This window comes from Cynocephalus volans, chromosome 1, assembly GCF_027409185.1.
Source record: "Cynocephalus volans isolate mCynVol1 chromosome 1, mCynVol1.pri, whole genome shotgun sequence".
Lineage (NCBI taxonomy): Eukaryota > Metazoa > Chordata > Mammalia > Dermoptera > Cynocephalidae > Cynocephalus > Cynocephalus volans.
This window is the reverse complement of record NC_084460.1, coordinates 165,241,294-165,313,382: the sequence shown is the minus strand read 5'-3', so window position 1 is coordinate 165,313,382 and position 72,089 is coordinate 165,241,294. Positions and strand designations below refer to the sequence as shown.

General features: G+C 38.2%; 1 protein-coding gene and 1 pseudogene across 2 annotated transcripts; both read left to right on the top strand.

Annotated features, from left to right (window-relative positions):
- The first annotated feature begins 27,126 nt into the window (after nucleotides 1–27,126).
- Nucleotides 27,127–46,808, top strand: C1H21orf91 (chromosome 1 C21orf91 homolog). Of its 2 annotated transcripts, none has more exons than XM_063115670.1 (5): nucleotides 27,127–27,183; nucleotides 28,161–28,294; nucleotides 42,873–43,409; nucleotides 44,679–44,741; nucleotides 46,227–46,808. In XM_063115670.1, exons 2-5 carry the CDS (start codon nucleotides 28,168–28,170, stop codon nucleotides 46,388–46,390), a joined length of 891 nt encoding a protein of 296 aa, XP_062971740.1. In that variant the 5' UTR covers nucleotides 27,127–27,183; nucleotides 28,161–28,167; the 3' UTR covers nucleotides 46,391–46,808. The 2 variants fall into 2 exon arrangements, with proteins under 2 accessions (XP_062971740.1, XP_062971736.1); XM_063115666.1 differs by having other exon boundaries at nucleotides 46,224–46,808.
- A 14,889-nt stretch (nucleotides 46,809–61,697) lies between these two features.
- Nucleotides 61,698–61,829, top strand: LOC134364820 (U2 spliceosomal RNA; annotated as a pseudogene).
- Nucleotides 61,830–72,089: the final 10,260 nt, after the last annotated feature.

Below are 72,089 nucleotides of genomic sequence, written 5' to 3'. Positions count from 1 at the left end.
GTTAGCAAGAAATGAGTAAAGGGCCACAAAAAATGATTATATTCTGTAATGTTGAATACACTAATTATCCTGATTTGAGCACCAGATATTGCACATGTGGTACTGATATTCAATGTGGTACTCCAAAGATATGTACAATCGTTTCAATAATTAAAAGAAATATAATTCTGTACCCCATAAATATGTACGATCAACACATGTCAATTGAAAAACAAATAAAATATTTGTTTTAAAAAAGATAGACTTGAAGTGACTGAAAAAGCATGGCAAAGGCTAAATTCACCTAGAAATGACAAGATTTTGTCTTATATCATCAGAGGAATGGGGCATATAACAGAAATTGTATTAGTCCTTTTCTGTTGCTTATAACAAAATACCCGAAACTAGGTGATTTATAAGAAAATGAAATTTATTGCTTATGGTTTCTGAGGTTGGGAAGTCCAATTCAAGGAACACATCTGGTGATGGTGACAGTGACCCAGGGGTTTCACAATGCAAGATGGTGGAAGCAGTGAGAGCAGAGACTCTACTCTCCCTTCTTTTAAAGCCCATGACCACCATTTGTAACTCATTCAGTACGTCATGATCCTATAATCTAATCACCTCTTCAATGCCCCACCTTTCAATTACCATAATAGGATTTCCCACCCACTTAACAGTCACAATGGGGGCTGTTTCTAATACATAAAAATTGGGAGACAATTCAAGTTTCAGTGAGTTTTGGGGGGACATAATTCACTACATTCTGCCCCTGGCCCCCCAAAACTCATGTACTTTTCACATGCAAATTCATTAATTTCATCCCCAAATCCTTAACTTGTTTCAGCTCAAAAGTCCAAAGTTCAAATTCCTACCTGTGAAATCAAAACAAGTTATCTAATTCCAAGATACAATGGTGGAACAAGTATAGGGTACATGTTCCCATTCAAAAAAGGAGAAATAGACAAAAGAAAGGGGTAATAGGACCAAACAAGTCTGAAACCCAGCAGGGCAGTCATTAAATCTCAAAGCTGGTGAATCATGTACCTTGACTCCATGTTTGGCATCTTCTGCACCTTGGTGTGGGGGTTGGGTCCACAAGTCCTCAGGCAGCTACACTTCTATGGCTTTCCTGGTCTAAAATGATGCTTCAGCTCTCACAGGCTGGCATAGTACACTGTCATCTCCACAGGTCAGGGATGTCCACGGTGGTCCCCCTCTCACAGCACTACTAGACATGGTGCTGATGGGGTTTTCTGCTGCAACTCTGATCCCATGTTTCTGCTTGGCATTGCTCTAGCGAAGACTATATGCAGTGAATCCACACCTGCAACATCTCATTTTGGGGTCCCAGGCTTTTCCATACACCCTTTGAAATTGGGGTGGAGGCTCCTAAGCTTTCACAGCTCTGGCATCCTGCGAGCCTACAGACCTGACACCACATGGATGCTGCCAAGGCTTCCAGCCTGTATTTTTCAAAGCTGCGGGTCCAGCCACACCTGGGGCCAATTTAGCCATGGTTGGAGCAGCCAAAGCAGCTGGGGTGCTGGTGACGGAAGCAGCTTCTCAAGGTGGCCCTGGGCAGTGAGCCCATGGAGGGTACCTCAGGCCTGCTCCCTGAGACCATTCTGTCTCCCTAGACCTCTGGGCCTGAAATGGAAGGGTTGGTTCCAGAGGCTCCTGCAATGCCTTCAGGGCCTTTTCCCCTTCTCTTGATAATCCCTTTCCCTTGGACTAATTAATCTTCTTAGCACCATTGCATTTTTCTTCTGAAAATACTCTCTGCTTCTCTACCACATGGCCAGGCTGCAAATTTTCCAAATCTTTACTCTCTGCTTCCTTTTTAGATTCTGACTTTATATCATGCCTTTGCTGCCATAACTCAGAGTAGGCTGTTACAAGTAGCCATGCAAATTCCTGAATGTTTTGCTGCTTAGAAACTTCTTCCGCCATATACTCTGGTTCACAACTCTTAAGTTCCAACTTGCACAAAGTCCTAGGGCATGAACACAATGCAGCCAAGTTCATTGCTGTTGGGTCCACCACTGGCTGACCTGAACAGCCCTAGCCTCGTTCTTTGGTGGGCGAGCAAATGGCCCGGATTCCTCTTTCCCTCCTGTCCCCTTTGGAAGGAGATGGGGGAAAAGAGCTGTGAAGAGAGGTAAGCACACTGCCGGCCCCAACCAGCCCAGTTAAAAGACACTCAGACGGGGCAGGGGTTCTGTCGAGCAGTTCCGTTTATTATCACACAAGCACTTGCTTTTAAAGGCAAATGGGGAAGGCAGGTTTTTTACATAATCCTATCAGCTTAAAGGTCAAGGGCATGCATCCTGTCTCAATGCCTAGCTATTGCAACTGCGCAGTGTTCACAAGCGCAGAAGCACGTATTTGGCCAATAAGGGCTAAGGCAAGGTTCCTGCAGACACCCCCACCCTACTTCCTCCCAGCGCCGTCTTAGGCTGCCACATTAATACGCCCTTGTGGGCCCATAATGGCGCCACTTGTAATGTCACTTAAGGTGGCGTTAGTTTTTAAGGCCCAACACATTGCCAGTTAATAGCAAGGTTGATCTTTGCCCCAGTTTCCAATAAACTCCTTATTTCTATCTGAGGTCTCCTTAGAATGGCCTTTACAGTTCATATTTCTATCAGCATTCTGCTCACCATCATTTAACCAGTCTCTAAAACATTCCAAAATTTGCCTGGTTTTCTTGTCTTCTAAACTCTCACTGGCAGTTACGCTTTTTCTAGCCTGCTCCTTCAAATTCTTCCAGCCTTTCTTCAATAGCCAGTTCCAAATCTGCTTCCTCATTTTCAAGTATTTGTTATAAGCAACATCCCACTTCTCTGATACCAATTTTCTGTATTAGTTTGTTTCTGTTGCTTATAACAAAATAACACAGAACTGGGTGACTTACAAAGAAAATGGAATTTATTGCTTACAGTTTCAGAGGCTAGGAAGTCCAAACTCCAGGAAACACATCTGGTAAAGGCTTTCTTTGGTGGTGACTTTAGTGATGTCATGGTATCAAATTGCAAAATGATGGAGCAGAGACAACAGAGAAAGAACAGAGATCGAGAGACCAAGACAGACTCTCCCCTTCTTTTAAGGCCCTCAGATCCATGCCCCTGGATCACCATTTTTAACCCATTCACTATGGAATGGTCCTACAATGTAATCACCTCTTAAAGGCTCCACCTTTCAATTACCATGATAGGATTTCCCATCCTCTCACAGTGGGGGCCAAGTTTCTAATACATGAAACTTAGGGACACAATTCAAGCCTCCGTGAGTTTGGGGGGACATAATTCAATCCACTACAGTAATTAAGTTCAATTACAGGGAAATAAAATGTTACCGTTTTATATGAATGACTGTTGGGCCTGTGAAAATTATACTTATAGGGGCTGGCCCATGGCTCACTTGGGAGAGTGTGGTGCTGACAACACCAAGTCAAGTGTTAAGATCCCCTTACCGGTCAGCTTTTTAAATAATATAAAATAAAATAAAAAATTATACTTATAATAGATATAAAGGAATTTACCGCATTTTTAAGAGGATTAAGAGCTCTCTTTGGGGAACTACAATATGTACCATTTTTAAAAAATAACCATAATAAATCATTGACCAAAATGGTTCAAAACTAAATCAAAATTAACAAAGTGAATTGCTATTTTCCCTATACCTGGCCTGCCCTCCGAAGTATGTTGTGATTCTAATTTAATTCTGGGTTTGGATCATCGGGGTGATTCTAGCCAATATTCTTCAGTACAGGGCAGTCCAAAGATTTCCAATTCCTTCTTGGATCAGTTGGAATCTAGAGGACTCAAAAAATGTATTAGCTATTAAAGTGGACCTTTAGTTAAGATAAATTCTGCAGCAGTTGTTCTCAATAGAAGGGGGAGAGGGGTACAGTTTGGTCCCCATGGGAGAGTTAGAAATTGCTGGAGAGAGTGTGGTTTGTACAACCGAGGGTGGTGCACTGGCATCTAGTGGGTAGAAGCCAGAGATGCTGCTAAATATCCCACGATGCACTGACAGCCCCACGACAAAGAGTTATCTTCACCTCAAATGTCAGCAACACCATGGTTAAGAAACCTGCTCTAGAGGTAAGTTAGAAGCTTAAATACTTTCAGAATCCTGGCAGCCTCTTAAAGTTGACCTACCACTTTAAGTTGTTAATATAAGAAATTTTGTGTACATGGGATCCTTTGTTCTGGGGAGGACCCGGACAAAACTTGTAGAATTGTTGCAGAAAAGAAAAATTTTCCCCTAACGAGCTCTTGATAATGATAATATCCAGGTAAACTTAGTTCTGGTTGTAGTTAACAGGAAGAAAGGTATAGATAACAATCTACTAGTCTATTTTGAATTCTATATTATGACATTTAAGTACAGAGATCAGAGGAATGATAGAAAAGGGGAAAAGGAAACAAGTCTGTAAGAGAGAAAAGCTCAATTTTATAATTTCTGGAATGCTGGAAAACAAATCACTAGGTTATTTAGTAATTTGCTTTGAAAATTCAAGCCTTAAATTGTAAAATGGTCATTAGATTGTTTTAAGAAATATTTTAACTTCTAAATAAAAGTAGAAACACAGGAATTCTTTAAACACTTTCCTCCTTTAAATGTGGACTTAAACTAATCAGTAAATATACAGTAATCTCCCTCTTAATTTTAGTAATCTGTTCTTGAATAGTTATATACAAAAACACTAAATGAGGAGCTGGCAGGTTAGCTCAGCTGGCTAGAGCATGGTGTTATAACACCACCAACAAATGTTTAGATCCCCATACTGGCCAGTCGCAAAAAAAAAAAAAAAAAAAAAAAAAAAACACTAACTGGGAAATAATTTATTTATCATGATTTTACAAAGGAAAAATTATAATGCAGCATATGTGAACCACAACTCACAGCCAATTTCCTAAAACAAAATTAAACCTCAATAAAATACCTGTAAATAATTAACAAACTATCATGTTAAGATGTAAAATGCTTAAAACATTACTTTCTAATAACCAGCAATTCAATATACTTAATAATCAATTGTTTGGTATACAGCAATATACCTAACATCTACTTTCTGAGGACTCAAGAGCTTTTCAAAATAGCTACATGTGACTCTAATGTTGTGGGTGAAATATCTCAAAAACTTCTCCATACATTGTTTCATTTAAAATTATTTTATTACTTATCATTTTACAATAACTAATTATGTTGCCCGTTTTTTCATGTGCTTATTGGGTATTTGTATATCATTCTTTATTTAGTGTCTGTTCAAGTATTTTGACCATTATTTTATTCAATTGTATTTATTATTAAGATGTAAGAGTTGCCTGGATACAAGTTCTTTGTCATATATATGTATTGTAAATATTTTTCCCTAGTTTGTGGTTTGCTTTTTATTTTCTTAACAGTGTCTTTCAAAAAAAAGAAGTTTTTAATTCTGATGAATTCAATTATTCAATTGTTTCTTTCCTGGTTACTAATTTCTATGTCCTGTTTAAGAAATATTTACCTACCTTGAGCTTACAAAAATATTTTCATGTTTCTTTCTTCTAGAAGTTTTATACACATTAGAATGGCTAAAAATAAAGGTTGACAATACCTATTGCAAGCAAGGATGTAGAGCAAACAGATACCTCATAAATTGCTATAGTGCAAAATTGTACCAGCACTTTAGAGAATTGCTTGGTGGATCCTTATAATGTTAAACATATACCTACTCTATGACCCAGCAATTCCACTCAAGTTATTTACCCAAGAGAAGTGAAAACATGTTCACAGAAAGCTTATGCAAAAATATCTATAGCAGCCATATTAATAATAGCTTAAAACTGGAAATGCCACTATTGCCTCCAAACAGGTAGGAGATAAACAAATTATGGTATAATCTGACAGTGGTTAATGAACTACTGATACATTCAATAACATAAATGAATCACAAAAGCATTATGCTGAGCAGAAGACAGACACAAAAGAGTATATACTTCATGATCCAGTTATACGAAGTTCAAAACAGGTGAAACTAATTGATACTGATGGAAATTAGAAGAGTAGTTGTCTCAGGGTATGAGGAAAGGACCCAAGAAGAGGGCATGAGGAAATTTTCCAAGGTGATGGAAATGCTTTACATCTGCACAGCGGTGTGGTTTATGTTGTTATTGACAATGGTGTGGCTTGCCTTGTATTGGGAAAATATAGAAAAATGGTAAGGGCTCCTCAAATGTTCAGAACCTTACCGAGCATCTAATGTAAATATGCACATGCACCCAGGTGTTCCTTTGTTATTATCTAATGTAATTGCACATGTGCACCCAGGTGTCCTGGGTTATGGTCTTAAGTATAAAGGACTAATGGCTCTGATACATGGTGTTTCTCAGGACACTCCGGAGACCTCTAGGGTGGCTGCTCCTAGCTCTGAATAAAGCCTATTAGTATTTTACCCACAGCTCCCAGGACCTTTTCCTATTACCCAGCTCATAGACCTGCAAGTGAGGGGGTTTATGACCCAGTCTGTACAGCGGACTCGAGGGGTCTGTGAGCCCTAGCCCTGGCTTTACAGTATTCTACCGGAAAAATGTTAAACTGGGAGAAATTCTTCTGGGGTATTCCTGTATGCCTGGAAAGATCTGGCCTCATCTGTGCCCTTTTACAGCTAAGTGGAAAGTAAAAATTATTTGCTTGGAGGTTGTTTCACTCTGTATTACAATGCTTTAACTCAGTGGGAATTCCTAAGGGTGGGGCTGTGTTCTCTGCTACATCTGATCTGTTTTGTTGTGCAAGTGCTAAGAATTAATTCTGCCTCTACCCATAGGTATAAACACAAGATATGGTATAACAAGATTTTATTTCTAAGACAACAAAGTTGGAAAATATTTTTGTTGGCTATAAAATTAAATGTAACCCACTCAATTTTCTCAAGGACCAGAGAAAATGTGTCTGTTGATCAGTAACCAAGATCTGCTAAGTCTCTGACTTAGTCCTAATAGAATAAAAGAGGCTGCATAAGTGTGGGTAAAACATTAAATAAAATTTTTGTACTTTATGAACGACTTGACCTTGGGTTAACTCCATAGCACTGTTTCCGTGGAAACCTGAAAAGGGTAGGATGGAAATGGTGTTTCCAGGTAATATTTCTTATGATAAAAAAAATAACATTTCATTTGGCAGGAAAGAAACTATAGATAGATGAACTGTAAATACCTGGTGGGAAACCATAGCTTTGGTCTCTCTGAATGTGATGATTCTCATAGCTGGGTAGGCTCCTTGCAGGAACTCTGGAATTGATGCCTCAAACATTGTTACAAGAGAAATAGATTTCTATTTGAGACATGAGGCTTCTAAGCCAAGGTGGACCGCATGTATGTGTCTCATTTCCTTGCACCTGAACTGTGAACTTGGAAGCCAGAGATGAGCCTCATGATTGGCATGAGGACTGCTGCAGGAAGTCTTACTGAAGAGGGATGCCCAATGCTGCCCTTCTGGCAAACTGCATTCCTGCCCTATATCTCTCTAATTGAATCTGATGCCAAGTATGCCCTATGGAAGTCCTGTGAGTCAGAATTTTTAGCAACTCCCTGGTGGCATTGCAATAACTCAGTACACAATACAGGATACTTAATAGAGAATGGTAATGAATAAATGTCTTTCATGATTCATGGGAAATTCACTGCTCCTAGAGAGTCATGTTCATCTCTGTCACCATGGATAAGTCACTCTGCAATGCCACAATATAAAGTAGAGGTGGCATCTGCTCCTGTATGATAGTAAGAATGTCATGAACATAAAGTAATGCATTAAATGCTTCTGATTTCCTTAGAAGAAAGTCACTATAAAAATCCAGAATATGATTTGTTACAGACAGTAAATAACTCTATCTCCTCTGACATTTCTGATAATCTATTTTTTTGTTTTCCTCACAGATATATACACGAGTGGTTCCTGTTTTTAAAATAATACATTTACATGTATTGAAAGAGGAAATTATAATTTCTCTTCTACATCTGATTAACTACATTGCCATAATATATCACAAACCAAGAGCAAACAAAAGGAACAGACAAATACTATTAGAGAACTTGGTAATCACAGGAAGACAATAGATAGGAGCGAAGCAAGCAGTAGAATGGAACAAAGACGTAGTAGTAGACGTAGTAGAATGGAATATAATCATTGTAGATAGGAACAAAGAATGGAAATCCCAAAATCATTCTAGAACAGAGAGAAAAAATCAGGGATACTTATGAGATAGGAGATGCGCAGTTCCCATGGGTTCGTGTTTAAGGACATACCTCTGGGTTTTAAGCCTCTTCTCAAGGTCTCAAGCCCCTCCTGTGGGGTATGCATAAAGCAAATGTACTTCACAGGGCCTGGTTTTCCAAAGCCTTGCAGTTTCAAATATTGACCTTGCAAAGGACAGGAAATTTTCCCCAGGCTATATAGTCTCTGTTGTAAGATAAAGAATTGTAACACAGCAAGGTTGCTGGCACAAAGACAGACAGGTTACTGATTGATATGTAAAGATACTGGGAAATTGCTGTAAGAAGAGAATGTTTGCTAAAATCAGGATTTTGTTGCAAATGCATTATGGAAGGTCACCTTGCTTGTCTTACTAAATGTTATCAGCTTCTATTGTTAAACTTGTTAAACTATACTTAGCAAAAACCCCACCTATGTTCTCTTCCTGTAACTTCCTGGTCTGAAGACTTCATAAATGCAGGAAGAGAACCTGAAATCATGGTTAATTTCCCAAAGGGAAGGAATGAATTGCTCTTGAGAGTTCTGGGAGATTAACCACTTTTCGGGGATTCTCGCTGCTCAGAAGAGATGGGCTTTGAGTAATCTTTGGTGGCTCCGTCACCCAGGGAAAAAGGGGTGACAAATCCATGGGAGGCAAAGCAACACCCTCCCTTATACCCTCCACCAGAGGAGAGTTACTGTTGCTTATTGGACCTATGTTTAGCACCAATTCAGGGAGGTCAAGACCACAAGGGGCAGACTTATCCAAATCCAGTAGCTGAGCATGCACAGTAAAAAGAATTTATACAGGATTATATGACTCCAGTGACCAAGCATGCTCAGTGGAAGGGAGTTTCTCCTTTGAATGGCCTTCCAGTAGGGGTGCCAAAAAGCACAACATGTTCTTGAATATGTCAGGTGCATGTGATACAATCTGACCAATGAAAATGCTCTAAAAGGAGATCAACTGAGCATGTGCAAGAATAGGTTACACAACTGGGGACACCCCCTTAGTTGAATATGCATTAAATAGAATGAATATGTATTAGATAGCAAAAACTGTAAAAGCTGAATCCAAGCAGAAGGTGGGGCAGTTTTTCTCTCTCTACGGTGCAAGACCACATTCTGCCTGTGGAACATATATTTCTTTCTTTTTTTTTTTTTAATATTATTTTGTCGATATACAATGTGGTTGATTATTCTGGCCCATTACCGAAACCTCCCTCCCTCCTCCCTCTCCCCCCTCCCACCCAACAATGTCCTTTCTGTTTGCTTGTCATATCAACTTCAAGGAATTGTAATTGTTATGTCTTCTTCCACCCCCCGCAGTTTTTGTGTGTGTGTGTGTGTGTGTGTGAATTTATTTATTTATTTTTAGCTCCCACCTATAAGTGAGAACATGTGCTATTTCTCTTTCTGTGCCTGACTTGTTTCACTTAATATAATTCTCTCAAGGTCCATCCATGTTGTTGCAAATGGCAGTATTTCATTCGTTTTTATTGCTGAGTAGTATTCCATTGTGTAGATATACCACATTTTCCATATTCACTCATCCGATGATGGACATTTAGGAGGGTTCCAACTCTCAGCTATTGTAGAGTGCTGCAATGAACATTGAGGAACAGGTATAGTTTCAACTTTATGATTTCCATTCCTCTGGGTATATTCCCAGCAGGGGGATAGCTGGGTCATATGGTAGATCTATCTGCAATTGTTTGAGGAAACTCCATACCATTTTCCATGGTGAGTCTCCACCATTTTGCAGTCCCACCAACAATGTATCAGAGTTCCTTTTTCTCCGCAACCTCGCCAGCATTTATCGTTCAGAGTCTTTTGGATTTTAGCCATCCTAACTTGGGTGAGATGGTATCTCAGTGTAGTTTTGATTTGCATTTCCCAGATGCTGAGTGATGTTGAGCATTTTTTCATATGTCTGTTGGCCATTTGTATATCTTCCTTAGAGAAATTCCTGCTTAGCTCTTTTGCCCATTTTTTAATTGGGTTGCTTGTTTTTTTCTTGTAAAGTTGTTTGAGTTCCTTGTATATTCCGGATATTAATCCTTTGTCAGATGTATATTTTGCAAATATTTTCTCCCACTCTGTTGGTTGTCTTTTAACTCTGTTAATTGTTTCTTTTGCTGTGCAGAAGCTCTTTAGTTTGATATAATCCCATTTGTTTATTTTTCCTTTGGTTGCCCGTGCTTTTGGGGTCGTATTCATGAAGTCTCTGTCCAGTCCTATTTCCTGAAGTGTCTCTCCTATGTTTTCTTTAAGAAGTTTTATTGTTTCAGTGTTTATATTTAATTCTTTAATCCATTTTGAGTTGACTTTAGTGTATGGTGAAAGGTATGGGTCTAGTTTCATTCTCCTGCATATTGATATCCCGTTCTCCCAGCACCATTTGCTAAAGAGGCAGTCTCTTCCCCAGTGTATAGGCTTGGTGCCTTTGTCAAAGATCAGATAGCTGTAGGTGTGTGGGTTGATTTCTGGATTCTCTATTCTATTCCATTGATCAGTGTGTCTGTTTTTATGCCAGTACCATACTGTTTTGGTTATTATAGCTTTGTAGTATAGTTTAAAATCGGGTAGTGTTATGCCTCCAGCTTTATTTATTTTGCTCAGCATTGCTTTGGCTATGCGTGGTCTTTTGTTATTCCATATAAATGTCTGGATAGTTATTTCCATTTCTGAGAAAAATGTCGTTGGAATTTTGATGGGGATTGCATTAAATTTGTATATCACTTTGGGTAGTATGGACATTTTCGCTATGTTGATTCTTCCAATCCAAGAGCATGGGATATCTTTCCATCTTCTTGTATCCTCTCTAATTTCTCTCAGCAGTGGTTTTTAGTTCTCATTATAGAGATTTTTCACATCCTTGGTTAACTCAATTCCTAAGTATTTTATTTTTTTTGGTGGCTACTGTAAATAGGCAAGCTTTCTTGATTTCCCTTTCTGCATGTTCACTATTGGAGAATAGAAATGCTACTGATTTTTGTGTGTTGATTTTGTATCCTGCTACTGTGCTGAAATCATTTATCAACTCCAAGAGTTTTTTTGTAGAGGCTTTAGGCTGTTCGATATATAGGATCATGTCATCTGCAAACAGGGACAGTTTGACTTCATCTTTTCCAATCTGGATGCCCTTTATTTCCTTCTCTTCTCTGATTGCTCTGGCTAGTACTTCCAACACTATGTTGAATAGGAGTGGTGAGAGTGGGCATCCTTGTCTAGTTCCTGTTCTTAAAGGAAAAGCTTTCAGCTTTTCCCCATTCAGGATGATATTGGCAGTGGGTTTGTCATATATGGCTTTAATTGTGTTGAGATACTTTCCCTCTATACCTAACTTATAGAAGGTCATTGTCATGAATGAATGTTGAATTTTATCAAATGCTTTTTCAGCATATATTGAGATGATTATATTGTCCTTGTGTTTGATTTTATTAATATGGTGTATCACATTTATTGATTTGTGTATGTTGAACCAACCTTGCATCCCTGGGATGAATCCCACTTGATCGTGGTGAATAATTTTATGTATGTGTTGCTGTATTCTGTTTGCTAGTATTTTAGTGAGGATTTTTGCATCTATATTCATCAAGGATATTGGCCTGTAGTTTTCTTTTTTGGTTATATCTTTACCTGGTTTTGGTATCAGGATGATGTTTGCTTCATAGAATGAGTTTGGGAGATTTGCGTCCGTTTCAATCTTTTGGAATAGTTTGTAAAGAATCGGTGTCAATTCCTCTTTGAATATTTGGTAAAATTCTGCTGTGAATCCATCTGGTCCTGGGCTTTTCTTTGTTGGGAGCCTTCTGATAACAGCTTCAATCTCCTTTATTGTTATTGGTCTGTTCAGATTTTCTACGTCTTCACGGTTCAGTTTTGGGAGCTTGTGTGTGTCCAGAAATTTATGCATTTCCTCCAGATTTTCAAATTTGTTGGCGTAAAGTTGTTTCTAGTAGTCTCGAATGATTCCTTGTATTTCAGATGAATCAGTTGTAATATCACCTTTTTCATTTCTAATTTTTGTTATTTGAGCTTCTCTTTTTTTTTTTTTGTTAGCCATGCTGATGGTTTGTCAATTTTATTTATCTTTTCAAAAAACAAACTTTTTGATTCATTGATCTTTTGTATTGTTTTTTGTGTTTCAATTTCATTAAGTTCTGCTCTGATCTTAATGATTTCTTTCCATCTGCTAACTTTAGGTTTTGATTGTTCTTGTTTTTCTAGTTCTTTAATGTGAAGTGTTAGGTTATTCACTTGCCATCTTTCATTCTTCTGAGGTGAGCATTTAATGCAATAAATTTCCCCCTTAGTTCTGCTTTTGCAGTATCCCACAGGTTTTGGTATGATGTATCATTATTTTCATTAGTTTCAATAAATTTTTTGATTTCCTGCTTGATTTCTTCTTGGACTCATATGTCATTAAGTAGAAAGCTGTTTAATTTCCATATGTTTGTAAAGTTTCCAGAATTTCATTTGTTATTGATTTCTAATTTTAATCCATTGTGGTCTGAGAAAATACATGGGATAATTCCAATTTTTTTTAATTTGTTGAGACTTGATTTGTGACCTAATATGTGATTTATCCTGGAGAATGATCCATGTGGCGATGAGAAGAATGAATATTCTGAGGTTGTTGGATGGAATGTTCTATAGATATCTGCCAAGTCCAATTGGTCTAGAGTATTGTTTATATCTTGTGTTTCTCTGCTGATTCTTTGCCTAGATGATCTGTCCAATATTGACAGTGGGGTGTTCAGGTCCCCTGCTATTATGGTATTAGTGTCTGTTTCCTTCTTTAGGTCTAATAAAGTTTGTTTTATAAATCTGGCTGCTCCAACATTGGGTGCATACATATTTATGATTGTTATGTCTTCTTTATGGATCAATCCTTTTATCATTACATAGTGTCCCTCATTGTCTCTTTTTATGGTTTTTAGTTTAAAGTCTATTTTGTCAGATATAAGAATAGCTACTCCAGCTCATTTTTCTTTTCTCTTTGCATGGTAAATCTTTTTCCATCCTTTCACTCTTAGTCTATGTGAGTCTTTATGGGTGAGGTGGGTCTCTTGAAGGCAGCATGTAGTTGGGTCCTCCTTTTTAATCCAGTCAGCCAGTCTGTGTCTTTTGATTGGGGAATTTAAGCCTTTTACATTAAGAGTTGTTATTGAAAAGTGTTGATTTATTTCTAGCATTTTATTGATTGTTGTTTGGTTGTCTTAGGTGTCTTTTGTTCCTTGCTTTCTAATTTACTGTTTGTTTTCTGTATTTGTCGGTTCCTTGGGTTGTAGATAGCATTTTTGTTTGTTTGTTTGTTTTCTCTTCATGAATGCCATTTTTATTATACTAGTGGGTTTTGATTTTTCTTGGGTTTTTATGGCAGTGGTAGTTATTTTTCAGGAACCAAACACAGTACTCCCTTGAGAATTTCTTGTAAGGGCTGTCGTGTGGTGATGAACTCCCACAGTTTTTGTTTGTCTGAGAAATATACTATTTGCCCTTCATTTCAGAAGGATAGCCTTCCAGGGTAGAGTATTCTTGACTGGCAATCTTTGTCTTTTAGTATTTTGAATATATCATCCCATTCCTTTCTAGCTTTTAGGGTTTGTGATGAAAAGTCTGACGTTAGTCTGATTGGGGCTCCCTTATAGGTGATTTGACGCTTCTCTCTTGCAGCTTTTAAGATTCTCTCTTTGTCTTTGAGTTTTGCCAATTTGACTATAACATGTCTTGGAGAAGACCTTTTTGGGTTGAATACGTTTGGTGATCTTTGAGCTTCCTGGATCTGAAGATCTGTGACTTTTCCTATACCTGGGAAGTTTTCTGCCACTATTTTGTTGAATATGTTTTCAATGCAATCTCCTTTTTCCTCCCCTTCTGGAATACCCATGACTCAGATATTTGAGCACTTAAGGTTGTCTCTCAGATTTTCTTCAATGCCTTTGATTCTATTTTTTTTTTTTTTTTTTTTGTTCTGCCTGTGTTATTTCAAACAGCCCATCTTCAAGTTCAGAGGTTCTCTCTTCAACTTCCGCAAGCCTGCTGGTAAAACTCTTCGTTATGTTTTTTATTTCACCAAATAAATTCTTCAGTTCAGCAAGTTCTGCTACATTTTTTTTCAGGGCATTGATTTCCTTGTACATTTCTTCTTTCAGGTCCTGTATGCTTTTCCTCATTTCATCATGATGTCTAGCTGAGTTTTCTTGTATCTCATTCAGTTTCCTTAGAATTATCACTCAAAATTCCTTGTCAGTCATTTCAAGGGCTTCTTGTTCTAAAGGATCTAGAGCTTGAGATTTATTACCCTTTGGTGCTGTACTTTCTTGATTTTTCATATTTCTGGTATCTTTTCTTTGATGTCTATTCATTGTGGCAGGAGGTTTTACAGTCCACAGGTTTGACACTATTGTCTGACTAAGATGTTGCTAGGGTTGCCAATTTGGTATGGCTACTTCAGTGACTGCTTAGTTGGCCACTAGTGCCTTGCATGTGTGGTTGCCTTGGGTCTTGGGCCTCTCCGGGGAGCGACCTCTCTAGTCAGCTTGGACTCGGCTGGACTGCTGGGTCACGGGGTGGTACCGCAGGGTGTGTGGTCTCTGCTGAGCTTCCGCCTCCCGTGATGGATAAAGAGAAATTCTTCTAAGCAGGGTTGACACAGTTTCCATGAAGGGAATTGGATTATTCAGAATTCCAAAGTTTCCAAAGACTTGGACTTGGGATGGGCAGCTGCTTCAGAACTCCACTGGCCTGGTCCAGTTTCGGAGCCTAGGAAATCCAAAGTCCAGGGAACACATCTGGTGAGAGGGTCTTCTTTGTTGTTGGCTTTACTGCAATGCAGGGGTCTAAAATGGCTAAGTTTCTGAGACTGAGAAGTCCAAAGTCCATCTGGTGGCGGTGACAGTGACCCAGGAGTCTCACATTGTAAGACGGTGGAAGCAGAGAGAGCAAAGCCATTTCTTTCTTTTTGTATCAAACTTACTTTCAGTAGGCGGCTACTCACTCTCTTGAGCCAGGCTGCACTCTGTACTAAACTTTGAGTGTGTATTTCTTACTTTTGTGTTAAATTTGGTGTGGGCCCTGCTCAGTCTCTGAAGCTAGGCTGCCTTTCTCTGTGGAATCTGTATCTCTTATTCATTATATTAAACCTATTCTCATTTTCTACTGTGACTCTGCTCTTGAATTCTTTCCTGTGGCAAAGTCAAGATCTTGGTAAGAGGACAGATTGGGTTACCCCAGACCCTCTCCTCTGGCATCACTTAGACTTAAAGGTCCTTGACACAAACTTTAAATGCATAAAACAAACTACGAGTAGCTCCTGAATGGTTTCCATGAGCATATAAATTAATTCACCTGTTAGGTCTGTCAGAAATCAGTGTACTACCCTGAGTCACTACCTTTTCGAGTTTGCTAGATAAACTTGTAATGAGCCTAAAAAGTAGGCTAGTAAACCTAACTTTATATGACACACCTTTAAGAGATAATGACTCATCCTGATCATTCATGCATGTGTCTTTTGAGTTTAAATTATCAAAAGCTCTTGGTACACTCAAATTCTCTTACTCAGTTCTAGATATAAAACCCACATACTCATTTGGCAGCTGACAATACCATTTGCAGATATTGAATGCCTTTACAAGAAAAATGGTTGAATATATCAATGACTAGATAGCTAGTTTGGGATGATAAAACTGCAGGGCTTTTTGTTGTTTTAAGAAAAAAAAAAGAACACTATAGATTTTCAGATGATGAAACTGAAATACTTAACAATCTTCAATTCTAATTTATTTTCCAAGCATACATGCAAAATTTATCAAGAGCCTGTAGCAGCATATTTAAGCAGCCACAAGTCAATCCATACATTCTACCAAGTCAATTCTATTCTCCTGACTGTTTAAGGACCTATAAGTGTACAAGAAGGAGAAATAGGCAAACTATCCTACCTGCTTCCTTAATCCTATAATCTCTACCTATGAGTTTATATCTGGACAGGAACTCAATAAAATGGCCACAATTGCCTACACTGGTGCCAGTCCTTCTATGGCAGCAGAAGACAGCTTTTACAAGTGGTGAATGACAGTGGAACCCATGTGGGCCCCTTGCAGAAATGATAGCATAGACTGCCTCCATCCATTTTGGTATGCATAGACGACTAACCGATTCTACTAGTTACACTGAATTTGAATGCTAATATGCACTTGCTCTGTGTACTAGATAGATAACTTTGAAATTATCTGTTTGTTCCCCTTTGTCAATTCCTTGAGGACATGAACAAACTGTATTATATTAATCTTTTTATCTCTAGGTCTGCATAGAGCCTGGTATTCAGTAAACTTATTCGATACATGAATAAACAAATGGTTGAATGAGTAGCAGTATGGTAGCCAATTAGTCTCAGCGGCTACTGAAAATTCTGCTACTGTTAGGATGTTTACAGCTACAATCAACAAATAACAGATTAGCAGACTAAAAATGGATTAAGTGAAGTAGACATTTATTATCTCCTTTAAAAAGGAAGTAATTCCAAGATTGTGCAGTAATTCAAATATGTAATACGAGTACAAGTTCTTTGTATCTTTCTACTCTTCCAATCTACTATGTTTGCAATATCTGCTTTCATGGTCATAAGATGGCTGCTGAAGCTCCAACATCATATCATCAAAAAAATAAAAAATACTCGAAGCAGTAGGAAAAGGAGTGAGCAGGAAAAAAAAAATTCCTGAGGTCCTTCATGTTACCATGCTTTTGCTTACTTCTCACTGACCAAGACTGTTTCACTTGTCTGTTGGTAGACTGATCACTAACAACAACAAAAGTGGAATTTCCATAACTGGCATAGAATAGCTCTCTATGGCTAGAAAACAAAGAGAGAACACAGTTACATCTGCCCTGTCCTACTCTACCAAATGAACAGAGAGAAAATTATGTGGAAGAGGAAGGAATGGCTATAACCCACAGTATTTGCACAGCTAATTTACAGCATGATATATAGCAGATCCTGAAAGTCAGCACACTCTCAAATCATTCATTCCTTCATTCAATATATGTTTGTTGAGCTCCTACAATGCAGCAGGCACTGTTTTCTGTCCCTGGGAGACATCAGAGAATAAAATGTAACTTCCAAACCTCATGAAAATTGTATTCCAGAGGAGGAAGATAAATGATAAACAATAAGTTTAATAAATAACAAGTAAGATAATGTTTCATATCTCTACAGAGATATAGATATATAGATATATATGAAAGTGACAAGTGGTGGAGTTTTTAAAAACAAAAAAAAAAAAAGGTCAGGGTAAGATGGGACTGGGTGGAAGTTTTAAATAGGGTGATCCACCAAGAAGAACTCCAAAGAAAGTGACAATGATTTGAAGGGGAAAAGAACTAAGATTAAGCCCTCCCCACCCTCACCCCTTGCCTGAAAAGCTGACTGATTCTGGACTTTAAAGAGCAGAAGGTCAGACTGTTGCTTTCCCAGCCAAGCCTCATTATTCAGATGGCCTCAAGATAGCCACCACTAAAATAAAAGAATATTTAAATGAAAGAACAAGAAAGCAAAAACTAAAGTACTGTTAGAATACATTCAGAAAAAGTTTTGGTTGTGATCACAGGCACATTGGAAGCAAATAAACATGGAGCTTACTAAGATTGAGGAAACTGTGTTGCTAAAGAATCTCTGAGCCTAAGAACTAAGTAATCATATGATTCTATGGGCCTGCAAACTTAGCTGCAAAATATATGCTATCCCCAAGGGAACAAATCCCCAAAACCCTTTTCAGATGTGACCAAGAAGAATAATAGATAAGAAAGATCCTTCCAGAGAGCAGAGCAGGGGACCATGGAGAGAATAGACAAGAATTTCCTTCCACAGAGTAGAAACAGGGTCCACTCAAGGAAAGACCTCTGCTGCCAAAGCAAAGGTCTCTGAAACCCTTGTCTAGCTGGTTTCCATCAGTGCTATGAACCAGTGGCTGCTGTGTTTCTCATTCTTCCATTTTCTGAATAGGAGTTTTGATTATCGTTAACCTGTCTCTCATCCACCATTTATTCTGGTGGGGGGTGAGGGTGGTGAGGGGTTAACATGAAGAAAGGAAGATGTCTTGCCTTCAGTTTACAGATCAACAGACAACGAGGAGCTACATCTGGACCTGAGTGAGAGGAGTGAACATCACCCAGGAATTGTGGAGTTTCAACTGGATACAGCAACAGAACTTATGAGTTCTTGGGGAAGAGGTGAAGCTCTTTGTGGCTTGCATGGAGAGAGGATGCATGGGAGAAAAAGGATACACATAGAAATTTGACAGCCATGGTTACAGGTTATGGGAGAGACAGCTAGCCATTCACCAAAATGCAGCCAACCCTTCTTCCTGGGCACATAACTAATCTACATTTCCCAGTCTCCCTTGCAGACTGATGTAATCATGTGACTGAATTCTCAGCAATAAAATGTGAGTAGCTGTGACATGTGCTTACCTGTTCAGGACTGGGACCTTTATGGGAGGTGTGCCTCCCCCACACCATTCTCCTTTCCAGTGGCTGAAATCCAGGTGTGGTGATCAAGCCTGGACCTTGCACCTGATGACAAGGTCTTAGGGGATGGAAGAGTCACAACATGGAAGAAGCCTCAGTCCTTGGATCAATCACCTGTGAAGGACAGTGTCTACCAACCTGGACCACCCACCCTTGACTACCACATGAAGGAGAAATTATCTTCTTGTTCATTATGGCACTGATTTTCTAAGTCTTTGTTTAGAACAACTTATTCCACTCTAACATGAAAATTTAACTAGTGCAGAAATTATCTTCTATATATCTTAATATGGAAAAAAAGAATATAATACACTTTAGAAAGCTTTATTTCAAAATAGATAAATGTTTTAAGTTTTGAAACCTACATTTTCTGGTTATTTTGAAAAAATATGGTAGAACCATTCATTTCTTACAGATTATAGATATCAAATTATTACTATACTTAACATGTAAGATTTAGCAGAATAATGAGAAAAAAGTGGGAAATAAAAATGTTATTTGCCAGTGTGGTACTTAGACATCTTTACAGTGCTACATCAATTAAAATGCAAATATATTTCAATGCCATTAAAAACTCCATTCGAAATGCAACTACTTAATGCCTATCTCTTGTACTAAGTGATAGGTTTCTCAGGAAGAGAAACTGTTTTGCTCTCTACTGTATAAATAATACTTGTCAGAGTATCTCACATATAATGTGCATTTAATAAATATCTGTTGAATGAATAAATTAATGATTGATTAAGTGAACTTAAATTTTTAATTGGTTTTAACTTTTATGAAAAAGTACTATGTTTAATAGAAATTCAAAAAGCAAAAAAGTTGTATTCTTTTTTATTTACCTTTAAAGCTGTCATCTCTTATCAACAAACCTATCTGAATGATAACATTCTAAATTTTATATCTAACTCAATGGGTATACCAATAGTTAACTCAAAAATATGTCTGGATTTAATTTCTAGCTTGAGTATTCTACACCCAGACATCTGATACCCATACAATGAAATATAAAAATAAACCTCTGGTAAAATATTATGAAACAGACTTTTCTAACTTCAGACATCAATTCTAAACTTTCCTTTTATCACCTTGAATTTAACAGTGGGAATTGTGCACATTACTAAAGACTGGATTTAGCCCACAGTGAAAAAAAAAAAAAATCAATAGCTTGGTAGTTAACTTTCAATCTTCTCCCAGAAATGCCAACACAGAATTTATCCACAGACAGGAAATAGGTTTGGTTTGTTCTGCTTGCACAACAGGACAATGGATCAGCAAACAGCTTACCCATAATGTCTGCATTACTAAAACAATATGTGGTAAATCCCTATAATGCAAATGTCTGTATCTCAAACTTTCAAAGGGATGCTTATCTAAGCTTAAGAGGAGCCATAATTTTAAGAGTGATATTTTCTTTAGCATTAAGGATTCCAATAGAACAGCACTAGACTTCCTGTGAAGAATCCTGTAAAGATTAGACTTTTAGAAAATGGATCAACAAAATTGAAATAAGCCTGCCACATTGTTCAATTTTATTGGAAATAAGAATTCTAAAACAAATAGTTATTGCTTTCATGCTTATTAAAAATGGGAAATAGTTTATATAGGGATTTTAACACTAAATATGTTCTTTAAACCAGCATTGAATCTAAGATTGAAAATTTGGTCTTCAGTGTTTATTAGCCAATATTCATTTTTAATATGATTCATTCACTCACACATTCATTCTAGAAGTATTTATTGAGCCCCGTGGCAGAGATTGCTTGTTGTCTACTCCACATGGACACCTGGAATAAAAGTGTGATCCTCATGTCTCCTTTTCAGCTAGGACATTACCACATCAAGTGTGGGGGTAACCAGAAATGTTAGGTGGCAGCTCCTGAGAAATATCCTCAAAAGGCAGCTGGTATATATTCCTTACTCTGTCTTCCCACCTTCCTCTACCCTGCTGTTTGGAATGCGATTTTAATGAAAGGAACTACCTCTTGCACACAAAGATCAGACCCACATCCTATGGACAGCAGAACAGAAAGCTATAGAAGCAATATGCATGCCTGAGGACTTTGTGGACCACAGCCACCACACCCACCCTAGACTGCCGACCTCTACTTTAATGCAAGAGAAAATAAAATCCTATCTTTTTAAGCCACTGTTATTTTAGAGTTTTATATTACTTTATATTAGGTGAAACCTAATCCTAATGGATACAAGCACAAATTGCCTGATATTATAATAAGTATAGAAAGAAAAACAAGATGAGAAAGGTAGAGTTCCTACACACAACGAGCTTAAAATTTAGCAATGAATACCGATGTATAAAGAGTACCAGAAAAGGTTAAGATAGATAGTTTTTTCCTCTTTACTATGTTTTAAACGAACTCCCTTCCTCAAGTACAACAGCCATTTTCCTTTGGGAAAACTCTTTTTCCATATTATGAGATCAAATTTTAGTCCCCATGCCCCCATTCTTGAGCCAACATCAGTTATTTGGGAATGGGGGATATATTAGTCTGTTTTCTGTTGTTTATGACAGAATACCTGAAACTGGGAAATTTACAAGAAAATGAAATTTATTTCTTACAGTTTTGGAGACTAGGAAGTAAAAGGACCAGGGATACATATCTGGTGAGGGCTTACTTCTTGGTGGGAACTCTACAGGTTCCTGTGGTAACACAGGCAATCACATGGCAAAAATGGAAAAGAGCTCTTTCATGTGCTTTCCTTATAAAGCCATGAGTGCCATTCCAATGACAACCCATCAAACCATTAATCCATTACTCCATGAATGGATCAATCCTTCGTGAGAACAAAGTTTTCACAATCCAATCACCTCTCAAAAGTCCCACATTTCAACACTGCCATAGTCTGATTTTCTACCTCTTAATGCTATTACAATGGGGATCAAGCTTCAGTGAGTTTGGGGGGAATACTGAATCCATAGCATTCTGCCCTTGGCGTCCCAACACTCATGTCCTTCTCACAAACAAATATAGTAATTTCATCATTATAGCCCCAAAGTCTTAAATTGACCCATCACCAACTCAAAACATCCAAAGTGTCATCTATGAAATTAAAACAAGTTATCTACTTCCAAGTTAAAGCAGAGGGACAAGCAAGGAATAAATATTTCCATTCAAAAAGGGCAAAATATGCTAAAAGAAAGGAGTAGCAAGTCCTAAGCATGTCAGAAACCCAGCAGGGAAGGCATTAAATCTTAAAGCTGGAGAATAATCTCTCTTGACTCCAGCATTCTCTGCGCACTGGTGTGGGGGTTGGGCTCCCAAGTCCTCAGGCATCTCGGCTACTATGGCTTTCCTAGGCTCAGCCCACGCTTCAGATCTCCCAGGCTGGCACTGCATACTGGTAGCTCCGCGATTCTGGAGTCTTAGTGGTGGTACCACTCCCATGACTACACTTGGCATGTTCCTGGTGGGAGTTCTCTGCACAACTTCAAACCCACATTTCTATTTTCTTTTTTCTTTTTTAACAATCTAATTTATTTATTATTAATATTCTTTTAACATTCTAAGATGTTGTGGAGCAGTTGGGGAGGAGGAAGAGGGGACGGTAGGGAATAGGGTGGGAGGAGAAGGAAGAAGGAGGGGGGTAGTCAAGGCCTGTGGCACCCCCCTCATTCTGGCAGGAAAAACCAGGGGGCTTCCAGCAGTGGCTCAGTGGTCGTTGCTGGGCTGGATGTGGACATCAGTGGGGAGTGGCTGTGGTCCTTGGCACCCTTCATTCTGTCTTGGGAGCCCAGGGGGCTTCCGGTCCTTCTAGGTTTTATAAGTGTTCTTTGGTGGTGTTAGACCCTTACTGGTAATATCAGAGATTTGTCTGTAATCTGTGGGTTTTTTGTTTTGTCTTTCTGTATTGGATTGTTATTCCCACAGCTTAAACTCAGCACTGGTACTAATTTGTTGTCCTTTGGTTATTTCTAAAATTGAGGAACTTCCTGTGGGAACCAGCACTTGAGCCCTATGGTTGAACGAAATTGTTGCTCTGCTGCTGATTTTCTGCGGTAGTTTTTTTGTGCAGCTCTGGTTTTAATTGTTGGACTTGTAAGCACTTCCGGGTCTTGTGAGGTCTGGTACATCTGGGTTATATGAAAACTCTGGTCTGGGCCTGAGACTTTTCAGCAAACTGCACCCCCTGAAGTTCTATATTCCTGACCAGTCTCCACTGAGTGGGCCTGCACTGATTGGAGGGCAGATCAACTGTCCATGCTGTGCCCCAGTGTTCCCCTGGTGGGCCCATCTCCCCCAGCACCCACACTCTAAACACTTCCCATAGGACAGGCCATGTACCAGTCCCTTGCAATGACTCATCAGCTTCTGAGTGGCTCCTTTTTCAGTTGTCCGTGGCCCCTCACTATTACATGGGTCCATGGGAACCCTGACAGTGGTCTTGCTGGCCTGGGGGCCTCCAAGTCCCTCTTCTCCCTGCAGCCTCCAAGCAACTTCATCTGAAGGGCACTCGCTCCATGCACTCACCAGTGCGAGCCTTGAAGTGACTGGGCCTCAAAACAGTCGGAGCAGTCCTTTCTTTCTCTCATCAGGGCTTCTGCTGGCTTCATGAACTCCATTGGTCTCTCCTCCTCTTCTCTTGAGCTCTAGTGGCCCCAGCTTGGCAGTTGTTGCTTTTTTGTAGTTATAAATTGGCTGACTATGGGAAAGGGTGATGCTGGGTACCATCTATTCGACCATCTTGATCAGAAGTCCAGAGTAGCCGCAGTTCAAAAGAGGAGCTTGGATTGGGATTTGTGGAACTTGAAGGGATGGAGCTCTTGTGGTGGTGTCAGAGCCTACCTGGTTCCTCAGCTCGGACACTCCCTTTTTCCCATAATTGGGCCAGCTGGCTTCTCCCTGAAGGCTCTCCCAACCCCACATTTCTATCAACATTGCTCTAGAAGAGGCTCTCTGTGGTGACTCCACTCATGACAAATGTCTTCCTGGGCCCCCAGATTTTTGTATACATCTTTTGAAATCTGGGTGGAGGTTGCCATACCTCCATAGCTCTGACACTGTGAAACTGTGGACTTAAAACCACGTGGAAACGGCCAAGTTTTCCAGCTTGTATCTTCCAAAGCAGCATATCCAGCAGCGTGTGTGGCCAATTTAGCTATGGCAGGAGCAACTGGATTAGCCAGGTTGCAGGGAGCAACATCCTGACGTGCCCTGGGTAGCAAACCCCTGGAGGGTGCCCCAAGCCTATTCCCTGAAACCATTCTGTCTTCTTAGGCCTCTGGGCCTGTGATAGCAGGGGATGCCTCAAAGATCTCTAAAATGCCTTAAGGGTCTTGCTTCCATTCTCTTAATGGTCCCTTCCATCTGTAACAGTATCCTTAGCAGACAGTCACTGGGCTATATGCTTGGTTTCCTCTTCTCAATATACTTTTTCACTCTTTACATGGCCAGGCTGAGCATTTTCCAATTTTTTAGCAGCCATCTGCCTTTGCCACCATAACTCAGCATAGGCTGTTAGAAGTATCCACACAGCTTCCTGAATGCTTTGCTGCTTAGAAATTTCTTCCACCAAATACCCTGGTTCATCACTTTTAAGTTTCACTTTCCATAAAACCCTTGAGTATGGACACAATCTAGCCAAGTTCTTTGCCTGTTCCTAACAAGGGTGACTTTTGCTCCAGTTACCAATAAGCTCCTTCTCATTTACATCTGAGACCTCCTCAGAATGGTCTTTATAGTCCATATCTCTATCAGCATTTTGGTCACCATCATTTGACCAATTTCTAAGAATTTCTAAACTTTCCCCAGCCTCCTTATCTTTTAGGGCCTCACCAGAATCTAGGCTTTCTCTAGCCTACTCTTCCAAATTCTTCCACCTGCTCCCCAGTTCCAAAGCTGCTTCCACATTTTCAGATATTTGTATTAGCAATACTCCACTTCTCAGTACCAATTTTCTGTATCAGTCAATTTTCTATTGCTTATAGAAGAATACCTGAAACTTGGTAATTTATGAGAAAATGAAATTTATTTCTTATACTTTTGAATGCTGGGAAGTCCAAAGTCCAGGGAACACATCTGGTGAGGGCTTTCTTCTTAGTCGGAACTCTCTACAGGGTTCCATGGTGACCAGGGTGTCACATGGTGAGAATGGGCTGAGTAAGAGAGAGCTATACTTCTTATTTACTCTCCTTGTAAAGCCATCAGAACCATGCCCGTTACACCATAAACAGATCAATCCAGTCACAAGGTCCTGATCCTCACAATCTAATCACCTCTTAAAGGCCCCGCCTTTCAAATACCATAACTAGATTTACCACTCTCTTCACTCTGTTACAATGGAGGTCAAGCTTCAGTGAGTTTTGGAAGGACAGTCAATCCACAGCAGTATTTGTCCAAGAGAAAAAACACATAAGTATACAAAAATACTTGTATATGAAGGTTCATAGGAGTTCTAGTCCAAAAACTAGAAACAAAAGTGTTCATCCACAAGGAAATGGATAAACAAATTGTAGAATATTATTCAGCAATAAATAAAAACCACTGTTACAAAACGTCATTGTGAATCTCAAAAACATGCTGAATGAAAGTAGCCAATCACAAAAGAACACACACTGTTTAACTCCACCTATATGAAGTTCTAGAACAGGCCAAACTAACCTTAAATGATATACATTAGATCCCATGTCAAGGAGCTTTGCTGGGAAGGGACAGAAGGGAATTTGGGGGTTGTGGAAATGTTCTTCTATAACTTGATTGGGGTGATGTATTACACAAGTACATACATTTGTCAAAACTCATAAAACTATTGTTTTAAAATGAGAAAAATGTTTCTGTAAATTATACCTTTCAACGGGAAGATTTCATTTCTGTAAATTATACCTTGATTTAAAAAAAAAAGCAGAGCAAGTAAAGTGTAAAATGCCAAAGAAAGGGAAATAACTCTGAGAATTGAAAAGAGCTTGTTTCAATACAAGGAAATCATTAGTGATTTTATTTTATTTATCATAACAGTTGATTGTATAAACACAATGGGGTACAGAGTTGAATATCAACACCTGGGTGCAATACGATGTTCAAAATCAGTATAATTAGTATATTCAACATCATACAATATAATCGTTTTTTTGTTTTTATAAAGCACTTTAATTGAAAAGATGGGTAGAATCCAGATGCAAGACATTTTAGTCATATTTATCAAGAATGAGATATTCATATAGAAAAAGCACTGACTATTCTATTTCAATTAGTGCATCTCAAACTTTAATGTGCATAAAAATCGCCTGGGAGTCTTGTAAAGCTGCAGATTTTGATTTAGGAAATCTTGGATGAGACCTAAGAGTCTACAGTTGTAATAGGTGATGTCAATGTTGCTGGTTCATCTACTACACAAGTAGCAAGGGCTCAGGTAACTTTTCTGAGGCATTGCTAGCTTATGTTAAGTACCACTTTGGTCCATAAGTTTCCAAGATCTATGGAATCTATTCCTACCACCAGTTCAAGAATATTTACACGTAGATTGACAACCAGCCCCCTTTCTATCTGTGAATGTAACAAGAACAGGTGCTTATTATGATGCTGTGGGAAATATCAATGATTTTAAGTCAGTAGCCTTGGGTTCAAGTCCTAGATCTGTTTTTAACCAACTGTGACAACTACAGTCAGTCACTCCTAGGCTGTAAAATGAGAGTTCCCTTCTCTGTACACTGTTCTAATACAACAGAAAATGTAAGTATTACATAAACTTGACCCTAAAAAAAAAAAAAAAAAAAAGCAGAGTTTAAGAAAGGGGCGGGACCTAAAAACAGTAGATGGAGTTCTGAAATTATCCCCGGGGGTGTGCAAGGACTGTATCATATCGTAGGGGATTTTTAAAAAACACCTGTAAAACAAGTTTCTGTATTTAAATTATGCCTAAATCATGACACTTGAAATATGAACGCTTCCTTCATCATATGCATCAACAGACACCTATCTGGAAGTTCAATGTCAGTACTCTGCTTCAGCTTCCTGATTTAAAACACAGTGCTACCCTCGCACCTCTGTCCCTTTCTCCCCTCCAGCCGTCACTTTCCTGCCCCCGCCCTCCTGCAGCCCTAGCCCCGGGCAGTAGTTTCCACTACGCTGAAGGGAGTTGGTAACAGACTCATCTATCTACGCGCCCTGAGGAGGGGGGTGTGAGGAGCCACGTTCCAGAAAACAACCAAAGACCTAGGCCAGCAGACGCGAAATCACTAGAAAACTCGAATCCAGGAGGCGGTGTCCGTGCAGTAGAGGCGAGGCGGGTCCGCAGCCCTCCTGCGAGCTGCAGCTTAGCGGTCGGCCGAGCCATCCTCCCCGCCGCCTTCGCGGGATGGCGCCGGCGGGAGAGGGCGGGGCTGGGCGCGCGGCGGCCGCCTCCGCTGCGGCCGGAAACAATAGTGGAAGAGTCGGAGCCGCGCGGAACGGCTGTGGCGGTCCCCGGAGCCGTACGGTAAAGACCCCTGCATCCCTGCTCCCGTCCCGCTTGCGCCCCGGCCCTCGGCTCCGTCGTCCCTTGTCTTTCGAGCTCCAAGCCCCGCGGCTTATCGTGCTGCTGCGCGCCGGGCGCCCCGACGGTCGGACGGAGAGACGGACGCGGGTCCGCGGCAGCCTGAGGGCGGGTGCACGCCCCCAACGCCGGAGGCCGAGCGGGGACCCGGCTCCCCGAGACGCTGAGGCTGGGCGGACCAGCTGCCGGGGTCCTCGGGTGCTTTCTCCTGTGTGAGAGGAAGCCTGGGAGAAGAGGTCGCGGCGCTCCCGTCCGCCGAGCTCCGGGACCCCGCGGCTTCCCCGCCCCGGCTCGGGCCCCTCCGGACGTGCCCGGTCCGGCCCGTGGAGCCGTCGCACGTCCTTCTGTGCGAGTGCCTCGGTCGCGGCCGGGACGCCTGCCCAGGGGGTCGCGTTCCCATGTGTATATTCCTGCCGTCGACCCCGGATGGGAATCTCCGCAACGCCGAGTTATAGTGAAATGCATCTACGGTTCCCACAGTGAAGTTAGCAGAGCGGTGTCCCGAGCAGGTCGCTTTTCTAGCGTTTAGCAACGTTAAGTGGGTTGACAGAACCGGGCCGCTAAAAAGGCCTCGCCGCTGAGCTCTTTGTGCCAGATTATTCGAGGTCGGGGGCGGAGGAGGACGACTAGATACCCGCAAATCGCTTTCCTCAGATCCCCTTAACCGAATGAAATGGAGGACAAAAAACGACACTTTGACATAGTGTCACCTATAGCAAGGCTTTAAGTTTTACTAGATTTGTGTTTCACCTCAGTAAAAATATGATATTAAAGTACAAGCATGGCGATGCTTGTTTGATGGGCTATTGCTTTTCATAAACTGAACAGCATCCTTCTCCTTTCCTAGAAGTTCCTAATATTGCCTGCCGGAATTGCAAGTTCTTGAAATTGTGTAACTTTCCTTTTCTGTTTCCTAATAGGGGCACTATGAACGAAGAGGAGCAGTTTGTAAACATTGATTTGAATGATGACAACGTTTGCAGTGTTTGTAAACTGGGAACAGACAGAGAAACACTCTCCTTCTGCCACATTTGTTTTGAGCTAAATATTGAGGGTAAGGATGCAGTATAATTTTAATTTTATGGCATGAACTTTACATAACTACTTTATGCTGAATTGATTGTAAGATAAAACTAAAATTTCTTCAATGATTAGAAATTGTGCTAAGTATGAAGTGTCGAGATCTGTTAAAGATAAAGGTTTCTGGATCTGAAGCTGGAAGTAACACAGTTATGAATTTAAGAGAAAACCTTGTTTTATAAACACCCACAGTACTAACCCCATTTTTGCTGGTATAAAAATGAGGTATGAGTATTGACTGGTATATGTTTTCTAGTTTGAGGGCTTATTTGGTTGTCAGATTTTAACACGTTTATGTGTGTGTTTTGTTTTCATATTAAGAAGTAATATAACCATTTCCATTGATGGGTAAATGTAATTTTATTTCTTTGTGCCTATCATGCTAGTGCCTGAGTGAGGTGAGCCTGAACTCTTTTTTCCCCCAGTGCTGTCTTAGTATCTGGAAAAATGTTTTTAAATTTTTAGACGATCTCTTTACAGTGATGACACACACCTTTAATAATTTTTAAAAACTAAAAAGGTTTTTAAAATTTCTTAATATCTCTAAGATATATGAAAAGTTCTAAATATTAAAAAAAGTCTTATTAAAAGTATTCGTGTAGGTTGGTGCACAGTTAATGTGTATGGATATCAATAGTTTGCTTTCAAGAATTATATGGGATATGTTTCTTTAATCTTGTTGTCATATTAAAAGTTTGGTTCTTTTTATGTATTTATGAGTCACACTAAAAAGAAAATCTTAGTATTCTATCAAAAAAAAGGTTGCCTTAATTTGAATTTTGAGTTGTAACATGTCAGTAGAGAAATTATTAGAACTTTAGATTTGGGCAGTTTCAAAGCAATATTTCCCTTTTCCTGGATTATACGAGAGTACTTCAAAAAGTTCGTGAAAAGATTTGTATTATCTTTCAGTTCTGTTTTTCCATGAACTTTTTGAAGTACCCCTGTATGTTGAGGAAGTCATTTTAGCTTTATTCTAAGTAGAAGATATGAAATGTTCTTAAAGTAGAAAAGATAAAAAAGAAGAAAAAAACATGCAGTAGAATTATATATACCTTGAAATTTCTGTTAGGACTTGTTATTCAGAAATTGTTGTAGTCACCCAAATAGTATGTGATGGGAGACCACAGCTTTCTTGTGGGTTACACAGAATACCTATAACTTTGGTTTTAATAAATGTAGTAATTACAACAAATTTCAAAAGGATGACTTTATAATATGATTCTCCTGTAGCATTTAAATTACTGTGTCCTTAATCACGCAAGAGTGAAAGATCTAAATTTATGTTCTTCGGAACTAGAATTGACCCTGTGTATTTTGATAAACATAGAATTTTAGTTTTAGAAGAATTTTAATTTTAATTTCTAATTTTAAAATTAGAAATTATCGAGCACAAATCCTGTATTTTACATTTAAGGAAACTGAGGGCCAGATAGTTGAAATTCTCAAGGTTGCTGTAGTGGTAATGGCAAGCTGTTATGTGCCATGCATATACTGTGAGCACTTCTGTGCCAGGCACTATACTTAAGCATCTTACGTGGATTATCGTATTTAACTCAAAATAGCTCTGGGATGACTACTGTCATCCATTTTAAGTGTGATAGAACTAAACCTAAGAAATGCACTTTGAAGGCACACAGCTAATAATTGACAGTCCGAGGCTTTGAAACAGTCCTGGCAATCTGGTTCTTGTACTTATATACCTGATCTTAATTCCATTGATCTATTATCAATAGTATTTTTAACTTATTGGGCTGATGTTAGACACCTGTTTTCATGAATCCTAATTATCCTTACTATTGTCAGCCAGCTTTTCCTAACCTGCTAAGTTGTTAATGGTATTCACTCTGTGATAGAATTTTTCCACAGAAACCTATATTTCCATAATTGCTTTTCTAGCCTTTTTAAATATGCCTTTTAACTGGATCTCAATCATTATATAGAGAATATATAAATATTCCTCAGGTACTATCTTTATAAGTATTTTAGCTCTGATAGTATATTGATATGTAAACATGACCTATATTTTTGAAACACATCTTCAACTTAAAAGACAAACAATTCTCAATTTGAATTAGCACTATTTCATTTAATACTCTACATATGCTCAAGGCTTTATAAATTAAAATGCTAACCTTTGTGAGAAAAATTAGAGTTAAAATTTCTTCTCAGTTCATCTGGTGACAATTCTCAGCCCTCACAAACATAATACATTTTCATTTTTACTACAGTGAGAAGCTAGTGCATTATAACCATTATGTTTAATATCATAAGATTACCGTAGGGGAAAAAAGGAGAGAAATGAGTACCCTGAAATCGCAAAATTTCAGTTTATATGTCAGGATGTAGGTTTTTAAAAATCAGTGGGAAAAAGTGATAATAAAATAATCACATACCAGAGAAGTAACAAGGTATATTCTTTGTCTATGTTAGTAAACATTTTTAAATGGTTTTGAAGTTTTCTTTCCACCTTCAAGTTCCCAGCACAGTGCCACTCAGTAGATTATAATGTAAGAGAGACTTTAAAAAATGACATTTAACTTTACTTGTTTGGTGTAATTTCTTTTGTAGTATGGTAATATTGCTGTTGCTGGTTTTCCTAGCTTAGTAGTTGCTAAACTTACTCTAAAACATTCTACTTTTTTTTCTGAGAGACTTAGTAAAAATAATTTCTGTTGAAAAATAGTAACAGTTGGGCTCATTTTGAGTTCACACATTTGTAGTAAACAAAAGTAATATTTTACACTTTTTGGATTGTTGCTTACACCATCATCATTGGTCTCCTAATCAATTAGCCTCTTGTTTAAAAGCTGTGTTCATGCATATGTTTATAAAATGAAGACAAAGGAAGAAAGAGAAATGACAAAAGACAGTCTTATCTTGTTGGAAAGATTTTGTATTCTGGGAGTAGGTCTAAGTTGCCTTTTTTTTTTCTGTTACTTTACAGTAATTGAAAGGGATACCTAAATTTTGTATACTTCCAAGTCATAGGTTATATTCTTCAAGGACCTAAGAAATGCACTTGGAGGACTCAGATCTTTTTATTTTTTATTTTTTTTAAAGATGACCGGTAAGGGGATCATAACCCTTGACTTGGTGTTGTCAGCACCACGCTCTCCAAGTAAGCTAACCGGCCATCCTTATATAGGGATCCAAACCCGTGGCTTTAGTGTTATCATCACCACACTCTACCAAGTGAGCCATGGGCCGGCCCTGACTCAGATCTTTTTAAATGTTCACAAGGTTGATTGGGGTGGATACCTATAACTCACCGTTAAAAATAACTTATCTAATTCTAGGAAGAGTAGACTTACACGAATAAACTTCCTACTTGTGGCCTAATCTTGGCCCTAAGATGCTATAAACTTTTTCATACTTGTTAATGATCAAATATTCTGATATGCATCATAATTCATTGTGCTAAAATCTCTAAAGATATTTAATGACCAAATAACTACCAGTCCCTAAGCTATTGAGGTGGAGAGGAAGGCATCCTGGGGTGGTTAGGAGCCAATAATTAAACTCAACTGTAATGTAACAAAGTCCGCTTATCTAATAAAGCAGAGAGTAAATGTAATAGACAGTAAGAATACCTTCCACCCTCTAAGGTGCTATACAAATATACTTAATTAATGACATTTTTAATATTACCTTAAACTCATAATGACTGGTGGAATATATATCCGCCATGAGTTTAATGATAACTGCTAGCTGTTTTGAAAATAAAGCCCATATGTTGAGGAAATTTCGTTGTTATTGGGAGGGGGGATTCAAAATTAATATGAAATAATCTTTTATGTATACTTTTATATTACTATCTTCAAATATTAAAGAGATTCTTTAGGATCTTTAAGTAGTTAGGACAATGGAAAATACTTTACAGTTTTTATATTCTTACTACTTTTTCACTAATGCTGTTTGTTAATAGTATTTAGCCTGAGAACATTTCTGTTATTTATTATTAAAGTATCCTTTATAATTTACACCATGTTACTTTGGCTGAACATTATATTCAATTTATTCTGATCAATCAATATTTTGGCTATATTTCTAATACAAAGTAGAATAAATACAGTATAAATAAAATACAGTTTCTATATAACATATCAGAAAGTTCTTCAGAAAATTCAGTTTTAGGTTACCAGTATATTAACCAAGTGTATCAGATAAATATCAGTATCTTGAGAAACAAATTAAAATCTCATAATTCTCAGCTGTGAGACTGAATATAGAAAATTTAATTTCATGCTTCTCACAGTCTCTGTCTTTTCTACCTCCTACTCTTCTTAATTCATCTATTTACCCTCTATTCCATTTGTTTCACCTACTAACTCATCAGCTCACCAACCTGCAGTTATCTTCTGTGTAACCTGGCAGATTGGCCACAAGGATGATGAGAGTAGCAAAAATGCTCTTGTCTCCCATACTTAAAAGAAAAGAAAAATCAAGGAAAAAAAATCTTTCCTCTCTTTCTCTTACCACCATAGTTGTTAAAAGAGCAGTGTTCCTTCAAGGTCTCTTCCTCCTTTCCTCCCAACTTATTCTTTAGCCCCCTATAATATATGCCACCCTCTTTTGCTCTTACCAGTGACCTAGCTATCAACACAATAAATGGTTTTATGTTGTTTGCAATTTTTAAAGTCTGACATTTAGTACTCTATCCCTGGGTTCTGTGATAAGTAGCTCCAGTCTCTTATGTCTGCTGTCGTCTTCCCAGGTTCGTTGTCTCTTATAGGTCCCTTGTTAAATTCTGTCCTTGTATGTCTTTTCTTCTCATACTGCACTCATGTATTCCTTTTACTGCCATAGCATCAACTATACCTCTGTAAGCTGGTATAGTTAAGCTGGAACTCCACAAACTTCTATCAGCAGTCCCAAATCTTTCTAAGTGCCCGACCTATATATTTTACAGGTGTCTTGAATTTATGTTTTTTAAACTAAATTTATCTCCTTATTCCCATATACACATGCATTTTATATTTTCTTCTGCACTGGTTCACACGGAACTCCAGACCCCATCTCCCAGAGATTTTGGTTACGTAGAAGTCTAGGGTTGAGTCCAGGAATTTTCATTTTAACAAGAGTCCCAGATAACTCTTATGCAGATTACCCTGAGGACCAGGTTCAGGACTTATCATGTGGGGTTGTGTACGTACAGGATGTATTAAGGCTGAAATGTAACCTAAGTTTTGCTTTCGAGCTGTGTACCCTGGCATAGATGGCATTCCAGTTTGCAAAGGCAAATAGTGCTGTGGGCTGGCAGCAGCTCTCGTCACCCTCACTACTTCCCTTCTTCCTGCCCTTTGCATTTAGTCTGTCTCTGAGCCTTGTTGATTCTCTCTAGTGTGTTCTCTGCTTGTCATTCCCTCTGCTATACCTTAGTCAAGGCCATTATTTCTTACCTGTATTACCTCAAGAACTAGCTAATTGGTTTAATAGACTTAATCCCCTTTCCTCCATCCGTACCCCACACTTTCAGATCTTCTCCCTTAGTATCACCAAGAAAGGTCTTTAAAGTACAAATCTGATTACGCCATTCATTTTCTTAGAATTCAGTGATTCCCTGCCATTTTCTTCAAGTGAAGCTGTTAACTCTCTAACGTGATATGTAAAACATTTCATAACCCACCTGCTTAACTGGCTACCTTCATCTTTCATTACTCCTCCAAATGCACCATACAAGCTGGTCATGCCCACTGTCCCTCAGTCCCTCCCTTTTTTCCTGTCTCATTTCTATGCCTTTGCTTCTCTAGTTCCCTCTGTCCTGAACGCCATTTACTTCTTCCTCATATGCATCTGTCTAACTTTTGGAGTACATGTATTAAATGAGAGGAGATGATAAATAACATCATTGCCTATGTCACAGGGCTGCTGTGAGATAAGAAAAGATGATGAATATAGGAACCGTCTATAAATCTAGGTAAATATAGTATGTGATGCTAATGTTAGTATTAATTTAAACTGAAATACAGAAAGGTTTTGTTTTCATCTCATCTGAAAAGATGAAATACTACTGAAGGTATTGCTATGGTTTGTATGTTCAATAGCTTCCTCATTAACAAAATAATTAATGTTTATGTACATTGAGGAGGTTTGAATTTATCTTGAGTTGACCTTTCTGTGATGTGGTTTTCGGTAGGTTTTTCTGCTCTCGCTTCCATCATTCCCCTCATGTAGCCGCTGCCCAGCAAATCCTTTCACCGCAGTTTTTTTTTGTTGTGTTTTTGTTTTGTTTTTCTTTAGTCAGTGGTATTGATTTTGTTCACTTATCAACATCTTTTCCCCCACTCCCTTTGCAGTCTTTGGATCTCCAACAAGGATTGCCAGATAAAACTGCTGTGGTTGTGATTTTATTTTGAGGGAACGGGGGCTGCTTTCATCTGAGGGTTAAATGCTTTTCTTTGCTAAACACACTGTTCTTAAAAGAATTCTCACAATCTAAAAAAATTCAGAATTTTAGGATGTTTTAGGAGTGAGTGTTTTTTACCATTTCAGTATCTTAATCTTTTTCATTTTACTTAGTTTATTGGAATATACAGTACAATGCCTAAAGCCTGATTTGTCTTGGATTAAAGAACACTATGTTCTTTCCCAAACTAAAATGCATTTCTTCACAGGCATTAAAAAAAGTTTTTTTTAATTGCATGTACTGATTGTATGTATTTATGGAGTACAGAGTTGTATTTCAGTACATGTACACAATGTGTGATCATCAAATCAGGGTTATTAGTATATTTGTCATCCCCCAAATTTATCATTTCTTTCTGATGAGAGTATTGGAGCTCCACTCTTCTAGCCGATTGAGAACATACAATAAATTATTGTTAATTATAGATGCCTAGCACTACTGTAGACCACTAGAACTTATTTTTCCTATCCAGCTGTGATTTTTGTATGTGTTAACCAACCTCTCCCTATCCCTCTTCTCCCCTTCCTACACATTTTTTCACTTTGTTTTTCTTAATTGTACAAAAGTAAATCAGTTTCTCAGTCAGAACCTTAACTGGGCAGACAGCAGTTCAGAAGATGAATGGCAAAGAGTTCATACAGTTATCACATTTCTTACTTTCGAGCTCATAAATTTGCTTTGCTGTAATGGTTTTTATTATGAAGGTATCTTTTCAGGTTGTCTTTTAAGTAACTTTTACCTCTTTAATCTTGTCTATCATTAGGAAACTTTGGTTTTCCTGCAAGTTGTTATTTCTGTATGCCACATATAAGTGGATATTTAAAACTGATAACTCAATTATAGTTAAATTTGAGTAGCTTTTTAGGAGTCTGTATGACAACTTCATAAATTTTTAGAGTAAATGTGAAGACATTCAGTTAGAACGATTAGGGGAAAAATGGAATAAATAGAGGGTTATTTGGTCAGTTAGGTTATTGGCTTAAAACTTCTTATAATTTAACTTTAATTAGTTGTGCCACTTAAAAATTAGTCTAAATTAGATATCTGTATTTTAATGCACAGAAAAAAAAATTAGCTCCTTATATCCTGTACTTCTGTGAGCTTAGTATCCAGTATTAATCCATCAGTAAGATTTCAAAAGAAATGGTGGTGGCTTCCATTCATGTTCTCTTTCTAGCATCGTTTTGCTTAATCAGTTACCTATGAACATGCTGCCCTGTTCAATTCAGTAGCCTAGCCACAATGTGGTTATTTAAGTTTAAGTTAATTAAAATTAAATAAAAGTAAAACTTCAGCTCCTTGGTCACACTGGCTACATTTTAAATACTAAAGAGCCATGTGTGGCTAGTGGCTACCATATTGGGTAGCTCAGATATAAACATGTTCATTGTCACAGAAAGTTCTGTTGGACATTACTGTTTAAAAAACAGGTAGTTAAATTTGGGAGTAGAATTGAGTATATATTGTTATTTTTTGTACCTTTTTAGTAATAAACAGTTGTTATGTAGGTGTGTTTTTCCAACTGTTAGAATGAAAAAAGTAGAATTCACTGAAAGAAGTTTTCATTTTAACAAGTCATTTGCAACTTATACATCCTATCAATGCAAGAACTCAAGTCTACTTTGGTTTTCTTGGTTATTTAAGGTTGAGGTTTATCTTTTAACATTATCTCAACTATTAGCTCACTGAAATTTTCCCTTATAATTTATTTATTGGATTAAACTGCTTTGATTAAACTGCTTAATCCTTCCCTTAGAACACACAAAAACTTTAAAGTGACATAAATATCTCTAAGTTGATATGTGTTTAAAGATCACCTGTTGGTATACTTTTAGAGTAGTAATTCTCAAAATGTGGAAAAGCAAGTTTCTGAGCCCATCTGTGTGTTGGCTTAGTATGGTTGCCAATAATTCCATCTGCTACCAATGCACAGATAAGCAAATACCTTTTACTTTTAAACAGTATGTTGGGAACTTGAACATGGCAGACTGATTTAGTTATTTAAGTGGTTCCTCAGTTGGCCAGAGGTGTGAGGGGAAGAGTGGGGCACTCTTTATCACATTACTCTCTAAGGTAAATTGGACAACTGATAAAAGTTTCCAAGAGGCAGAGGAAGGAAGTAGTTATATCCATCTTTGCCTTTTCACCTTCAGTCTAATCTTTCACCTTTAGTCCCATGACAGGATAGACCATCTGAGCATACTCCCACTAAAAGACAGTGATTGGCAATAGATGTAACGGGAATAACTCTTCTTGAATCATGGCTTGGCTGCTGCTCATCAAGTGCATAGTAGTCTAGTCAAATTGGGTGTCAGAGCATCACTGGGGCAAGCAGTATTCACATTGCAGCAACCTAGATCTATCAGTGCACGGTCTTAGAGTACAACAGGTGACCTGACACGTCACCTTTGGAGCCTGCGAGGTCACAGGTACATGTACATTCATTAAGGGAATAAGCACTGTTTTGAATTGAAGAGCACATGCCCTGTTTCTAGAGGGTAGCTGCTGCTCAGTACTAATCAGTTGCTGCAGAAGATTTTGTTTTTAAGAGAAACAAAGAAATCTAAAATTATACGTGAATTTAATTTTTTTTCTCTTTAAAACTTGTAGGTTAAACAAAACTTATCTGCCGTATGGATCCAGCCTTCAGGTTGTGGGTGTGCCACTTCTACTTAAAGGGTTTTCCTCTGTTCCTTTTATCAGAAATGGTTATGTTCTCCTCAAGAACAAAGAAGTGACATTTCAATCTTTTCAGTCTTTCCTAGTATTAGAGGGTTTGGCTATTCTGCCATTTTTACAATTAGCATTTGCTTAAAGAAGCACAAGATTACTACTTAATATGGGCAGCATGTGCATTTGTGGTTACTTGTATTGCCTTTCTTAGCAACCAAGATAAGAACATCAGAAAAAGAAAAACACCTTAAATCTTGGAAAATTATTTCAGCAGGGCAAAATGTGAGCCTTCCTAAAAAAGATTTTGAAGCAATAATGTATGAATTGTCACACAAATGTTTGTCATGTTTGAAGGCAATATGTATAAAATTTCTTCACAGCATGTTAACAACCATGAACTTAAAACATAGCTAAATTTTCTTTCCTTTCTAAACATTAAGAAAAATGCAAATTCCCTGTTTGGAAAACCCATACTGCCAGTGCTTTAATTCTGCCGTAAGTTTGAGGTAAAAGTTGACGTGCTTGCTCTCTTAGTGCTTTCCAATTTCCTACTGATGTGATACATGAATTTTACAACTTTACATCCAACTACTGGTTGTATTAATATTTGCTCACCTATGAAGCACAAAATTATATAAAGCTATTCTGTTGGTTGGGAAATGGAATATGTAGTCAAATTCAAAATAAAGTCTAATTGACAGCAACTAAACATGCATAAGGCATTAAGATGATGGGATTCAAGAATGTGTGAAGTATAAAGCTAGGAAGCATCAGTATAGGCGGCTGAGAGACAGAGCTGTTTGACAGGACCAGCTGGTGTGTCATCAAGAAAGGATTGCTTAGCTTACCTCATTTACAACCAAGTCATAAATAAGGTCTTCAAGATGTGGTAGAACTTTTTAAGTGTTTTGGTATTTGTAGCTATTTTAGTGTCATTTGGTGTTTCATCTATGTTAGGGAAAACAATTGTGTTACTACAATAGGTAGATTAAATATGAGCATGGAAATACCCTTAAAGAGTGACAGTGGTAGCTAGAGAGAAATATCTACATTTGAGTGTCTTTTGCTCTTTTATAGGTTTAACCACGTTTTCTTATAGCAAATTATCTTAAAGAGGAAGTGAAAGAATAGACGTGGGGATAGCATGCATGCCAGATGGGTTAGCAGGAGGATTTTCAAAGTATATAAGAAATGTATAAAAAATTAGGGATGAAATTGGGAAAAGATGAAAGAAAAAGAAAACGAATAGGAAAAAAGAAAAAGAATAGGAGCAGCTTAACTTTTTAAAATATCACTGTTTATACAGAAATACATCGTATATAAATTTCTAAACAGCCTCTACCCAGAAGAAACTCGTATTTAAAAAAAAATAAACTTAGCAATTATTGTTGCCAGTTAAGGTCTTGGTTCTTTAATAATTTCATGACAAAGAAAAGTAACATGGACAATTTTGAGGTATGTTTTAAACAAGTTTTCATAATAGGATGTCAATTACATTGACATTCAAAATTTTTATTAGCAGGGAAATTTTAGTGCAATCTTGAACTGGTTTGGAAATTTCTTATAACTCCTCAAAAAAGTATCAATTCATTTAATTGTATTTGGATTCATTCCCTTTGAAAAGCTGCTTAGGAAACAAATAGGTACTCAGAGCTGTTTACACTTGTAAATACAATTAAAATTGAAAAGTCAGTTGGGAAACTCACTGAGATCTCTGATAATAGCAATGGTTGTTTCTCCTATATTAATTTGAACTGATGAGATGGAAAAAACAAAATCACTTCAAGAGTTTATAAAATGATATGTATATTGCTGTTACAAATTAAGTGGGCTACTCACATTCTTTTCTAGATTAAAAAGTAATTTGTTCAAATATGTGAAATAGGCAGTGTATTTTTTTTTTTTGTTTTCTCTGCTACTGCATGGGATATTTTATAGTATGTTTATAAAACATTTTCAGATTGAACTTGAAACTCAGTCGTTTTAAAATTTTAGTATAAAGGATTTAGCTAAAGATGTTAGAGGTATACAGATCTACAGTTTACATAAAACAACTTCCTATTATATTTACTGTATGTAAATTTATGTTTAAAAAATATTGGTAGAAGTTCATAATTTTGCTTGGCAAATTGAATGATGTCACAGGAATGCCATTTCTGTATCAGTGCCACTCATCAGTTCTTTAGAATAATAGCCCATTAGACTAAATATAGAAGTAACTTCACTGAAGGATACCTTTAATTATCCTCTGAGCAGCTTGGCAGAACTACCCATCCTGGTTTCCTAGCTAGGGTGAGCAAAACTGCATTGCAGTAGACCTTGCATGATAATTGGTAATGTGATTTGTTTTGTTTTGTTTTTTGTTTTTAATTATAGTTTTAATATTCCTTAATGCATTTTACTTTTTCTTGAGTAATTGTTATGTGCCAGGCACTATGACACTAAGGATGCATATGAGTAAGGTGGATGTGATTCCTTTTTTCACAGAACTTTCCTTCTAGCAGGAGATAAAAGCCAGGTAAGAGACAATTGCAAAATGTGGTATGATAAATTAACTCAGATGTATTGGTTAGAGAAGACTTCTAAGAGGAAGTGATGGTGATGACCCACATTTGTAGTGGTAATGGAGTGAAGCAGAAGGATTTGATATGTTGTAGGTGCTAGATTTTATAGAAAAAAGTCTATTATGATGGACAGCAAAAAATATCTGGGATCGGGAGTAGGGAAGAGCTCTCTCAAGAAGGATACCCAGGTTTCTTCCTTGAGCGATTGGTGATTACAGACTTAGAGGACTGGGTTTGGTATTTGAGTGGTAAGAAGGGAGGAAAAGAAGTTTCATTTAGGCTGGGAGAGTTTGAGGAGCCTATGGAGAAATCTAAGTGGAAATGTCCAGTTGAAGACTGTACTAAATGTGTATTCAGAATTCTTCTTGCCTGTGACACTTTTTATGTCTCTTATAGGGGATTTTTCTCCTGAATGCCTGAAAGAATTTGAATATTTTTTTTTGCATTTATGTATTTTGATTGACTCTTCTAATTCTGTGATTTGCTGTTGATCTCAGCAGATTATTTATATGCATATAATCTTGTGCCTATCTTGGTTTCTGTTATTGATTTGAGGTTTTAAGTAAAGTTTAAGAGAAATTATTTCTAGAGAAAGAAAAGTTATACTAAATGAATCATTAAAAAGCATCATTGGGAAAAAAAACTTTAAAAGTCCACATTATTCTTCAAGTAGATATTTGTTATATTGACCTATTGTTGGAGCTCTGGGGTACATCAAGAAATTAGTTATTTTATAAATAATTACTTTTTTATCTTTTCTTATAGAATTTCTGAAGTTTCTATGTAAATACCAATTACTTTCTGTAGCCTAGTTAAGAACCTTTCTTACATGCTAAAGAATTTCCTTTCGTATAGACTGAAGGAGAAACTTGTAATTTACTATATTCAAATTCAATTAGATGGTTGCTCCATATATTACAGTTGTGGTAGTGGACTGAGACTGAGACTGCTTACTGTTTTGGGGGATTAACTAGCCAGCCCACTGTTGGCAGCGAGACCTAAAAGTTTGTGGAGAGTTAAGGAAGTTCTTTAATAAGTTTTCCAAGGTTAGTAAAATTTCGTGTTCTCTCTGCCTACCTGTGTTTCCCAGAGAAGTAAGCACTGGAATTAAACAACAGAATGGAACTATTTCTTATTTGGTCTGTAACTTGTAATAGCTACCTTTTTTCTTATTTTTGACCTAAATTATATAATAACAAAACTTTTAATATTTTTATTTTAATAAGGAAGGCTTGTGAACTTCCTTTTGTGCTAATTTATTGAGTTTTGAAAATGTACACCCTTGTTATCAAATAGAGCTTTGAGATTTTGCATTTACATATTCTAATGTTGCTGGAAATTTGACCTAATCAGACAATTACTGGTGGAAGTGTATACACACATAATTGCAGTACAAGTACAAAAGTGGTAAATAAAATGTGCATGAAAATCTGTGTAAGTTTTAAACAATTTTTGTGCTCAGTGGAAGAAACAGGGCTCAGACATTTGAGTTAACCTCATGAGAGCAGTTGTTCACATATGCGTATGTTATTAGTATTCAGGAGGCATGCTCACATATTTTTCAGTAACTTTTGAGAGAACTGGTAGCCAATTTAGTGCTTGGTTCTGACACTCTGACCATGTCCCACCACTGGCTGATGTTGTATCTTTTTAGAACAATTAATGTCTGCAAGTACTTTTATACCTGATTTCATACCATTAAAATGCAGATATGTTACTGTCTTACTGTTAGCCAGAGTTTGGAGTTCAGTTAATAAAATCTTTATGATTTCAGTGTTTAAAGCAGAGGATGAATACAGGTCATAAATTTTTCTGAGTCAGCTGAAACTTTTTTTTTTAAATCTAGTGACTGTGTAGCTCTCCACTTATTCTGTTTTCAAAGCTAAGCAAATTTAGACTAGTTAGTTTTGGCAGGCATTAATTTTCAGCTCCACATCCCTGATTCACCTTCAATATAAAGCACTGCTGTTTGATTTCAATAATATGGCTTGAACTTATGAAAATGTATGAATATATTCTCTTTATTGAAATATATCATATATTTTAAAATATCTCCTATATTTTAAAAAACAAGATAGCATACTTAAGTTCTACTAAGAAATTGGGAGGTATAAAAGTGTAATATAGATATTTCTATTGTTTTTTGTATGTAATGGATATTTGTGAGTTGAATTATAAGGCCTATTGTATCTTGGCGGACTGAATTTACTGCTACATGAAAAATAGTTGTGCACAGTGTGTTTTTTCTAGAATGTAAAAATATCTTGATAAAGTTTTAGTAAATATGAAATATAAATGTGAAAAATATTACATGCTTTTTTTTAACCTAAAAAATCTAAACAAATTCATTGGCTTTTCAAGGCTTTTATTAATGTGTACTTTTCTGATTCTCATTTATTTTTCCCCAGTAAAAATGTAACTAATAATTTAAGAACATGATTTACTGTGTTTTTGTTGGGGGGGGGAACTTATTGAGCAATTTTGTTATTGAGCCTTATAATAGAAATGTTTGTAAGTGTACTCTTCAGGAAGATTAGTGGGAGCACTATAATGTATAGGCCAAGAATCTAAAGATAAATTGTTAGGTTCAGTAGGGGGTTTTTTGCGTTTTTTTGGGTTTTTGTATGTAATAATATATCTCTGGACTAATTAATATTGAATCATTAAGTTCTTAGAAAGTCTTTGCTATTCAAAGAATTTAATATTACTGAATATACAGTTAAATGGATGCAGAAATTATTAGGCTACATTTTATATTATTAATACCAATATTCTTTAGCATTTTTCTTCTAACTTAAAAGCTATCAGGGACTCCACATTTCACTAAGATATTTGTATATTCTTTAAGTGACTTCTAAAAAACATAAAATTTTCTCATCTTTTGTTTCTTTTGTTTTTCCCTATAGGAGTACCAAAGTCTAATCTCTTGCATACCAAATCGTTAAGGGGCCATAAGGACTGCTTTGAAAAATACCATTTAATTGCAAACCAGGATTGTCCTCGATCTAAGCTTTCAAAAAGTACTTATGAAGAAGTTAAAACAATTTTGAGTAAGAAGATAAACTGGATTGTACAGTATGCACAAAATAAGGATCTGGATTCAGACTCCGAATGTTCTAAAAACCCCCAACATCACCTGTTTAATTTTGGGCATAAGCCAGATAAAAAATTACTCCCACAGTTTGACTCACAAGTACCAAAGTATTCTGCAAAGTGGATAGATGGAAGTACAGTTGGCATCTCAAAACGTACTCAAAGCTTTTTGGAGCAGAGGGAAAATACAGACTTTGAGCTTGCTATGTTACAGGATTCAGGTGCCGCTTTATGCCATAACAGTGTATTGTGGCCTCATAGTCACAACCAGGCACAGAAAAAAGAAGAGACAATCTCTGGTCCAGAAGCTAATGTCCAGACCCAGCATCTGCATTACAGCAGAGAGGAATGTAAGTAAAATTGGGAGAAAGATAAGTTGAGTGGTTTTGTGGGGTGTGTGGTTTTTTCTTAAATTTTTATGTATGTGTGATGTGTCAAGAATTTTGATATAGAATTATAGATTTTGTAAACATAGTATTTAAGTAACAGATTTACCTTAGCAAAAATGAGATGTCGTAAAACTTTTCATTCATTGTCTAGAATATTCCTGAGTGTGTCCTAAGCACTGAAGTTCGGCATTCCCGTTATTTGTTTTGCCATTTTAAATGATTAACTGAATGGCATCAGCAAACTGTGAATTAGAAGGTTCAGGGTTCGACTTTTTTTAAAGAAGTTAATTTTAGCGATGTGTTTTATTTACCCAATATATCCAAAATATTATCATTTCAACATATAATCAATGTCAAAATTATTAATATTTTACATCCCTTTTTCATTCTAAGTCTCAGAAATTCAGTGTTTATTTTTTATATTCATTGCATATCTCTATTCAGATCAGGCACATTAAAAAAAAAAAAGAAGGTTCAGGGTTCATATAGTTTAGAAGTACAGCATCAACTATTGGCTAATACACGTTTTCACATTGCTAATCCCTACAAGACTAATGGACTGGGGGTGTCATTTCAAAAGCAAAAAAAACCTGACATTTTATTAAAGGCCAAACATAATGAGTGCATTTATAAAGTTAGAAAATGTGACTCTTTCTCTATCTATTTCTATCAAAACTCTGAGAAACTGAGGTAATGTTTACTGACGTTAAGTCAAATTATTTTAGAGCCAGAAGAGACTTTGGGTATCTTTTTATACAACGTTTTGATTCTGCATTTGAATTATCTAAGGTTGTGTAACTAGATAGACAAATTGATTTCAACAGTACTTTAAAGTACTGTTTTTCAGACTGCAGGTCATGAACTAGGTAATCTTTAATCAGAGTCAGCTTGAAAGGTAGTGAATAGCACTTTTTAAAAACTGAACCAGAATAGAAAATATCAGAATCCAATGGACCTACTATGAAGTATGTTTTGGTGAAACTTTTGTTGCAGGTGGAGAGTGGTGTACTGGAAGTGATGTAAAAATGTGTTTTTTTACTCTGGGTTGTGGTCAGAATTTGAGCTCCTCCACACTGTAATAAGAATTAATGAATGAATCCTAGGATCCTGCTGAATGTTGTATTGGCAGATAAGTGCAATTTTTTAAAAAATAGGATATTGTGTTAGTGATGTAGGCAGCTTATTTTCCCAGTGTGTTATGGTAACAGTGAATGTGTTTTCATGTTTCAGTGAATTCGATGACTCTTGGTGAGGTAGAGCAACTGAATGCAAAGCTCCAACAGCAAATCCAGGGTAAAAAGTCTCTCTCACTACTTTTTTTGCATGTAAAAATTTTGATACAGAAATTTGCCTATGACAGGTCACCATTAGCTTCATCTACATTTAAATTTAGAAGTGAGATATTTGAACCTGTTAGAGTTTCCAGAGAATAAAAAAAGAAAACTTTTTTATGAACTGCAGGGGAAATACATCTTTCTTTTCGAAGTAAAAATGGAAGACTACAACTTAATCTCTACCTCTTACTAACATTTTACTATCTACTGTTGTTCCAGGCATTGTGTGGTTATGTTCCCTAATAGTTCTTTAAGGCAGGTGGTATTAGCCCTGGTTTTTTGTGTGTTTTTTTTTAATTATGAACAATTTCAAATGCAAAAGTACCAAGTCTGATAAAATGAACCTCTTCACCCGTCTTCACCAGCTTCAACTACTATCAAAGCATAGCTACTTTTTCTTCATCTCTGATTGCATTTATTCCTCTTACCCCACCTCTACCCCTACCCCAGATTATTTTGAAACAAATCCTAAACAACATATTGTTTTGTCCAGAAATACTTCAGAATTTTCTCTAAAAGATAACTTTTTTAAAAAGCACAACTTCATTATCACCCCTTAAAAAAACCTAATAATGTTTTAATATCATTAAATATGATACTAACACACTAACAATTAACACTTAGTGTTCAGATCACCCAATTGTCTTCTTTATAATTTATTCCCATGTAGGTGAGGAAACTGCACTTCTGAGATGTTAAGTTGCTTACAAAGATTGTGTATTCAGTCAATAGCAGATAAGGATTCTAATGCCTCTTTAATTTTAAAACTAGTGGTCTTTCTTGACCACACAGCTTCTCAGAATAATAAAAATAATAAGAGTAGTAATAGCAATTTATATTTAATAGGTACTTATTCTGTGTACTTTACCAGTATGATCTCATTTAATTCTTACAGTAACCCTGTGAGGTGTTTACTGTCATTATCTATGTTATACATGAAAGGAAATTGAAAGAGAAAGTTTAAGTTAACTTGCCTGAGGCACATAAGAGTAGGAGCAAGGATTCAAAATTCAGGTAGTTGATTCCAAAGCCTCGTAGAAGGGTTTCCAGACCTGGATACTAATGGGCATTTTTTTAATCAGTAAATCCTTTTAAGTATTGATTGAACCTTTTTATGGATTTTAGTTGAGAAAAGTAGCTCAGCTGTAGAGGTAACCACCACTTCTGCTGTGCATTTCTATAGTCATTGCTTATGACTCTTAAGTTTCACATGATGAAAAAGGTTATACTATTCCAATTGGCTGTGTAAAGTATACAGACTTCCTAGGATGATCAAAACTGATAGGCTTTGTGGAGAACACGACTGTTTCCTTGGTGTCAAATTGGTTTCATTATGAAAATTTGCTCAATGCATTTGTTTCAGTTGGAGTACTTTAAATCATAGATTAGCTTTCTGTGTTTCTGTGTACTAAAAATGAAACTACTTTTTAAATGTTTGCAGAAGTTTTTGAAGAGTTAACACACCAAGTGCAAGAAAAAGATTCTTTGGCCTCAGAGCTCCATGTCCGCCATGTTGCCATCGAACAGCTTCTCAAGAACTATTCCAAGTTACCATGTCTGCAAGTGGGGCGAACAGGAATGAAGTCACACCTACCCATAAACAACTGAACGAAACTTATACTTACTTCATATGTCCTAACCTTTATTGGTCTGCAGGCATGTAAACTTCGAAGAAGTGCAAAGAAAGTTATGGTCCGTTTTTCTTATGGTCATTAAATTTGCAAAGCATAAGGCAATATTTAACATCGTTGTCAAATAAAGCAGATTGTTATACTCTAGTCTTCTAGAGTTAATCATTTTGCTTCATTTTGGGAATCTTTTTCCCATAATTACTAAATACCCCTCCCTAACTTTTTACCACATGTGACTACTTAGTACACTGTTACAGTGTAATTTTATTAAAAATATTTTAATATACTGCAACTGTCTAAACAATAGAAGATTAACAAACCCCTTAGATTAGTCTGAACTACTAAAGATAATTTTTAAGAGGGACTGTAATTCATAATGTCACCTCTTATTTAATATGAGCAATATTTTAATATAAAAATTTTATATATAAAAATGCTATTTTAGGTACCTTTCCATTCTCTTTATAAATGTATATTTGAGTGGCTCTGTATATTATATTTACATTTTCATGTGTGAATAAGTTCACCCATATTTCAGATCACTGCATTTTATTATCTTAATACAGTGTTTTTACAGCTATTATCTTGCTTTTCAAAGATAAACGTATTTTGGAGTAGAAATTGATCTAGTTGGGTTGTTTTAACTTCTAGTAACTCTTATGAAAGAAGAATTAATTTTTTAAAGCAAGTAGCCACGTAAATAAAATACATTATTTTTTCCTAACAAAAGCAGTTCTGAATTAGTTCAGGAAGAAAATGCTAACCTAGTATTTGTATGTCAACTGTCTCCATATAAGCGAAACCCTCCTCTACTTCATTCATTATTACTTTCATTTCAGTGACTTTGATGTGTTAGAATTTGGACAGAGTCAGTCAAGCCTCACTTTCAAGTCAAATGTAATATCTATCTTCAAATTAAACTTTCTGTGATATTGTTGCATCTTTGAAAAAATTTAAACTTATTTTCTGTGACACTTTGGGTAAATGAGTCCTTAAACTGTCCAAATTCTGTTATTAACATCCTTGAAATTAATGTGCAAAAAAAGCATTGAGAGGTATTTTTCTAAACTTTAGAATTTGAAGGGAAGGGGAAGATTGCTTGACACAAGAAAAACAAAACCACTAATTCGAAAAAATAAGCCCATGTTTAAAGGATATTCTTATAAATTGCCTGTGGTGTTTCCAAAGAGTTCTTCAATAAATTGTCTCAAGCAGTTACATAAGTTTTAATAACGTATTATATTAAAGCTATAACCAATGCAGAATTAAAATAGGCTCTAAATTATGTTTTCAAATGGTGCTTAGAATGTGTTTATGAGGTAGATCCTTTGCCTTGAAAGAAACTAGAAAAAAGCCCATTAACTTGGTGGCGTTATTCAGAAAGACATGAATGACTTCTGCCTTAAATTTGGCAGCCAACCCTGGCTTGGGTCAGATTTTAGTCTTGAACACAAACAGTATTTAAGTAAAGAAATGCTGTAATCTAGTTGAAAGCAACTTTTTGTAATGATAAGATGTGTTAAATTGGCCTGAGGGTATTAATTGTTACTCCATTGATGTTTTGTTTTTCTTTGAAGTATGACAAAACTGTCAAGCTTTTTGCAGGGAGCTTTTGAAAGAGCCTTTCAATTTTTCTCAACTCTTTGAGTCATACAAAGTGAATTTAAAATCCAGGGAGTGGGGATGGGTGTGTTGCCTTAGCTTTGATAAGCTTTAAATTGAATGTGTGCAATATGAAAATATCCAAATTTACAAGCTGGATAAAAACATTTCCTGATTATGCCAGTATCTTAGTTTTTAGTTGTTATGATTACATTTCCAAATTTGACTTTACTCTCTTTTGGCATAATTCATTAAGAATGTTACCAGCTAATATGCTTGCACACATTTGGAGTTCTGTTTTAGATGACTTAGGGACAGTCATAAAAGTTTGGGGTATGTTACATTTGATATCAGTAGTAGCATATTTCCAGCATATGAGCCATATGGTACAGTCCTGAATGCAACAGTGTTATCCAAAGAATGTGTTAGCTTATCTCTCAAAGAGTTTTTTGGCAAATATGTAGCTTTGCTAATGACTTTGGAACAATTGGGTGGGATTGTACATATACTAAGGTCTTAATTGGGGACTCTGATTTATTTCATTTAGATATTTCTACTTAAACTCTTCAAAGGAAAGGTGCTCTTAAAAAATACATGCGGTGCTGTACTCACATTAGTACTTATTCGGATGAATTTCTAGAAAAAAAAATTTTTTGTTGACGTACAGTGGACACTTGAACAACACGGGTTTGAACTGCTCAGGTTCAAACCACTTACACATGGATTTTTTTCAACCATGGATCAAAAATACAGCATTCTCGGGATCCAGAACCCAAGTACAGGGACGGCCAACTGTTTGTGTCCAGGGGTACTGCAGGACTGACTGTGGAGTTTAACATAAACAAATTTGCTAACCCCCAGGAGTCCTGGAACCGATCTCTCCTACCCACTGCCATGGATACCGAGGGACAACTATATTTTTGCCCAGCAGTCTATCCAAATATTTGGTAAACTTACTATATATTCCTATGTTAGGTTTCTTGATTGAATATGCAATTACTATATATGCAAAAATTAAGGATCAGAGACAGAGTTGAGTTTTAACTTGAGAGAACATGAAATATCACAAATAGTGGTTTCTGTATTTAGCTGTTCTTCTATCTTGTATTTTTTAAGGAAGTTTAGAAAAAAATTTTATGTATAGCATCAGTTTCAGCAGTGGCAAAAGACAGACTGCCAGACAGCCATTCCTGAGCTTATATGATTAAGGAGAATTAAATTAGACCAATTTTTTCACATTAGATTTTTTGATAGACAAGTTAAATTGAGTTTAAAAAAATCAGAAGTCAAAGCAATATTGACCACATGATTTTTCTCTTTAAAGATTAAAGTTTTTAAGTCTGTTCAGCTTATAATTAAGCTTAAAATCAATTGTTTACTTGATATTGTCATCCTTTGATGCTAGTATTAATATCTAAATTAGTCTTAAAATATGCATGCACTCGAGACACCACTAATAGAATATTCAGGCAGCACAGTAGTGTTTTGTTCCATCATGTAGTTTCTTATGCACAATGTTGGAGCAAAGAGATATTCTTAGTCTTTCAACATATATGTTCATTTCACCACAAAGTGCCCATTTTTATATACATTTAAAGATTATTTTTAAAATATCAAGTTCATGTTGTAAAGTGATTTCAAAATATAGTCAAAATATATTCTGTTTTATTGCCATCCTGACAGGCATCTTGAGATTGATTTCTGTTTTTTCTTTTGCCATACTCTTTGCCACTGAAAATGGTTTAAAGTCCTTTCTTTTCTTGTTTATGTGTTTTTTAACCTTGGTGGTTACACTGTTGAGACTTGTCAGTCAATTTTGGCTAGTTTTTTTTTAAGTACATTTTTTGGGTCTATTTGCATGTATTGATGTTTACGAGTTTTGGTTTGGTTTTGTTTGGAAGAAATTTGCTTTCATTATTAACATTGTAAAATGTAATACAAAATGTATATGCTGTAAAGTTAGGTAGAAATTTTTAACGAATAAATTATTTGTGTAGCTTATTAGGAGGTTCACGGTAGTGACTGTGAAAGGTTGGTTACGTATACATGAAAACTTTTAAATGGTACAGTGTAAGGTTCCTATAGTGCTATTTTTTCTGACTTATGCCAGTTCATTTACTGACATGTTATTGCTTATACTAAAGTAAGACATTTGTGTATTTTTAAGTACTTATTAAGAAGTTTAATACCCTACAAAATTTTCTAAATAACTTTTGTTCAGATGTGGCTGTAAAAGCATAGATAATTGATTTCATTTCAGTGTTTGCCTTTTTAACTAGGTTGTGGGAATAATTATCTGAGGAAATTTGTAGCAAAAATCAGTAAGAGATAAAACCCTAAACAGGTTATTCTTGCCAAGTTAAGTTTTGTGATGATGGGTGGAAGAGAGTTCGTTTATCAGAATAGTAAGGTAAAAGACAAAGGTATTTTAGAAGAGAAATTTAACGCTGTGTTTGGAATATTAAGGCTAGGTCTTGCATCCCAGTATTTTATTTTACTTCATCTTTTCACATTGCCTTTGTTATGGTGCAGCTCTAACCTATTAAGGAACTTCTGGCTATGGTTACCTTGATATGAACAATATTATAGCAAGTCTCTAGCATTAAAATTTTTTTTAACACCTAGTTTGCAAAATATATTTTCCCTATTTTTAATTTAAAAGAGCCCACATTATTAATGCACTTTGGTAATATTGAATTGTTACATAATTTTTAACTTACTGAAATTAAAAAATCATGGAGATGAGTCTTGCCCTTTCCCAAAAAAAGGTGTTAGTTGAACTGCCCTCAACTGCACTTAAAGCAAAAGGAATTTTAGGAAATTGTGTTTTTTCTGTTTTTCAAACATGTCTAGTGTTTTTTTTTCTATCCTACTGCCTCTAAAAGAGGCAGTTTGGAAAGTGTTCAGTAATGACTTTAGTTAAATGCTGTTCCTACTTTTATAGTGTGTGTGTGTGTGTGTGTGTGTGTGTGTTAAACTTGCTTTAAATCTGAGTAGCATATACCATGGTCATTGAATTTAATCTCTCTTTGATGTTAGAAACTTATTTTACAAAATTGTGCTAAGACATTTGGGAGAAAATGAAACTGCCATGGTAAAAACCAAGTTTATTTCAAAATGTTTATTTAGATGTTATTTGGCTCTTATATTTTCTTTGAAAACTGCAATAATTTATATATTTGTATTTCTCTGCTTTGAAACTGTAACTATATGCTTGTCTACAATTTTTAATTTTACAACAATAAAATAAATATTTTGTTATCTGCTAGCTTCAGTGGATGTTTGTTAAGAGTACCTATATTTTTAAAAGTGGTTGACTTATATTAAGGGTTTTGTTTTGTAGGCTTAGGGAGTCTCTACAGATTGAGTATCCCTTATCCAAAATACCTGGGACCAGAAGTCTTTTGGATTTGGGATTTTTTTCAGATTTTGCAATATATGCAAATACATACTGGTTGAACATCCCAAATCTGAAAATTCAAGATCTAAGGTGCTCCAATGAGCATTTCATTTGAGCATCATGTCAGAGCTCAAAAAGTTTCAGATTTGGGAGCATTCTGGATTTGGGATTTTCAGATTTAAGATGCTCAACCTGTACTTCGAATTACCTATCTGACAATCTTAGTTTCTTGTGAGAATCTTACCTTTGATATGTAAGTTAATATTCCCTCTGTCCCAAGAGTCCAAAGGCAGGAAATAAGAGTTCTGTGACTTTACTGGATATTTGTGCAGTTTTTTTTAATTGGGGTGTAATTTGCAACAGGTAAGCTCCTGTCATCTAGTATCGAGTAGCCATTGCTCTGTGTAAATTTGACTGTGAACTTACTAGCTGGTTAATTGCCTTTGTTCCTGCCTGGCTTTCCAGCCTTCTGGGCAATCTCTATCCATTGAGCAAATTCCTTTTTAGCCTGAATCAACTAGTTGATTTCCCTTACTTGCAACTGAAAACTCTGTTACACTTAACCTCATCCACTAAATCTATGTCCAGTGCTCTCCAACTCTGAGATCTTATGAAATTGGTTCTAAAAGAGAACCCCTTAGAGCCACTGCACATTAAACTATCCCTCAGGACCACATGAACTGCCTATGGTGTCAGCTGAAACTGACAAGAAGTTTCTGAAGAAAAATTAAACGTCATGATAATGCAGATGTCAGTTTTCCCATTAAAACTGTTTCTTGTTCTCAGGAGCAGTAATTTTGTAGAACTTCTCACTGCCATTAATAACTGAAAGTTCTCACAGTTTATATCTATGAAGATCTTGGAGGGAGTGGTCAAATAGAAACAGTGATGATCATAACTTCAGCTTTGGGTTTGGACTGTTGTAACGCTATGGCTAACGTGGTGCTCTTTTCTCGGGTTTATGCGGTACTCAGCTGACCATCAGGTTTAAGTGGCACCCTCCAAACCTTTTGCCTTCAGACAAATGCAACATGTGTTTACTATATCGTCTCTAGAGCACGGTATACCATCCACCCCTAGATCTCATAGTTGCAGCAGCCAGGGGCTCTCCCTGTTTCTGCTGCTTTACTGTCTCAATTTCTTGTGCACAAGAAGTTGTGCCTGGAGACACACAGTTTTCCCCAACTCACCACTGTGTTGGTCGTCTTCCCTGGTGTGAGAGGCAGGAGTGGCCAGTCGCTGCACGTCAGTCACCCTCCAGGATAATTAATCATCCTTGCTTCCAACAACTCTGCTTTCTGCTGCAAATCTCTATCAGTGCAGCACAGTGATCAGCAGCCTGGCTCTGGTCAACAGAAAAGTGGCCACTGGGCACCACATGCTCAAGGATAGCCACATTTCCTCCCCCTCCCAAGGGGTTTTGCGTTGTAGTACCTGGTCTATGCTGCCTTGCAGTACAGTGAGCAGCAACCAGATCCTGGTCAACAGAAAGGTGGCCGTAGGGCAGACCATATTCAAAAGTAGCCACATTTCCTCCTCCTTCCACAGGCTTTCGGCTCCTATACCTGCTCAGAATCCTGTTCGTGATGCCAATTGTCTAGCTACATGACCATGCTAGTTGTCAGGCTCTTTTACCTGCCAGTAATCCTGCACTGACAGGGCCAATTGCCGAGCTAGGGCTGGGTCTGGAGTTCACAGACCCCTCGAGCCCATTCACAGACTGGGTCACAAACCCTCCACATGCTAGGCTGGGTTACCAGACCCTCCACACGCAGGTCTGTGAGCTAGGTAACCGGCAAGCCAGTCTGAAAGCTGTAGGTTGAAAAGCACAGCCGTGTGGAACAGACGCCCAAGGCAGAAGCCTGCCTGCCTTCTTCACTAAAATTACTCTCTGAAGACCACAAGAATAGCAACAAAACTAAAAAGATACATTGGTGTGCATGCACACTAACTACACACGTGCACACACACACACACACACACACACACACACACACACACACACTTTGCTTACAAAGGATGTGCTGAACTACACCCAGCTGGACCCAAGGCAAGGGCCCTGATGAAACTATTCTATTTTCCCAACAACTTTGTTCTCCCTGGCAATACTAACTGACCCCCAGCGCAGTAAGTGTCTGTTGAATGAATGAGCAAACGAGAGACTTCAGAGGCAGCACAAAGATTGCATGTCCTCTAAAAGAAAATCAATAGTTACCTGAAAGAATGCCTATACACCTCATCCAGTGACTGATTTCTACACATTCTCACCACGTGCCCCACCCTGCACCCCACCTCCATGACTCTATTTCAAGATTTTGATTTCTCGCATTTGCTCTGTCTCCATTTCTCCTCCAAACCGGTGGTTATCTAATTTTGAGTTTCATCAAACAAATATACACTTAGTGGGCTGCACCTTCAGGGTTTCTGAATCAATAGGTCAAGGGAGGGACCCAAGAATTTTTCATCTAACAAACTCCCAGGTGATGCCAATGCTGTTGGTCTGCACAGCACTTTGCAAACCACTGTTCCAAACCATCCCTGCTCCAGAGTCTACTTCCCAAAACATGTGATATTGCTACTTCCCTGCTCAAAAAACCTTTCAAGATTATCACAGCCTGCAGAATACAAACAAATCCCTACAGCTCAGCATTTAAAGTCTTCAGCATTTGGCATCTGCCTATTTTCCGTTTTAGATAAATTTGATCTTTCTCCAAATTGAGATTTGGTTATATGCCAGGAACTCCACCAAGCCCTGTAAGGCTTTGGGTCCAAGGAATATAAAAGCCAACAAAAGTGTTTTTGTCAACTAAAAAGGATTCTGCTGAGAAATTTAAAAGCCAAGGATTGAAAGGTGTCCATTGGATTTAGCAACCAAGGAGTTCATTGAGAAACAGTCTTAATGGACCTATGGGAGCAGAAATAGATCACAAATGGATTGAAATATGGGTGGGAGGTAGGGTAGTGGATTTGGGGTGTGGTCTCTTTAAGAAGTTGTATTAGTCCATTTGTGTTGCTATAACAGAAATACCTGAGACTGGGAAATTTATAAAGAACAGAGGTTTATTTGGCTTACAATTCTGGGACAGCTGCATCTGGCACGGGCCTCAGGCTGCTTCTGATCATGGCGGAAAGCAGCAGGCAGCTGGTGGGTACAAGCAGATCAAATGGTGAGAGGAAGCAAGAGAGAGAGGGAGGTGCCAGGGTCTATTAACAACCAGCTCTCACGGGAACTGATAGAGTGAGAACTCACTCACTACTCCCTCCACCTAGGGAGAGCATTAATCCATTCATGAGGGATCTGCCCCCCCTGACTCAATCAGTTTCCAACACTGCCACAGTGGGGATCAAATTTCCACATGAGTTTTGGAGGTGACAACACATCCAAACTCCATCATTCTACCCCTGGCCCCCCAAAATTCATGTTCCTCTCACATACAAAATACAATTATTCTATCTCAACTGTCCCAAAAGTCTTAACTTGTTCCAGCACCAACTTAAAAGTCCAAAGTCCAAAGTCTGATCTGAGACCAAAAGCAAAAGTCCTTCCAGTTGTTAACCTGTAAAAATAAAAAACACATTATCTACTTCCAAGATACAATGGTGGAACAGACATTGGGTATACATTCCCATTCCAAAAGGGAAGAATAGACCATAAAAAGGAGAAACAGGACCCAAACAAGTCAGAAACCCAGCCGGGCAGACATTTTGTCTCAAAGCTCCAAAATAATCTTCTTTGACTCCAAGTCCTGCATCCAGGGCACAACTGGGCCTCTGGGCCCCCAAAGCTTCAGGCAGCCCCACTCCCACAGCTCTGCCAGGCCCAGACCAGTGGGCCATGCTGGTGCCTCTGGCTTTTCCAGGCCTGTGTCTCACATTACCAGTGGCCCTGCAGTTCTAGGGTCCTGGGAGCAGCCATGCTGTCTTGACTCTACTAGACGTTTCCCTGGTGTTGGCTCTCTATGGGGGCTCTGACCTCACTTTTCTGCTCCACATTGCTCTACTGGATGATCTCTGCAGTGGCTCCACCCCTGTGGCAGGTCTCTGCCTGGGTCCCCAGGCTTTTCCATACATCCTCTGGAATCTGGGTGGAGGCTGCCATGCCTCCACTGCTTTCACATCCGGCCAGCCTGCAGACTTACCACCAGGTGGATGCTACCGAGGTTTCAGGCTTCTACTCTCCAGGGCTGTTGCAGAACCACACTTGGGAGCAGGATCCTGAGGGCAGCTGCCCCCCAGGTCTGTCCTCCGGACAACTCAGTCCTAGGCCTCAGGGCCCGTGATGGGTGGGACACCCTTCCAGACTTCTCAAATGCCTTTAGGGCTTTTTTCCCATTGTGGTGTTGATTAGCATCTGGCTGCCTCATTGCCAAGATAACGTCTTTAGCAACCAGTTTATCTGCTTCACCATTGCATTTTTCTCCTGCTCTCAGCTTCTCTACCTCATGGCCACACTGCAAATTTTCTAAACCTTTATGCTCTGCTTCTCTTTTAAATTCTTGTTTTACATCATGATTTTGCCACCATAACTCAGCATAGGCTATTAAAAGTAACCATGCAGCTTCCTTAATGCTTTGCTGCTTGGAAATTTCTTCCACCAAAAATTCTGGTTCACAGCTTTTAAGTCACACATTCCACAAAGTCCAAGGGCATGGAAACAATGCAGCCAAATTCCTTGCTATGGTGTAGCAAGGGTTATTGTAAGAACCCAAATGCCCCAAGGGATCACACCCTGATCACATAAGCCCTTCTCGGCCGCACCCCATCATGGCGCTGGTTGCCCTTCTCTTCTGCATTCTCCTTCCCGCCGGAGCAAATCGCATGCCAATCAGCTCCCCCCCAAGCCCCATGCGGTATGCTAAATAGGGATTGTATTTTAAACCAATCAGCTTTCCCTTAAAGCCCTATATATATGTGTGGTGCTGCCTAATAAACGAGCTCTCTCTGGTGGATCGTCAACTGGTGTCGACTCGTCCTTTCAGTTATCTTTTGTCCAGTTCCCAATAAGTTCCTCATTTCTAACTGAGATCTCATCATCCACATGGTCTTTACTGTCCACATTTCTATCAACACTCTGGTCACAGCCATTTAACCAATCTCTAAAATGTTCCAAACATTCTCTCATCTTTTTGTCTTCTTCTAAGTCTTCAAAACTCCTCCAACCTTTGCCCATCACCCAGTTCCAAAGCTGCATCCACCTTTTCAGGTATCTGTACATCAACACACTACTCCTCTGTACCAATTTTCTATATTAGTCCTTTTGTGTTGCTGTAACAGAATACGTGAGACTGGGTAATGTATAAAGAACAGAGGTTTATTTGTCTTACAATTCTGGGACAGCTGCATCTGGCACGGGCCTCAGGCTGCTTCTACTCATGGCAGAAAGCAGCAGGCAGCCAGCGGGTACAAGCAGAGCACATGGTGAGAGGAAGCAAGAGAGAGGGAGAGGGAGGTGCCAGGGTCTATTAACAACCAGCTCTTGTGGGAACTAATAGAGTGAGAACTCACTCATTACTCCCTTCATCTAGGGAGAGCATTAATCCATTCATGAAGGATCCACCCCCATGACTCAATCAGTTTCCAACACTGCCACATTGGGGATCAAATTTCCACATGAGTTTTGGAGGGAACAACACATCCAAACTCCATCAGAAGTTTAACAAGGAAATGAAGTTGAGGCAGTCAGGATGTTGGTCCAAGATTATTTTTTAAAAGTTGGGAAGTATTTGAACATGAATAAAACTAACAGGACAGATCCGGGAAAAGGCTAAAAGATGGAGAGGTAGCAGTAATTAAAAAGCTAAAAGATGGAGAGGTAGCAATAATTTAAGAGTAGCAATAATTAAAAGTCCTGAGGAGACAGAACAGGATATCACACCCAGAATGACTTGTTTTTGAAGAGGTTTAGGATCACCTCAGGCTTTGACCCTGGAGAGAAGGTAAAATTGCAGATGAATGTATCTGAGGGAAATTCATTGCAGAATAAGTTGAGAAAGTTCTCAACTGGCTGCCTCTGTTTTCGATAGGAGAGAAGGAAAAGATGATGGAGTCGGAGGCAAAAGGGAAGTGGAGAGGTGCTAAATAGCTGTTTCCTGAGCAATGAGAAGGGTCCTGACTACAACAGGAAGGGTTGCCAGACTGTTGAAGACATGGAGATTGGGGTCCATGACTCATCAGTGGTTTGATTTCTCTGAATGTGCATTCAGATTGTGTTGCTATAAATACAGAAAGGGAGTATTTTTGAAATTGGAGTAAACTAAACTGAGAGCAACACAAAAATAGATTAGAATCTGAAACAGATAAATTTGTGGCTCGAAAAGAAAATTCACAAAAACTCCATCCAATAGATGAAATTTCAAGTGTGGGATAAATGAGAAATTTGAAAAGTTACTGCAAATGGCATGGGAAAAATGGGAATTCCATAGCTTTAACTTATTCTTTTCAAGCAATAATTCTTATTTGTCCTCTCAGTAATTAAACCTACAGGTAAGAGTGGACTAAGACTGTGTTTTGAAGGTCAAGTCCTTATCAAGCTTCACCAGAGTGCAGGTGGGAAGTCTCTAACTAGATGAAAGGTTTATAAAGGGATAATCAGAATATACTGAATGTGGAAGAAAGCCAAGGCATAGCTAAACACAGAGTTTCACATCTGTAACTTCAAAGCCAAGCAAAGGCAATGTAAAAGGAAAAGGGCTATTCTAGGGGAAAGAGAGGAGGAAGTTCTAAAGAGCAAGCTGATTGCTAACCTGACATTCAGGAACTTCAGTTTTGATCCCCCTCTGCCACTCCTGGGCACCTCTTGACCTCTGTTAGTCTGTTTTATCATCTGTACAATATGGAATTGAACTTGGTGATCTTAAGAGGACCTTACAGCACTAACGTTCTACAAGTATAATGAATGTTAAGAAACCTGCAATGGAAAATCTCCCCAGCCCCTGCATGCATAGCAGAACTGAGCTGAAAGGGCACAAAGGAAGTATGGTTTATTTAAGAAGAAACTGTAAGGTGCTTTTGAAGCAAGCTATTTCTATGATTGTCTGTGACAAAAGAGAAAAAAGAGCCGAGTCAACCTGGCTCAGATTATAAGCAGCTACACAATTCCCCACATACTGTTTTAGAGCATCTAGGTTGTAGAAAGAAAGGTCTAAAGATTTGATGCCTCGTTACTCTCCCACACTCTCATATCAGGGGAAACTATTTGGGGAGAATTTTCTCTTTGGACTAACAGTGGGAGGTTCTCCCACACCATCAGAAGTTGGGTCACCTACAGCGTAGTTCATAAAGGCTGGCTCAGAGGACATTTTCACCTGTGTGTAGAAAATGAGAAATTTCCGATGGCAGTGTAGTGAGCTGTTTAGTAGAACATAATTTATTCAATCAATAAAATTGTCCTTTATTCTGAGATTACATCTTTCCTATTACAGAGATAGCAATTTGCTCTTTCATGAAGTGATGACGATCATAGTAAGTTTTCGTTTTTATTTGGTTTATTTGTCGTATTGGTTTTTAGGTTTCATTTTGGTTTCATTTTTTTGTTTAAGTCCTTACTTGATAAAATTGAACCCGCAATCTTATGTTGTTGTATTAGTCAGGATTCTGCAGAGAAACAAAATTGATAGTATGTATACATTGAGAGAAAAAGAGAGATTTAGTTTAGGGAACTGACTCATGGGACTGTGGAGCTGACAAGTCTGAAATCTGCAGGGCATGTTGGAAATTCTGGCAAGAGTTGATGTTGCCGTCTTGAGACCAAAGTCTGTCTGTAGGCAAAATTTCTTCTCCCTCGGAGGACCTCAGTCTCTTTTCTTAAGGCCTTCAACTGATTGGATGAGGCCACCCACATTATGGGGGAGGATCTGCTTTACTCACGTCTACTGAGTTAAATGTTAATCACACTTTCTAGACTCGTATATGACCAAACACTTGGGCACTGTAACCTAGCCCAGTTGACATGAAATTAATCATCATAGTTGGTCTCTATTCTCAATTTTATTTTAATCCTCCATGCATTTGACACGTCTGTAAAGCAGGATTTGGCTTTACTTCAGACAGCTGCCTCTAAGCAGCACTACCCCAAACCGTCCACTCAGATCTTCACCATCTCCAGAGAAGGAAATGCATTCAAGAGACTCAGATTATCCTGAATTTTTGTGTACGTTATAAGAGGGCTTAGAGGGACAGCTTTTTATTATTTTTTTAATAATCTTATATGTAGCAAGGACAGTTATCTAATTATCCCTTTTTTAAAAAAAATTGGTGTTCAATCTTAAATTACTTAGAGACTGAGTTTTACACAGAAAGTAAAAGATATATACAGCCCCTAGTAGATTCAATACCCAATAATCTTAGATAAATTATTGAAGGTTGTTAGAATACCAAATGTTTGTTTTGTTCATCTCATTTTCTCTTCACTCCTTCCTACCCCCACCCTGCCAGCACCTATCCAGAGAGTTATCTTATATCAAAGAAAGATACCGTTTAATGCCAGCCACCCCCAGCCCAAAGCACACGTCCCCTTGAAACGAATTTACATAGTCCTGGGTGTTAGAAGAGTGCTAGAACTTTCCGAGACTAATTGGGTAAATGAGTTGCTGGCTATCTCCTGTGGGCAAGTTTGTCCCTTCTTGTCCAGATCAGATAGCTCTGAAACTAGAAAAGCAGCCTCTGGGCCACTTGCTAAATTTCTCTCCTCTGCAGCTGCCATATTGCTTCTTACAAAAGCAACAGGAAAATGTGGGGGCCCAGGTGATGCTGCTGCTGCAGTTGCCCAGCAGAGAGTTTAGGGGAGCTCCCCTCACTTAAAAGAACATGTGGGCAGAGTTGAGTTAGTGACATGCAAAACCACATTTTCTCTGCTGTTTTCATCTCTTTTCATCTTCCTACCTGTGTGAACAACATGTGGGGCAATAGTCTCACATCCTTCAGTGCTGCACCGCTTCTCATCGAAGCGTGAGAGGAATTCCTGTCACAGTTCAACAGAGATTGGTCTCATCTCAGAGGACAAAGTGAACCGGCATATAGATATATAGGTATCACAGGAAATCACCGAATATGTAAAGCTACAGAGGACTTTGAGAGCCTTGTTGCTTTTATTTGATTTGGTTTTATTTTATTTTAGCAGAGTATTTTCTTTAAAAAAAATCTTTCAAGAATAACTAATATGTAATATATATGAAAACAGAGCTGCTGCTACTGCACTTGAAAAGCCATGGAGAGTACTGGACTAAGCCCACTTCACATCCTTCTCAGGGACTGTCCCCCCAGTCCCCCAAACATAGCACCCTGAGCCCCTGAGGCAGCTCGCAGAGACCTGCAGGGCCCTTGGTACCTACATGGCCCTGTTCAGAAACTGCTTATCTAGTCTAATATCTTTAGGTAGCCTAAGTCACTTTAGAAGCTTCCAAACTTTCTGTATGTTGTTAGCCACCAAAGCAGGGACCAAACCTCAAATCTCCTGATTCCATTTTCAGATCTCCCATGACATGATACCACCTCTGACTGGGCTTCTAGTTTTTATTTTTATCACACGAGATCTTCCGTCTAATGGAATTGCAGGCTATTTCTCCACTCTGATGGACCACAAAAGCAGCCACGAGGCAAGGACAACACAGCTGGAAAAGAATAGGCAAGGCAAGTTTTCTAGTGAATCCAGAGGTATCTTAGATGTCCTCATTCTGGAAGACAGCCAGGATAGACTATGGGAGCAGTTTATGTCATTAAAACCTGAATATTGTGAGTGACTTTATTACATCCAAAAGTTAGTTTCAGCAAAAATTCATTCCTAGGAAATTTCAAAGCTTATAAATGTCTATTGCTATTACGTAGGGAAAAAAGAAAAGAAAAGAAAACACATATTCTGCTGCTCCTGACTCGTTCTTCAAAGTAGAAAAGCTAAAGTCACCTACTGTTGTTAGCCGCATGTTCAAGGGCCTATGCATGCTGTGGGTGAAATTTTCTGTGTCAAGGAAATCACAACAACGTGTACAAAAGCCCCAGAGGTCCCATATTATATTAGCATCTCTTGTGCAGAAATGGCATATTTTTATACCACACCCTGGAACCAATGAGAAGAAGGCTAAGGTAGCCTGCACTGCAAAGAAGCTCATTAAGTAGCCAAATTCCAATCTCATACCTGAATGAATTTAAAATGGAAACCTAGTTAAACACAAAGAACTTTAGAACAAGATTCGAAACTGTTGTTTAAGTAGTCCTCTTCTTAGTCATTACCATTAACTTAATACTCATTAACAGTAAAAAGGAGGACCTATCCAATTACACACTGCTCATCGCTTCTCGGCCTTTTGGCTAAGATCAAGTGTAGTATCTGTTCTTATCAGTTCAATTACACACTGCTCAGTTTCCTGTTGTGCTAATGGACAGGAAGAGAACTAGAGATTACTGCTCAGCAAGAACTCATGTCTGCACTCAACTTGCAGCTTGGCCACATGTCTGGGTGTGCTGAGTTGTTCTGATAATTTAGGTAAAATCTTATTACTAGAGATGCCAGAAATGGCAGCAGCAAATGTCCTATGAAAACCCAAAAACTTTGTGCTGCTCTTTCCCCTTTCCTTCTGCAACAATTCAGTCCTAGAGCTATTAGGTGTGAACAGCAAGGGAGGTGTCCACAGGGGTGCAGGGGGTGGGGCTGCTGGTGAGGGGGTTAGGGCTGGAGCAGACAAAGAGGGTGAGATGACGTGGTGGTCTGATGCAGACTGTCAGATTGAGAATGGGGTGAGGAGGACACACATGGGGGCAGTGGGGATAAGTGGGGGCCTGGGGTAGGTTATCGGAGCCTCAGTGGGCTGAAGAGGGCATCAGCAGGGGCTAAGGGGCATGGGTAGCAGTGGAAGACAGGCTACATACAGGAAGGTTGTTCAACTAAGTAAATATAATTAAGGATAATGGGAGACCAGTTTCTCATTCCTCAAGGAGTTACAAATGCAGAAAGGGAAAGAACTGGAATAAACGTGGTGAGTTTGGTTGGAACTGAAGATAATGGAGTGCTATGGTCTGAATGTTTCTCCCCTCCAAAGCTCGTGGAGAAGACCGATCCCCAATATGGCAGTGTTGAGAGGTGGGGCCTTCAGGAAATAATTGGACCATGAAAACTATGCTGTCATTAATCCATTCATGGAGTAATTGGTTAATGGTTTAATGGGTTATAATATAGGTGTGAAGGGGTTGCTTTATCAGGAAAGCAAGTGAGCATGTTAACAAAAGGCTCGAGCTCAGTTGCCCTCGCTGTGTGATACTCTGCATCACCACTGGACTCTGTGGAGAGCTCCCACCAAGAAGAAGGTCCTCACCGGATGTGCCCCCTGGACCTTGGTCTTCCCAGCCTCCAAAACTGTAAGAAATAAAAATAAAATAATAAAATAAAATAAAAATTTAAAAAGGCAAAAACAAAAACAAACCAAAACTGTAAGAAATAAATTTTATTTCTGTATACATTATTCAGTTTCAGGTACTCTGCTATCAGCAACAGAGAACAAACTAATACATGAGATAACTCATAATTTTTAATTTATACAGACAGATAGAGACATGAATCTAGATATACAAAAATGTGAAATCACCATGTGTGCTCATCCACTGAGAGGGTCAGGGAGAGTGACCCCCTACAAAAGCAGTGAGTAACACCTAGAACCCAAATCTTGGTTTCTAAAAACTGTGGGGCCCCTTGGGGAAATGACTGGCATTAGGATTGGGGCAGGGGAAGTACAAGATCAATCTAGAATCTCTTTTTGTTCCAGAAAGTACAGAAGTGCTCATAAAATGGTAACATGTCAAAAGGGCACAGAACCACGTTGTAGCAACCCCCACTGGCCAAATCACGGACAATTTAAGCATCAAACTAATTACTAAATCAGTTGAATAAAATAGGAAAGTGTGTGTCCATACCGATGAAAACAAATGAATAAATTGAGTTTTTCATAGAGATGGGTGGCTACTTATATTATGTCAAAATACCTCCTGCCTAATTATTATTATTTACAAAGGGGAAAAGAATAGCTTTGTGATGGAGAAGCTGGCAGTCTCCACCTTAATCAAGTGACCAAATTGATTGCTGAGGAGTAAGGCTGAGGATGGGGTGGGAAGAGGCACAGGACTGCTATTTTCCATAAGAAAATGCAATTTGACTTTTTAAAAATGGTATGAATGTGTAAATGTGTAACTGTGATAAAAATGTTAAGTTGAAAAATAAATAAACAAGATAAAAAATACTAAGTTGGAAAAAATACAATAAAATTCCTTTTCTGTTATTCTTAGGTTTTATTCACTGAAAGCTAGAAAACTAACAACAAAAATTATTAATTAAGACTAATGATAGCACTGTACTTGAAACAAAAAAATAAATAAAAAGGCTTTACAAAGGGAAAAAAAGTCAAATTGAGAAATCCTTGATTCTCAATCAAGTCCTTGATCCTTAGAGTTTCAAATGTTAGCAATTTGAAAGAAATTACTTTAAATTGCTAAAATGAATACTATCATCAGTATTTACAAATCCTTGATCCTTGATTCTTAACAGTTTTGAATGTTAGCAACTGCAAGAAGCGATTCTAAATTGCTAAATGAACACTATCATTAGTTATTGTAGGTAATAAAATACATTCGTGGAGTTTTACTGATGGGCGAGCATTGTTCTTAGTGCTTTATATGCATTACCACATTTAATTTTCACATTTTTTTTTTGGTAAGGTAGGTATAATTATTATCCCATTCTACAGATGAGGAAACTGAAGTGCCAAGAACCTAAAAACCTAGTCCGACATCACAGTTAGAAGAGTGAACCCAAGCATTTGACTCCTGTGCCTGTTCATTACACTGACAGTTGTAATCCTTAATTCTAACCTTTAGTTCTATTCCTCCTCACATCTAGTTAGTCATCTAAGATCTATTAATGTTGTTCCCCAAAATGTCTCTGGGACCTATCTCTGTCATTGTGACTATCTCAACCTTAATTCTCACCCCACCATTTAATGCCTTGGCTCTTAAGGAGCTTCCTAATTCCTCTTCCTGTGTCCAAGTTCTCCCCATACTGACCCACACTCCAGGATCTCTCCCAAGTAAGCTTTCAAAGACAGATTTACCCAGGTCACACTCCTACTTAAAAGGGTGTGATGGTATTTTGTTGCTTGAGAGTAGAGTTCATACCCCTCAAGAAGGTATTCTAAGCTCTGTACCCTTGAGCCCAGTTCAGACCACACTTTCTATGAAATGCTCTCTCCAGCCAGCTCCCCCAAAGCATCCTATACAACCCCTTCTCTCTCCTCCTATATAAACTCTATGGATGTTTCTAGAATGCCCTGCCTTCTCTCCCCAGAAATTTGATCCTTGATCTAAGGATCAAGGATTTGATCAAGGATCAAATCTTTTTTCCTTTTAAGGTCCATTTTAAGTGTCCAATCTTCTGAAAAGCTTTTCCCCAAATTCCTATGCTTTCATAACACTTTGCTTATAGCTCTATTTTGGCAAACGTTTATTTAGGGTCAGTCTCAGTCAAAGACTGAAAATGCTGTAAGAGCAAGGACAATATCTCCTCATCTTCTATCCTCGTCCCTAGCACAGGGACTGGTAGTTAGTAGGTAGGTGCTCTTTACATTAATGTTGAGGAAATGAACTGAATTTATGAATATACTCTTTCCAAATTTTGATAGCCATTAACTTTGGCTGTATGATCATTTTTTGGAGCATGATCATTTTTTAAAGCAGAGGTTTATTTTAGAGATAATCTTGCTTATCTAATTTCCTAGCATTGCAGATGCTGCAGTTCCACATCCAGCTCACTAATCAACTATCAAACTGAAGGTTAGCTTGTCATTGCATCTGCAGTGAGTCACTCGCCTGGGGGAAAAGAACATGTCACACATTTATATTTTAGCCTTTAGGTGAAGGCACTTTTTTGTTTTTAGAACAGAGCAAAATTCTTGAAAACTAGAACAATAAATCCAATATTGATTGTGGTTGGTGATGAAAACTTAGCATCACTTACAAAAATGTACACTTTCTGGAGGTGTGCCCCTGGTCTTAGGGCTGGTGTTTGTGATCATTATAACTACCGCTGAGTCGCCAAACTCCACACCTCCCACAGATGACTTCTGTAAACAGCCCAAAGCAAGCTATCCTGTCACGACATTTCTTTAAGATTTTTAACAGCTAACTATATCACTGGCAACTTAAAACTTTCACTAGATGAAGAGGCTCCGGCATTTGTACGGAAGGTCACTCTGAGGCAGGGTGGTGAGCCTGGTAGCTAAGGAGAGATTACTTAGGAGGCACCTGCAATAGTCTAAATGGCTCTTCGTCAGTTTTGGGAGACAGACACTTCTTTGAAGTGCCCAGCGATACCATTATTTGAAGCATGGACTGCCATATTTAGAGACACACATATACACACAAACACACACATCCACACACACATTTACCAGAATAATGTATTTGAACCTACAGATTAGTTTCTTTTCCTTCTTTTCTGGGTAGTACTAGTATAAAAGAAAGAATCCTGGCCTAAAAGTCCAGAGGACTTTGGAATAAATGATAACAATAATAATAACAAAAAGTTATAAAATAATCACCATGTGCCACAAGTTGTTCTGATGCTTTACAAGCACTAAACAAGTCCATCCTCTTAACAAACTTAAAACATGGGAACTATTATTTCACAGACAGGAAACTAAAATACAAGATTGAGATGACCACATTATCCTATTGTTTAAGTGATGGAGCTAGGATTTGAGCCCAGGCATTCTGGCTAACAGGGTCTGTCTGGCCTCTTAACCACCAGCCCCAACATTCCGTAATTCTAGTATCTATTTACAGAACGTGCTGTTTTTATTACCTCTTATGATTTGTCCCAGTTGTTTAAGTTTTTAAGCATCAGCAGATTTGCCTTGCAAGCTGCCCTTGTGCTGAAGAGTATCTGTATGAAAGGAGAAACTATACATTCAAATAGTCCTGTCGTATTAATTAAATGGACCAGATCATAGTTGATCTTTTAGTTTGAAAAGTAGGAGACAATAAAAGATGCTGTTTTCTCAGCTATCATTTAAATGCCTATTCACAAATCTATCCCTGGGTCATAAAAACTCCCATTTTGTAACAAGGCACATAAACAGATGCCTTCCATAATTCAATGTTTCCACACCCCATTCTCTTCACTAACAACAAAGTGAAACTTGAAAAACAGAAAGCAAAAACTATGTTGAAGTCACTGTCAATTTAACCCCTGTGGTATCCAAGAGTGTTTTCTCTTCTTTGGGAAAGCTCTAGAAGCACTATTAACTCAGTCATAACTCTTGTAATATTGTATCACTTGACACTGATGATAAACACAAATAAATGTCCAGAAATTAAACCAAGTGAGAGGAGTTGAGGGTGCTGACCAAGATAGGTCCCCAGCAGGTTTGCAATGTTCCAATGTCTAGCACCCTGCTCTCAGCAAAAATGGCTGATAAACCCAATTTTCTTTATAATTTCACAGCTCCACTTCCACCAACACTCAACTTCAGGATTTCATTTCCTTACCCAGAGCAGAAATATATCCAACTGTAGCTGTTTCTCTGCATGCAGGTTTTATGGGGACAGTGAACTAGAGTATATTGCATTATTAAACCATAACCAGGCAGTAAATTACAGGGAGGAAAACAAAAGCAAATTCTGCTGAGCAGGGTAATTTTATTTTTTTTAAGTGAACAACTGCACTTTATTTGGAATGAGCAAATAGTGAAACATTTCTTAGGAATTGGTCATCATACTTCACCTTTACTTTGCCTTAGTTCAGCAATAGAAGCAGTATTTGAAAGAAACAGTTTCCAAAAGTGGGCAGGTACAATGAGAGAACACTGGTTCTCTAGCAGATGTAAAAGTCACCAAATAAATCCTAGTTAAGTAACTCTTGAAACTTTTTTTTTAATCCATGGACAAACATGCAGGGAATCAAACAAATACTTCAACCTTTTCATTGTTTCAAAAACTGCTGAGTGTTGGCAGCAGCATCTTTTCAGCAGCATGACATTCAGATTTTTCAGAGGGAGGTGGAGGGGAAAGGAGAGAGAGAAACAGAGCAATGCCATAAAATAGACAAAATCCAATCTTTGCCCAAATGGTGTAAAGACTATGGGGGATGACCAATGATAGTTCTTGGGACACTAAGAGTTGTAGAGTATGCATAAAGCAAATGTTCTTCACAGGGCCTGGTTTTCCAAAGCCTTGAAGTTTCAAATATTGACCTTGCAAAGGACAGGAAATTTCCCCAAGGCTGTATAGGCTCTGTTGTAAGATAAAGATTTGTAACACAGCAAAGTTTCTGGCTCAGTGACAGACAGGTTATTGATTGATATGTAAAGATACTGGGAAATTGCTGTAAGAAGAGAATGTTTGCTAAAATCAAGCTTCTGTTAGTGGATCAACTTAATTGCATTATGGAATGTCACCTTGCTTGTCTTAGTGAATGTTACCAGCTTCTATTGTTAAACTTGTTAAACTGTACTTAGAAAAACCCCCACCTATGTTCTCTTCCTGTAACTTCCTGGTCTGGAGAACAAATGCAGGAAGAGAACCCCAATTCATGGTTAATTTCAAAAATGGAAGGAATGCCTCTCTCATGAGGGTTCCAGGAGATTAACCCCTTTTGGGGGCTTCTCACTGCTCAGAAGAGATGGGCTTTGAGTAATCTTTGGTGGCTCTGTCACACAGGGGAAAAGGGGTGACAAATCCATGGGAGGCAAAGCAACAGAGAGTGACTCCCCTTAAACCTATCTCTATATAGTTTTTCCAACCCACTTCCAGCCCCAAAGTTGGAGTAGACTTTGGCAGACAAAGGCCACAGCATCTTCATACCAAATAGGGAAGCACAAAACTCAGTAGCTTCCCTGATTTCTCTGATAACGGCAGAGGTGATCACCATTACGTGTCATGTTATAAAAGCAAAATACATAAATTTTAAATAAGAACCCATACATGTGATATTTTCTGCCTCCACCCACCCACCCTCCAATATTCAAAACAATTTTGAGGAAGCAATGTCCTTATGGGATGGGAATTAGTGTTTTAATGTGGTAGATAGAGAATGTGAGGTTTTAAGAAATTGTTGCGATTCTCAAGCCCCAGAAGGTTCAAAGCCCTCAGAGGTTCTGTTGTAGCAATTTTGAGAACATAGAAAAACTGTTCAAGGTTAAGGCTGCCCACTGCAGGAATTCTAGATCTTAGGAAGACTCCCCCTTTAACAAGCTCTCAGATTCTGAAGAACTGAAAAGACTAAACTTCACACTTTTTTTTTTTTTTAAAGGTCAAATTAAATTTTTTTCTAGGGCCAGCCCATGGCTCACTTGGGAGAGTGTGGTGTTGGTAACACCAAGGCCACGGGCTCAGATACCTACATAGGGATGGCCGGTTAGCTCACTTGGGAGAGTGTGGTGCTGACAACACCAAGTCAAGGGTTAAGATCCCCTTACTAGTCATCTTTAAAATTTTTTTTTTCTAAAACTGAAATAATCATAGAAGTCGTCAATGTTACATGGCTTCGTTAGAACCTGATTCCCTTCCACTGTCTAGAGAGACATTTAGGGAAGCTGTTTGCATTACAAATAACTATCAGCAAATATTTTCATCAGAAGACAAGGGACTTGCACTAGAAACTCAAGAAATCAGGGGTTTGTAAATGTGTATGAGTTTCAAAGATGGCACACCTTTAATTTTACTAAGAAAATGATTAGTTTTTGTTCAAGTAGGTTCTGTAAAACAAGGCTTTCTCAAGGATTTTAAAAATAAAAACAGTGGGAAAAAGAAGAAACCAGTATATGGGGATGGTAAGGACAGAAATTGTGCTCCTCAGTAAAAATATTGAAGAGGAGTCTGCTTGCCACGATAGAACAATTGTAGTCAAAACAGATGTGTCTTGGAATGGGAGACAGCACAGTGTCTGAGAGATAAAACAGTAGTAACAGACATATGTGCTGCTCCCAAACATTTCTTAGGCCATCTCTTAAATCCCAGTATTTACATACGCTAGCCCTGGGAGAAACGTTAGACACTCTTCCAGTCTGATATGTCACCCTCAGAAGGGGAAGTCTGAGGCCATTTCCTGGAAGCCCATCCACCACTTCTGGACACACTCCTCAGGTGCACACACCCCCTTTGTGAAATCTGTCTCAACTCCCCAGGCAGAGAGAGAAGGCTCCTCCCTGATGTTTACAGACCCCTTCTTCCTACCACTATTTGGGCACATGTCACAATCACATTATTTCTTTGCATGTCTATGAGCACCAACTGATAAGAAGGTATCTATTGCAATAGACTAAACGTGTCCCCCAAATTTCATATGTTGAAATCCTGATCCCTAATGTGATGATTTTAAGTGGGGCCTTTGGGAGATGATTAGGTCATGGGGGAGAAGCTCTCATAAATGGGATCAGTGCCCTTATAAAAGGACCCCAGAGAACTCTCTTGTTCTCTTTCTGCCATGTGAGAATACAAGACAACAGTTTGCAACTCAGAGGACACTCACCAGAACCCGACCATGCTATCTCCCTGATCTTGACTTCCAGCCTCCAGAACAGTGAGAAATAAATTTTTATTGTTTGTACACCACCCAGTCTATGGTGCTTTGTTACAGCAGCCCAAACTACCTACAGTGTGTGTTAAGATCCTTGTACTTAGGAAAGCCTAACTTGATAAATGGGTGTGAATTCATTGATTGCTCAATTAAATGATAAATTAATACATGAGGAAAATAAGACTATTAATTGACTTACCCAGATCACACAGTTACTTTGTGTCAGATTAAATTTCCTCAAAGGCCTTAAAAACTTTTTGGATACATAATCCAGCAAAGGACTTCATTGCAACAAGAAAAATTCCATAATAAAGCTGGCAAAGCCTTAGTTCATAACCCAAATGCATACTAAAAATTATCTATTTTCTTTGAAATATTTAAACAATAACACTGTGCTGGACACTACAGTGAGCACTTGAAGTTTCTGAGCAAACACCAGAAATGACTCTGTTCCATTTTTCAGCATACATGTGCCGTGCTTTCTATGTGCTCCTGGGGCTGTGCTGGGAACAAGGACACTAAAACGAATGAGGTTCTATTAGCCCATTTCTGTTGCTTATAACAAAATGCCAGGAACTGTGGGGGACACAATTTAAGTTTCAGTGAGTTTGTGGGGGGGGCACTCAGCATTCCACACCTGGAACCCCCAAATTCATGTCCTTTTCACATGCAAATACATTCATTTCGTCCCCAAAGTCTTATCTTGTTTCATTTCAAAGGTCCAAGGTCCAAAGTCCCATCTGTGAAATCAAAACAAGTTATGTACTGCCAGTGTACAATGCTGGGACAAACAGGGTACATATTCCCATTCAAAAGGGAGAAATAGACCAAAAGAAAGGGGTAACAAGTCCTAAACAAGTCCAAAATCCAGCACGGCAGACATTAAATCTCAAAGCTGGTGAATCATGTACCTTAACTCCATGTTTGATGTCCTCTGCATGCTGGTGTGGGGGTTGGGGCCCCAAGTCCTTAGGCAGCTCCATTTCTATGGTTTTCCTGATCTTTGGCCATACTTCACCACTTGCAGGCTGGTGCTGCATGCACACTGGTAGCTCCAAAATTCTGGGATCTCCATGGCTATCTCACTTCCATGGCTCCATGAGGCATGGCCTTGGTGGTGTTTCTCTGTTGCAACTCTGACCCCACATTTCCTCTTGGCATTGCTCTAGCAAAGGCTCTATGTGGTGAATCTGCCCTTGCAACAGATCTCTTTCTGGGCCACCACACTTTTTCATACATCCTTTGAAATTGGGGTGGAGTCTTGGGGCCTGTAGACTTAATACTTACATGGATGCCACCAAGGCTTCCAGCTTGTATTTTCCAAAGCTGTGGGTCCAGCCATACCTGGGGCCAATTTAGCCATAGCTGGAGCAGCCAAAGTAGCTGGGGTGCTGGTGCTGGAATCAGCTTCCTGAGGTGGCCCTGGGCAGTGAGCCTGTGAAGGAGGCCTCAGGGCCTGAAATGGAAGGGTTGGTCCCAGAGGCTTCTGCAGTGCCTTCAAGGCCTTTTTCCCCTTCTCTTGATAATCCCTTTCCTTTGTACTAATCTTCTTACTACCGTTGCATTTTTCTCCTGAAAATACTCTCTGCTTCTCTACCACATGGCCAGGCTGTGAATTTTCCAACTCATTACACTCTGCTTCCCTTTTAATTATACATTCTGACTTTATGTCATGCCTTTTCTGCCATAACTCAGCATAGGCTGTTGCAAGTAGCCATGCAGCTTCCTGAATGCTGTGATGCTGAGAAATTTCTTCTGCCAAATACTCTGGGTCAGCACTTTTAAGGTCCACATTCCATAATACTTTTGGGCATGAAAAGAATACAGCCAAATTCCTTGCCAATTCATAAGCAAGGGTGATCTTTGCCCCAGTTTCCAAAACACTGTTTCTTATTTTTATCTGAGAATTCCTTAGAATGGTCTTTACAGTCCATATTTCCATAAGCATTCTGGTCACCACCTTTTAACCAGTCTCTAAAACATTCCAAACCTTCCTTGGGTTTCTTGTCTTCTAAACTCCCACCAGCAGCTAGGCTTTTTCTAGTCTGCTCCTTCAAATTTTTCCAGCCATTCCTCAACACCCAGTTTCAAATCTGCTTCCACCTTTTCAACTATTTGTTGTAA

Coding starts and splice junctions, on each gene's coding strand:
- C1H21orf91 (XM_063115666.1), top strand. CDS start 28,168: ATGAACGAAGAGGAGCAGTTTGTAAACATTGATTTGAATGATGACAAC. Junction 28,295..42,872: donor TTTTGAGCTAAATATTGAGG/GTAAGGATGCAG, acceptor TTTTCCCTATAG/GAGTACCAAAGTCTAATCTC. Junction 44,742..46,223: donor GCTCCAACAGCAAATCCAGG/GTAAAAAGTCTC, acceptor AAATGTTTGCAG/AAGTTTTTGAAGAGTTAACA.